The following is a 72,089-nucleotide window of genomic DNA, read 5'->3' as shown; positions in this document are numbered from 1 at the left end:
TATGTATCTCCAAAATAAAAGCTTTAGAGGTGAAGGGAAAAAAAAAACTTAATTTCAATGGACGTCAATGTAAAAATATTATTCCAAGTAATTTTAGAGCATTTCTATTGTTTCATTCATGTAAATCATGATTTATTTTGGACAGCTGCTTATTCAAATGATAGTAAACCAAAAATAGCCTAGAATGGAGATACATGATTTTTTTATTTTTTATCAACAGATCTTTTGTGATCTCACAATGAATGCTTGAACCTACACCACAGTGTTGCATACTACAGGTGGGATGTTGTTTTGAAACACAAGACTGTTGTCTTTAATCACTGCAGCAGAAGACTCTAAGCCCTCATGCCTGCTTCATGTGTAACAACTGAACAAGTTTTTATTCCAAGAAATAACTGGTTTATTTGTCTTGCAGTGTTCACACAATATAAACAGCAGCTGGCATTTTCAAAGACATCAACAACATGAAAAAACATCTTGAAATAACAGCAGTGATAAGTAAACCTTCAAATTTTCTTGGAAAAATAATTTGGGATATATCCAGTTGATAAAGAATCACTGAACTCTAGCTTGATGACCCCTGAGGTCTTTGCTCTCGTACAGTTGCTTTGAAGTTCACAGTGAAATAACGGAATCATTTGTATATATTTGGGACACACCTACATTAACCTTAGGCTGTTTATTTTCTTTGGCTGTTGAAAGTGTTTGAGTGAAATGTCAAACATTTCCAATGGAAAAGGCAAGGAAAAGAGAGAAAGTGCGGCCTCTGGGCTTCGGCTGCCTTTGTTTGAAGCACTTGAAGATAAACACAATTAAGATGGTAAGTGCCCTTTGCCTGTCATTTGTTCAAATAAAGGAGGTCCTAAGGGTTTGGCCTGTGTCACTGTGTACTTTATACATCTCTCTGATTTCTGGTTAAAGCAGAGACAATAGCACAGAACGCTGGGTGTCATGCAATGTCTTCATCAGTAATGTGATGGTTCTTTGTTAATGCTTGTGAGCGCTTAGTGAAAACACATAAATGGATATTTCAAAAACATGCGTGACCCTGCTCCTCAACACTCAGCCCTTCAGCACTTTCTTTCTTTTGCTAGAAGACACACGTCAGGCCTGGGGGCGAATGTGCATGATTAAAAAGGAAGAAACAGTTTATGGGCCATTTCCGTTTCATGACTCAATTGATGTCATTAGATAAAGAGCATAAAATGTCACAGCAATATATCTAGACCCTGATTTACGCACCACTGCAACAAAGCTTTCATGTACACGTGTTTAAATCCATATTTGTGTAAACGTATTTACTTTATGTTCAAAAGTTACCATTTACTTAAAGGTATGTTTACTGCTGGCATTGCCAGCTGAATGGATGCTCTGGAGCAGCCCGACATGAGCCTTAGATAACCATGCCCAATGCTGGTAGTCATCAAGGGTGGTATAACCCCCCCCCCCCACACACACACATACACATACACTGGGTTGTGTAGTAGTGTAAATGCATTTTCTTGAGTGAGGAACTACATCCAAAGCCTTTGGGATGTGTTGGAGTGGTGTTTGTGATCCAGGACGTATCATCCAACATCGGCACCTGAATTTAAGTGGCTGAGTGATAGCACCCTAAAGAAAAGTCTTGATGGCTTGTATGATACGTTGATATTGACAGGGTTACCATAGCAAGAATGCCAACACATTGAACCCAAAATCCACATCAACAGCCCCTAGGAGCAGACAAAACAAGTCACAAAAGCGCAAACACATAACAGCTGCACAGGAAACATGCGTGCAGGGTAGTGTTAAACAAAGCTCTACACTTCTGAGGTGGACTGGAAGAAGCATGATCCAGGGTTTTCCATGACTTATGTTAGCTGTGAGTGGGCGAGTATATGGTAAACTCTTATGCTGAACTCTCCAGCATATGGGGGTTCCTTCTTTCTTCCATCTTCACTTAGCCTCTTGAAGTGAGGGCCAAACAGCACAACTGTGAGGAAATGATTGTTAGGATGAAATACATAAAGCTGTTGACACAAATGGTTGCAAAAATCATGGAGGATCTCAATGTTTCTAGGTAGAAAGTTTTCCTTAATGTCATTTGACAAGTGTTCAGAATGATGAACAGAGCTGTAGATGATTTTTTTAGAATTAGATATTAACCAAGAATATGTTTAATTTAAAGCTCAAGGAATGTTTTATGTAGGTTTATCAATTAAAAAAAAATCCTATAAGGTTTAACATCAACAAAGACATTTTAACTGCAACATTCAGAGGAAGACTCCTTCTGAATCTATTTCTTGATGTTTCAAAAAATGGGCAATACTGGCAATAATAATAATAATAAATGTAATAATGACGAATAATAATATAAATATATATATATTTTAAATAGCATATATTATTAATGTAAAGTTTTTGAATGGTTACACAGTTATATAAATTTATGTCACTCACATTCTGTACCAAATGGTCTTCATTGGAATTTTAGGTTATTTCAATGTCAACAAATCCATTTCTTTAAAAACAAATTGCAAAGTTGACCCCTAATGTCTTTTATTTCACTTAGGATTAATAACGTACAATCAATGTTTGTTTATTTCAAATTAGTCTGTGTTTTTCATATCCCAAAATAACTGCAGGGCCTATGTTTGAACGCACCTGGAATGTTTGCTTTGCTGAGGGTTTGAAGCTTTCAAACCACTTTTACTAATTTTAAGTAAACTAATATACACAGGTAGATGTTAGCTTCTGCTTTGGCATTCCTGCTTGTCATACTTCAACCAGTTCCTTTGGAACAGCTGCAGAGTTGTCACCTGGAGACCAAGCTCCAAGCTCTATCCTTCCTTCATAGCCACAAACTCCTCATTTAGGGGTTTAATGACCCTTCAAAATTTTTATATTCATTTATTTACTAAGCTTTGCAAAGTAGTACAAAAACAAATACACTGATAATATAAACAGCACATCCAAGATTGTGCAAAAAACAAAACGGATGGAAATATTTTCCTAAATTGATTAGGTTATTAAAAATAAATCAGTCAAAAACAAAACAAAACAAAACAAAACCTATAATATAACAATATACTGATCGGGCACTGTTAAAAGAGCTTGTATGTTCAAAACACGAAGATAAGAGACGGTGAAAAACAGAGGCAGTTTAAGGGAGGGTGTGCCCTTTGAAGTTTTGACCCTGTTAAGCCTCCACTGCAGAGCAGGTGGATCGATGCTGTGCTCACAATACCCAGTCATCCAACTTCCAGAGTGTGGATGGTTGCATTCCAGCCAGCATCCCAGCTCTGTGTACTTTACTCTTTCCCACTCATGGCCTGCTGACATTCCTTCCTCCCATGGTACAGTGAGCAAGATCAATATAACTCATTTCACTGGCCTGAGGCTTGTAACTGTGATCTAACTTTGGAAGATGAGCTGTCTGCTGAGGTCTGGCCTCATTTGCCATGCCTTACCAGGGAGAAAGAGTGTGTCATTCCTCTTCAGTACTTTTCCTTGTGTGTTTTGACCTGTCCTGGTAAAGGAGGAGGTACGTGGGCTGCTGTTCACTGTGATGCCATGTGGGCTGTTGTTCACTGTGATGCCATGTGGGCTGCTGTTTACTTCCACCCTTCAACTTGTGAGTAGCTCTGCCAGGACCTAATTACGCTGCCATCCCAAGTGCCTTTGTGACAGAACCACCATGCATTTGACAGGATGTCCTATAGGCCTGTGGTGGCCATACCGAAGAGTGGGCAGTTGTATTCTTTTCCAAACCATTGGCTGAGGTTTCTGAGGATATGTTATCATAAGTTTATTAGGAAGCTTAACTTGGCTTGTGACATTTTCCAAACAGTAGCCATGCTAATTTCTCTGCTGTGCACTGCCCTACCAACCATGTGCCAGGTACCTTTTAATTTCTGCAGTGGTCACTTTATCCACAACCATAGTCTTCAACTGTTTCTTAGTTGGTTCGGACCAGAGCTGTACCTTCTCAGTCCAGACGAATCATGTTTGGCCTACCTGGACTCTTCTTAGGACCTCTTAGATAGTCAGTTCCAATCTGGCCTGTGCCCTCCACTTATTGCCAGTGCAAACAGGACAAATACTAGAATATCCCTCTCCTCAAGACAAGACAAAGTGATGGACTTCAGCAGGAGCTGCATGTTTTGCTGAAGAGACCAGCATCAGAAAAGCATTTTGGAAATGCTATCCATTCTACTGACTGCTGATAAAGGCATTTCATGAACTGTTGTGTCCACCTCCCCATCTGCCTGTCCAAAGAACGTAGCTGTATACTTCCTCCCAAGGCTCCGGATGGACTGTTCACCCAGTAATGGAATTGAATGAAACTGATATAAGAATGATTGGTACTCCATATATGATGGGAGTTCATATGCGTTCCTTAAACCTTTAGGGAACATCATTAACTGAGAGACATCCTAGACATCATGTCTGGAGATACAGAATTTAATTTAGAACTGAATTATATGGATTTAATGTCTTAAAGGCAGCTTTGTTCCAGGATTCTCAGACATATGGTGGTAACATCTCAAAAATGTCTTAGAACAGAAGATGCCATAGATTTACCCAGTGGAAATTTCTGAGTTTTATTGTGTATCTTATCTCTACAAACAATGACATAAGACTGTAAAACATGTACGTTCAAAGAAAAGATTTTTGTGTTGCAGCCAAATAGATTTGGTGAGATTTTACTTTGTTTGGAAATGACTCACTGTCAATGACAAAATAAATAAATGACATCAGGACATTAGGACATGATCAAGGTCACACATAACACAGCAGGGTTATATTACAGTAACAGAATTAGAGTACTTAGTCATTGTTTTTGTAACCACATGCATATATTTGACAAACCCTCAACACAGTAAGGAAAAGGTTACATGGACAAAACAGTTACATAGATGAAAGAAATTAAAATTCCACGAGTACAGAGGTCCCACAGCCTTTAACACAAATATCACAATATGAATTAAAGCACTTGTAAATGGCCTTTTATAAAATCACTCAGTTGTTTACCACTTGTTACATAGCCGTATGCTGGATAGAGATTATGCCAAATTATGCATTTGAAACGTCAGAGCAGCAAATGATTAAAAAAAACCTTACTGCATGTTTATTTGATTTAATGGTCATTTTATTATTACTACACTTGTGAATGTAGGACAAGAAAACAGGTTTTTAGTCAGTGTCTATCCGTGTGTGAGATGTATTGAGAAATATGCAGAGGTGTGCAGAACAACAGATGGCCTAGAGTCTGTAATTGAAGAACTAAAAAAGTGTGAGTGTAGAAACAACCAGGGGGCTTTGATGTTATTGTTGATCGCTATATGTCTGGGTGTGTGTGTGTGTATGTGTGTGTGTGTCTGTATGTAAGTGATTCAATTTGCTCAAACAAACAACTGCAAGCTCCATTGCACCCAGCATGCTATTTATGGTCCAGAGTTACTGGTCTACCAGAGGGAGTAGAAGGCCATGATAGTACAGAATGTCCTCAGCCCTCAGTCTAACCTGTCTCAGTGCTCATAATTTGGCCTTCTTTGCCTGCAAAATAGTTGTTTTTAAAAATGTGTCTTTCTGAGAACCTCTTCTATTAAAAGGATAGAATAGCAGTGATTGGATATGACTTCTGCTATCACTGCAGTTTAGGACATCACCTACCACAGAGTTTCATATGCGATGAAACTTTGAGTCAGGCTTGTTTTTTTTTCTGTTTAAGTGTAACCTTCCATACAGTTGAATCAACTAAAAAAGTAAAAAGTAAATAAAAATACCATCAGATCATCTTGTCCATGTTAGACTCGAGCAGCACTATGTGTGGTATTGTATATACTGCCCTTAGAAGGTTTTTCAAACAATTAAAAGCCAAGGAGCATATAGAAATCTGAACCGATGCATGTTTTGCCATTTTAAATTGCCAGGAAACCTTTCCTTGGTCATGAGTTTTTATTAAGGACATGCCAGTTACTGTAGCTGACCAGAAATTCACAAATCTATCTGGCAAAAGGAATAATTCCTGGCCTCCTAGACAATGGCATTCGTTTTTCCTTGGATATTTCGTTTGGATATTTTTTCAGCAACAAAATCTACAAGCAGACATACCATTAATAAATCCTAAGTCTATCTACACACCTTTTAAATATCCACATTATTCTCAAATACATCGCGTCAAAAATGGCTTAGAGCATTTCCAGTGAGCCAAAATTAGTCCACAAGTGTGAAGATTAAAGAACCTCTGCATAATGCAGAACTTCTCTACCAGTCCAGGCTTTTACTGTGCCAAATGTCCGAGCCAAGAACTATTTAGGAACATTTATTTTAAGCGTGTAGAGATTAGAGTCTGGGTGAAGACTCCGAATGGGTCCTCCCTAGGGCTACTACAGGGATAGTGTTTGAGGTTCATTAGATATGTGTGTGTGTGTGGTCTAAGACATTGCGCAGGGAGGGCAGGGTTCATCTCAGGCACTTTTTTTTCCAACTCTGTTAACATACCAGACAACTTATTAGAGCTGATTAAGTTCTCAGGCTAGATTCTACTGCCAGATGCTTTAATAAATAAGTTGCTGTACATCATCACTGAAATAAAAACTACAGTCAAGAATGAATTGGACATTGTGTTTTCTGCAATGAAATATGTTTGTTATATGTGCTTCCACATGTCCTAGAAATAGCAAAAGCTGGGAGACATTAATTGCTAAGACAAATTGTGTATCTTGCTATAAACTTTGTCAAGTATGACACTAGTTTTTAGAGTCATTTTTTTCTATATCATACATCCTAAGATTCCATCCTGAAGCAGGTTGCCCAAATACCCAGGCTTTTCATAGTTGGATGGTGAGGTTGAGGAGTAAACAGGAAAAGCGTGCTGTACATCACCACGCTGTGCTTGTAGAAGGGAAACTGAACACTCCCACAAACTGTGGCAGAAAGGAATGCTGTGTAATTAACAGCTCTCTGTGTGCATTGATGACTGTGAGATTCCTTGGAGCTCACTAGCTAAGGCTTAAATAATGATGCCAGACTACAGAAGTGGTCTCTTGCGAGCCATTCGGGATCAATTGCTGCCACAGTCCTCGGGCTTTTAATGAAAATGATCTACTGTATCTACAGCTGATGTAACCAAGCAGATGTGCACTGCTGAAGTGAGCCAAAGAAAACTCTTTCCTTGTGAAGCCAGAGAGATATCAGGGTAGATAGGGGAAATGGCAGTAACATGAATTTAATTCTAACAACATGTTCTGAAGACTTTGCACTAAATGGGTCTATTTATTGGTCCATACTTCAGCTGTCTGTCCAGGTTCTGGCAACATATGTGTTCATTCATAGCATCTGTTATGCTTTTAGACAATATTTAAAGGAATGTATTTTATCTTAAATTAGCTCACATATGAGGAATGGACCATGAGCTACCTCTTAAATAATTAACCTTTAAACTAAAGGTTATTTTAAAACTTTACTCAAAATGTCCTTTATCTAATGGTAACCAATTAACTGTGAGATAAACCTAGGCTTGTGTAGGCATTGTAATTTCAGCTACCAAATCCATAAACACATGTTTAAACATGATAAATATACATATTCAAACAGTTCCAGTAGAAGTTAATTACCTTCACTGCATTCCAACCAGAACATTTTCCGAATAACAAATTTTCCTTATCTTAGAGTTTTTGCATTAATGCACCCAATATGTTTGGCTCAGCTCACTGGAAAACCCAATGGCACATTAATGTACATCAAAACCCAAGACGCATGGCAGATATTTGTAGCCTCAAAATTAGTTTTCAGTTGCATTCAGCCTTTAAAAACATAAAATACACACTGGTTCCCCCTAGGTATATTATCTTCATTGGGGAAAGTCCATACTTCATTTTCCTTTCTCTGTGTTGCCCAGTCCAACAAAAGCATGGGGAGTATTTACAGTACAGAAGAAGTCCATTGATGCCTGACTTCCTCAGTCACACCCCAAATACTCCCCTTTTCGGGAGGAAACGTCCCGTGGTGACCCTCGCTCTCTAATATTAGCCTGATGGCGTTGGGAGATCTGTCTTCACACAGAGGAGCTGGACTTGTAGAATGGTTGAACTGATTCCTGGTGGAGGAAAAAATAGAGAGCACAAAACAGAAACTCAGATCAGATTAATACAGACACACGGAGTCTTATCCCTCTGGACATGGTCTTTGAGATAGCACTCACACTGAGAAGTGGTCATGTTTTGTGCATGAGAGTTTTGCACAAGTTTTAGAACGCATCCAAGGTAAATTATATTGTCTCAATATAAAATAAACTGTCCAAGGATTGTTGAAGTTGCAAAACAATAATCCATGTGAGGTCTGTGTTAACCTTGTGTCTTGATTGTCTTAGTGACTGTATATAAAAAGCATTCATTCATTCATTCATTCATTCATTCATTGTCGGAAACGGCTTTTCCAGTTCAGGGTCGTGGTGGGTTTGGAGCCTACCTCCAGGGTGTGTTCCTGCCTTGTGCCCAGTGATTCCAGGTAGCCTCTGGACCCAACACGACCCTGAACTGGATAAGCGGTTACAGACAATGAATGAATAATATTTTAATATGACTTCCCTAGAAATGGCAATAAAAAAGAGCAGAGTAGCTTGTTCAGTGTAGGCTTCTGTGCAACTATCGATAAGATGTATTGGTATTCAGTGTATGTATTCAGTGATGCAGACGGACGTAGACATGTATCTGAACATTCGTTCATTAGCTTTTGAGTAGAGCTTAGGGCAGGGGCTCTTTAAACTTTTTTCTTTTTCACTTAACATTGTGACACTTTTTGAGATGATTAACATTTTGTGATACATTTGAGATATTTAGGCAATGGGAAATGCTAAGCCAAGCTTTTTCTGTTCTGTCAAAACAGGCTTTCAAAATTCTAAGACCTTCAAAACATCAGAAAATCCTAATAACCAGTCAGTCAGTGGAAGATTACATGAGTGGAAGGTCTTCTGAAATAAAGTGCTTTAACTTTTTCCCATGCAGGATCACAGTCTATGGTTGTTCTTATGCCAACTACAGAAAGTAATCACATCAGTAATGGCAATCTGGATTTGCTTTTGAGGGGATCCTGGCAATTCATTGGCTAAACCATGTAAAGTTTTTTTTTTACTTAATTGGCTTCAGTTGAGTGTGCTTTTATCAGCCATATTGGGTTGCAACAAATGGCCCCTTTGAAGAAATTGTACAAGAATGCTTCTACAGTAAGTGTGCACTATGCATACAGTATTGTCCAAACAGTTTAAGCCATCTGATTAAGTGATTTGTAAAGCTATTTATCAAGATAGTAAACATGAATAAATCACATTAGAATATGTCAAAAATAAGAAGTAAACAATAATAAAGTAATTTTGCACACTATAGTACAAATAGATGCATTCATTGCTTATTATCAAACTAGTGGACTTGTGCACATTCAGTGATTTTGAGATCTAGGCTCTGTGGTGGCCAGTTATTCTGAGAATACCAGCATTTTCCCAAATTTTATTTATTACCTTTTCTCGGTTACAGCTTCTTGACAGTTCCACGTCCTTTCAGACTCATATCATTGAGTTTCCTTCTTACAGTGGAAATATGTACAGAAACACCTGTAGGTTTTAAGATCTGAAACAAGAGTAAACGTTGGCTTTCTCCTGGTGTCTCAAAGATCTAAAGTGTTTCCCTGATGGTGACATGTTTAGTCTTCTGCCAGAATGTACATAGATGTTATGGACCAAATTAAAACTCATTTTAGGCAGACCTTAAATTAATTATTTTACATATATTCTGTAAATACATCCTGCAAATGTGCTTTTTCATTTGCAGTCCCTTCTTTATTGGGCCTTGTTTTTTCAGGCTCCTTGAATCACTTCTGTCTGCTTCTCAGCAGTGTTTAACCTTTGTGCAATGAAAAATAATGAGAGGAATAAGGGGTTGCTTTATTGACGTGTAATGCCTCTTGCTGTCAAAGCTGTATGTTTCATTCCAGCTTTCAACAACCCTTAAATTAATCCTTCCATTAATGACACACTGTCTCTGAGTAAAGCTGAGAGCAGGGGCTTATACTTTTTCAAATAGTGACCCCCTTTTTTGGGATGACAAACATATTGTGACCCTCCGACTCATTGAATAACATTTGAAATCACAATGCAATGTTGTATTTGTTTTACTGGGGCTGTTATACAGAAACAAATATGGAAACTAGAGCAAAAATCATTCACATAAATAAAACAATTCAGTCAAAATTATTATGATAATGTTATAGCAGCACCTTCCAGAATGAGTCTGCAGAAGATAAATATTTACAGAAAATTAGCAGAGCGATACACACCTATCTGTGTTAAAGAAATACAGAGCACGTGTGACACTGGGAACCAAAAGTGTGTGAACAAAGTATAGTTTAATTTAGATTTCTGTCTTTTTCTGCTACATAACTTTATTTTGAGTTTTGAGTAATTCTGATTAGTTGTTGAGGCTGCACAGAATAATTAATCATCAGTGTCAAGGCTTCGAACAACACCTCTATACCCCACTGATCAGAGAGGGCTTGGCATCAGTTTGCATCAGTGTATTTTTGTAGACTCACACTTACGACTTCCCTGGGACCATTTCAAGACACCCACGGGGGTCGCAACCCCCAAGTTAATACCTCGGCTTAGTGTCTGAACCACTGACAAAAGGAAGGATACTTTCAGTGTTGTCACATGGATTACATTCAGGAAATTGGATTATGAGGCAGTGGACAAGGCTTTTGATTTGAAGAGAAAGACTTCAGTTGCATTATGACTATGCAAGGATTGCAATTAGAGGCTTTTTTGTGCAAGACCTGCTAAATACTGACTAGTCAAAGACACTTGCAAAAACATCAGTTATGACCTTAATGTTAAACATGAAGTAATGCCCTATATATGTGTAGTTGGTGATATGGGCATTTTTTGTGACATCACAAAAACACTCAAGGACAAGAGGGCCAAAAAAAAGAGAGATAAAATGTGGAAGGATCATGGGAGGTGAAGATGAGTAGAAGGTACATATGATGAGAGAAGCTGAGGGAGAAGCTGCATGTGACTCAGAGGTTTTATCTGCTGGAAATCTGCAGATCAGGAACGCTGGGAGAAATAAGTCTGAGGAAACCCAGAGCAGGTCATCTCCCTCTCCCATCAGCAGAGGAAACACAGACAGGAAAAATGACAAAAACACAAATAAAAAGTAGATAAAAGAGCTCCTGCTGCAGAAATGATATTATCTTCATTTAGTCAGAGCTGCTACTGCCACCAGTCTGGAGCACTACTGTCTTCCTCTTAAACATACACAACAAATTCTCCAGTGTTAAATCAACACTACTAGTGTTATATTAACACTATTAGTTAACACTAATAGTGTCGATTTAACACTGGAGAATTTACTGTGTATTTACTATTTGGAAAACACCAATAATGACTGAAGTATAAGTTTTAAACTAACACAATGGGATTACATATTTTTTCATCACAGTAGCAGAGAATGAAATGGTTTGGTGACAAAAATAAAAAAAAATGACTCCTTCTCTATATAAGCCATATGACTGTTCAGAGTAAATAAAATGATTGGATGTCTTAATTGTCTGTCCACTACATCAGTGTTTCTCAACCTGTGGGCTGCACCCACTAATGGCCAGCAGGCCCATCCTCAGGACACAAGGATGTAAAATATTTGAAAAGAAAATAAAATTGCAACCTTTAAATGTAAGAGCTTGGCACTAAAAGACAGAAGCAGGATAGAAGTCGGACCTCACAGCAATCAAATGACCAATATTCTGCACTTCTTGTGTCATCATTTCATCTCACCTTTCTAGTTGTTATTATATTTTTACAGATTTTACCTCCTTTGACTAAATTGAAACGGGCAATATATTTTTTTAAGTAATGCTTTTCAGGCGGAAAAAAGACACAAATGATTTTATTTAAAAAGTTGTATTTCCTTGTGGGCCATTATGCTTTATAAACAGGTGGAAAAGGTTGTGAAATCTTGCACTAAATCACCCTGTCTCCATGCACACATAGACAAGTCTTACACCTGAAAAGACACACAGAAGGAGAAAATGAAAAATGCTTTTAAGCAAAAAAAAAAAGAGGCTGGATGAAGCAAGAGGACAAACCACAGTGAATATTGGTGAAGCGTTGGTGTATTTTCTTTACGGCTATAACGGTAATACCATATTTTGCAGTATTTAAAAATGTGGACGGTATCTCAAAATGAGGTCAGTATTTCAAAATTATGACAAGCGTGTTGTGTCAAATCTCTGTTCTTTGTCTTTAAGTACAAGGCCAGCGTTTATTAATGAGCATATAAGAGAGCCACAGGGAGGGGGTGCTGTGGGAGCTCACTGACTGATGTCACAGCCTGAAAATGGGTGGGGAAAAAACACAAGCCCAGTAGCCCACTGCATTTGTGAGTTTAGTGCTGAGTTTTGGTTTTAAAGAGAGAGGAAAGAAGCTGAAAACAGGGAAAATAATCATAAGACTATTCACTCCACTTTGGTGTGCACTGTCAGGCTGTGCTAAAACCCTTCACTTGACCCTCACAGATATGAGGCTTATGCCACCTGACAGTGCACACCTCTTACTCGGTAATACTGTATACAGTAGTATTTTGAAACGATATGACAGTAAGAAAAATGTGGATAGCGCACATCCATAATTTTCTTACATGTGAATGAGACATTATGTAGGTGGATAGTGTCTGAAGATGAGGCATTGTGCTCCTCCCTCTGTGTGACACATTGTGGGCTTTTGTGGAAGAGTTTAAATAGTGACTTTGGAACAAAGGCTGAATGTAGGTGATTTTTTTTCTTTAAATGGCATACACACTGGTTTATACAAAGTCACCTTTAAACTGTGACATTAGTTTGATGACTGTTGTAGATATGTTAATGGTTGAGAATTACAACATACCAAATAAATGTTTCAGTAAATGTAAACATGAACATAAATGAAATGTATGACTTAATGAAACTCTTTATTTTGTCAGATCCTTTAGTGGAAAATTCAGAAACTCAAAATCTTTCCCAAAGTCCAGAAACTAAAAATCCTTCCAAGAATTTGGTTTAGATTCCCCTGATGTTTCTGGTTTGATTATTCGAAAAGCCAGACAGTTTCAGGAATTAGATCCTGGAGAGGATTTTACTCCTATTTCTTCCACCTGAGGTCTGATTTGCTTTAAATTCCTGCTCGTCTGAGACAGTGAGAAAGGGCCTGCTTTGATTGGGAAAACTTCTTTGTAGGAGTTTCTGATAAATTTAAAAAGCCTATGATTAACAATGGGACAAAAGGGATCATGGGCTCCACACACTGAGGTGGAAAAACACAGAAACATTTCCCATGAAAAATGCTCACACACCAAACAAAATATTTTCCACTGACAGCCATAAAGTTGAAGCTTTAAATAATTTGCTTGTTTTTTTTTTATTATTATTTATTTATTTGTTTTGCATGTGTGCTGTTTTTGTATATCTGAGTGCAGTGAGTGTGCATGTGATTGTTTGAGTTTGTGTGAAGAATATAACCCAGGTTTGTGGGATTTCTTTGTACAGTTCTCAAGAAAGTATTTAATTTTGTCTTTGGTTATGACTTCACTGGCAATTGATTAAGACCAATTGGCTCTGTCTTTGAAAAAGAATATGGAGAGTCTAATGCTGTCTTGCAGTTGTGCCCATACTCAGCAGCTGAAAACCAACGTCTGTGGTCTGGCTTAAAGTTGTTTCCGTGTTAGTGGTGGAAATACCAGACAGCTAAGGTCTTGGAAGACTCATTTAAATTTTGAGCCTTACTGTGATCTAAAATATTCACTTTATAATAACACAGAATTTGCTCATAATGCAGATCCCTTATGTAGCTAGATTACCTTTTATTTGCTTGGCCAAACCACACCCACAATTCCATACATTCATGCCTGTTGTGAGTTTGGATATGTTTTAAGGAAACTTGGGAGAAAAATGGCGAAATATGCCTATTACAGTGATATTATCCCCAAGCTTCTCCTATGGGATTCTATTGGACAATAATTCTAAGCTACCACCAACTGAAAGCAAACATTTTTTTTCCAGTTGTACATTCACTTTATCTTTATTCAGGCATTATGTTTATTTTTTTATGTTTACATTATGTAAAATACTGAAGTCCCATAGTGCATTGTGTTAACTACACTGAGGCCAGACTTGGTGCTCTACTCTGAAACTAAACAGATTCCAATTTGTTCCATTTGACAATGTAGTAGATAAAGCATTTGAAAGGAAGAAGCTGAAGTACGCGGACTTGGCAGCTGAAGTGAGGGAACCTGGGTGGCAGGCACATGTAAGACTGGTGGAGATAGGTGTTAGAAAATTTGTAGCCAAGCCTGCCACATCCCTGTTTGTGCAGTTCGGCATCAGGGGCCAGAAAATAAAGGCAGCTGTGAAGGAGTTATCAGAAACCGCTGAGAGATCTAGTCAGTGGTTGTGGATAAGGTGAGCACAGATTATTTGGGGAAATGCACTGTAGAGGTGCTACTGTGGTTGTTAGTGATGTAGCATGTAAAGTTCACATGGAACTTGTGGCACTGAGCATGCATTAACAGTGCCAATTGGGCTAGGCACAGCCTTAGTCACCAGGGAGGCCAGTGTGGATTTACGGTTGTTGATGCTAAACGGTAAAGTAGGACTGTAAAGCTAGCTTGGAGGGGGGTGGGTCTGGGACGCCAGACTTCATTGCTGAGACTTCTGGCGGTGTCGTGGGCTTAATTCAGAGAAATTCTGATAAGAGAAGGTGCCTACCTGATGAAGGGCTAGTGATGCAGTGGGTGGTTTGGATACCCATGGGCTGGGCTCAAAGAGTATAATGTAGTTAATAATAATAATTTGTTACATTTATATGGCGTCTTTCTAATACACACGGTCACTTTACACAAGTAGGCAAAAATAATAATAAATAGGGTTAAAGGTAGCTGGTTGCTGATCGGATCATAAATGGCCACAGCAACCCTAATGGGTAGGTGTAGGATACTATTAAATGTTGTTAAATGTTGCTAAATATTGGGTTCTTTTCATGCTGTAGTGCTTTATTTATTCACTACACAGTTAATGCGACAATGCTAAAAAAAAATTAATAAATATAACTGAGTAAAAATAGGCGAAATAGGTGATGTGTCAAATTTTTTCATTCAATTACAGCAGTAAAGCACAAAATGTCTATAAACTTAAATTTACTTCTAATAAAAAACAGCCATTCCACTGAATGGGTGCCTTTTGCTTGTTGTAACTCTTCAGAAATAAGCTTAATTTTTTATATTTTGTCAACAATGTTATAACAGGTATATTTAATTCAAAATGGTACTGTCCATGTATTGGATGTATTGGTTGTATTGGTCCATGTCAATCAACTTTATTCATTTTTCTCAGTCCTCTTACCAAAACATATTATTTAAAAGGCATGTTTAAAATATGTCAGCTAATTCTTTAGTTTTCCTAAAAGAAAGTGCTTATCTTGAAGAAATATGTTTGGTTACATGTTCAGATAATTGTTTTTTGTGACCAAAAATCACTATAAATGCATGCAAGTTTTGTCAGTTTAAAGCAAATTAAAGGAATTTTTTTATTTATTTATTTTCCCCCTAGAATTAATTTAAAAAATATAAAAATCTTATGTTTATGTTTTGTGACAGTTTATTTTAAACGTTTTGGCACATATTCCCACATACAGAAATGCTGTACAACCCGAGAGGATTTGGATATTTTGTAAGTTGCCTTAAACCCAAGTAAATCAGAAAATGTAAAGAATTCTCTAGTTTGTTATCCCCAACACCCAAATACACATCATCAACCCCTAAAAGAACAGAGGTCCTTTGCTTTGCTTTTAAGGTTCTCAAATGTATATTAAATGATGGAAAGTACATGAACACATTGGTCCATGCACCTACATCAGTTTAAGTCTTGAACGATAATTCTAATGTACATATAATTTCAGATATTTAGAGTTAAATTGCAGTAATACCAACTGCTCTAAAAATGAGCCAAAAATAGGATCTGCACCAAGGGGTAAAAGTTTATTGTATCTGAAGATATGACGTCTATTCTGGGCAGCGTTCAATGTATGAATGTGATTCCTGATGAGATTTCACACCATTACCAAAAGAAAGTATCCAGTTTTGGTATAATAGTCTGATATATTTTTTAAAAGTGTTTCGTATCTATTGGCAGCATTGCCCCAGAGGTTAGTGCAACAATGGCCCTGATGGCCATTCCACCCATTGAGAGTGTACAGATCATTTATGTAATATAAATAAAGGAGAATATACCAGTGAGAGCAGCCAGCACAGCAGTAGTAAAGCAAACACACTTGCTCATGGTCAGCATCCCTTCAGAATGTTGTTTACAGAAAGGGTTCAATAACAGAGACCACCAAAACACAATGAGGAAAGTGACAGAGGGCAGAACAGCTATGTCATTATGTCCTCAGCAAAATAAAAATAATAAAAAAGTACTTCTGTGGCCCTAATTTTGTATGTTTGTATCATTGTCTGTAACTGACCAGTAATTTAAAGCCCAATGTTTAGGCCAACAATATATTTTGATCTTTTAGGTCAATTTCCTGTACAAAAAACAGGTGAAACCTCTATACTCATAACTTTTGAATACATTTCTAAAGCTCACAAAAGAGAACAGCTTCATTAACATTAATTGACATTAACAATCAATATGTAACTGAGTAAGAATTAGCTAAATCACTCCTTCCATGAGCATTCCATGAGTAAACCATGACTTGGTTTAATATGGTGGGTAATACATTTGATATGCAAGTGGTATAGATGTGGGATGAGGTGGTAAGCATACTGTCCTCTACTAATAAGATTCCACAGGAAAGATCTCTGATACTCTGCCCACTTACATTTATCACGATAAAAATAAACACACCAAAAAAATCCCCAAGTTCTAAGTTGCTCTGGATAAGAGCATCCGTAAAACGCATTAACTTAGCTGTAGCATCATTCAGCTCAGTCTCAACATGAGGAAACGTGCTTATACATCAGCTGAGAATAATACCCCCAGCAAACTATTCTCGAAAGACAGACAAAACATTCGCCTCTTTTTTGGCATTGTATGGAAAGTTTTTTTATTGTGGTCGTGTGCATATTTTGACTTCATCATGAATAACTATCACTCACGATCAACACAATGCTTGTCCTTGTCCTCATTCTGTAAACATTGCTCAGAGGAGTCTACATTCATGCAGTCAAGCCGCCCCAGTTACACAGAACGTATATTATTTTATTAATATTTTTCATATAGCTTTAAATTTACCTACATCAAACACATGATATAACAGTAGACAGCCTACATTTAAAATATTTTACATTCACGTTTCATTATAAAGGATTTGATAAATAGAAGATTAGATATATAACAAAAGAATATATTTATATATACTTCTATTTATATATATTTTGCAACCTACAGTTGTGGCTTGTTTGTGACCAGTTACGAAGTTTACAATGTAATGTATACTTTATATCTTAATGGATACCCACTCAAATAAATAAAGGTAGAAAATACATCAAAAAAGGGGAATTTTGGCACTTAAACCTGTTCTTCAATTAAAAAAAAAATAAAAATAAATCACACAAAATAAGTGTAATCTCCATGCAGAGACATTAACACAAGGACAGAGATTCGGAACACACTGACGGAAGCTCACTCACATCCACGCGTAGTTGTGTGCATGAGTTTGAACACCCCTCGTCAAGTCATGGTTTGTTGATTTTTAAATTAAAGTTACATTTACACATCCTCTCTAATGAGCACACTTAAAGCAACAGTATGTTGTATTTTTTTACCTTAAAATGATGCTCCACTGACCTGTAATAGGGAGAATAAAGCCTCTGATGTTGCTTTGTACTGTAGCATTATAGAAACAGCATTATGTAACTTCTAGAGGCAGTTAGGAAACCACTTCCTTTTGATTCCCCCTTGATTTCAGGACAGTGCTGTAAAAGTGATTTACACTCTGCAACTGTAGGGGGAGCTTAGGAGCAAAAATACAAAATCTTAGCTTTGAATAAAACATTTTCTTGATAATTTTAATGCAGTGTCAATTCAACACATAGGGAAAAAAATCTAAAATTGGACATAAAATCTAAAATGTGCCATACCTTCCAGGCCTTATTTTGATTCTCCCCCAATATATATTTTTAAATAGTTGCTGTCCATTAAAAAGAGCAGATGTGTGTTCTGTAAAGAGGATGTTATCTTTCATTTTGAAAATCTCCACATTGTCATTTACCATACACATCCAAACTTTTGCATACTATTGTATCATCAGAGTGAGATGATGTTCAAAATAAAAATAAAAAAGTTGCAGTATAAGAATTAACATTTTTCAAATCTACAGTCCACAAGTTCAGAAGGAAACAGGTCAAACACCAGGCTGTTAATTGCTATTTTCCTACAATCCTCTGCAAGGTAAATGTTGCCACTCACACACACACACACACAAAGGATCCAACAAGAGCTTTCAGCTCTTTTTTCCACATATTCACTCCACTCATTTTTCTCACAGTATAAATCTCAGATGATTTCCTGTATTAGAAATGGTGGCTTATAAATCATTAGTTATCTGCAGCCTCTATTTTGATTGATGTTTTATGTGTATTTGTATATATTTATGGGTATTTGTGCGTTCAGTATACATTTCTAGTCAAAACAACCATATATTTTCCAGACAGTTACACTGTAGACTCTGCAACAAAAGGTTTTCAAAATGTTAATTATTTTTCTGTAAACTCTTTTATCAGTATTTCGATTGTCTATTCATTTCTATTCAACAGAAATCTGTTGGGATTCTTTTGGATCTCGCAAAAATGACACTAATCCGTTCACCTCATGAGGAAAGTTTTGTTGGTGTTTTAATTAGAAATCCCCTGAAATACATTTTTTCTGATTTATGCAATTCGATTGCCCTATATATAATTTCTCAGACACATATTTTCAAAACTAATAATAATACTGAACAGCAGTTTTGACTAGAAATTATATAAATGAGAAATGGTCTCCACTACTCTACTACGGGTTCTACTGTACACAATATCAAACATATTGAAAATGGACTGTGGGGTGCTTTGGGGGGCTTCGTATCCAAACTGAAAGAGCAAGGCCTGGACAGCTTTACATTAATTCACATTTTTTTTCTGTAGAAAATATGCTTTTAAAGTTGTCTTGAGAGCCACTAAAAAATCAACTGCACAGTAGTCTTCTTTCCAAACAATATTCATAAATATGACATGGATTTTAAAGCACTAGTAAAATCCTTAAATCATAACATCACACATTCATTTGTACATTGCACATACTTTCTAATTTAGATATGAGTTATAAGTCACCAATTCATTGATTCACACATGGAAATGCATTAGCTAATGTTAATGAAATATCCAATACCTCACTAATGATGTATAAACAAACCTTATTAAAATTCATTACTCAGCAAGAAGAGGAACATTCTTTGTTCAGTGCAAAATTCAATGAAGATTAATTAACAATCAGTGAAGAATGCCTCACAGGGCTAAGAGGTCCTGCTATAGTATAGTAATATATCGCACTTTGTTCCAGACTCTTGCTTTGGAATGGTATTTAGGCATAAAATATATGCTTCCCTTCCTTTCCTTGATAATTTGGATCTTATTTGGGTTCAGACTTTTGGGGACAAATAAGAATATAACATGTAGTTGGATTTGGAAAGCTGACAATATGCCCTGCCCTGGGTTCTGTTTATTTGAAAGTTGCCAGCAATTTAATACACTGGTTGCACTGAGCACCCAGTTATGGGGTCATAAGAATGAGTAGCATATTTACTATATTTACTAGAATGTTGACAGTAAGGCACTGACACTGCGGTACATGTTTAGAATGTGAGTAGTGTATTTACTGGTAAAAATTAGGTTCTATGGTATGGGGAAATAATGGAACAGATATTAGGCAGAGATTAAAAAGGCCTGGGCAGCCCATCCACCACCAAACACTGGGCAAATTGAAAGAAATTCTATTGTAATAATAAAATATAGCTTGAAGTTTTTAAGTAAGAAACTATAATGTGTTGGTTTACTGGTCAAACTTGCACACACACATGTACAGACTAACTCACTCTTGCAGACATACAAATTACTGAAGTATGTTTCAGGATGTTTTCACCTTCACAGAGACTGAAAATCCACACTGGAGAAGAAGGGGAGCAACAAATGTCAGTAAAAAAAATTGGAGAATACTTGTGATGTCCTGGTATGGCACGTTTTCTGAGGTTTTAGAGGTCTAATGTCAACATAAAGATAAAATCATACAATGAATACAGGCAAACAAAATAAAACTGACATGAAGAACAATGATCTCATCCCACCAAAGGGAAAAAAGTAAAGTCAGCCACAGGACAGAAGCGGAGTGGCGTGGACGGTAGGGAACATGGTTGAGAAATACACAGAAGTCATCGCTTCGCTTCAGTCCTCCTCGCTGGAGGCACCTTTCTCTCGCACAGCACATCTTCCCTATCAGCCACCAGGCATTTTACAGGGCACTGGAGCTCCTCTGACCATATCAGATGGCCAGCCAGTGTTTTAGCTGCAGGTACAGAAGGACAAATAAGTCAGGACAAGATTGCCAGATATACAGGCCTATATACTCTCTTAAAAGGGTCCATATAGGGCACATCTCTAGGATTGAGATTTATAAATATCTAATTTTTTATTAGATTTCGCAAAAACAAATACATATCATCATTTTCAAAAACAAACAAATTGATTTTTGTAAATTATTATTTAAAATTTTGTGAAAAATTACATGGAACAAAGCTTTTTACATTGACTTCATTGAGAGAAGACTTTTTCTTCTACCATTAATTTTGCTTTAAGCCAATTTTGGTGATGTGTTTTTTGGACTAATTTTAATTGTTGGAAGTTACTGTAGCATTAGGAGTCTTAGCTGAGGAATTTTGTTGGTATATTGCTGCATGTTTGAAACTAAAACCCCAATCTGCCATGTGGAAAACAGTGCTGTTATGCACTGTTCAGTCTGTGTGCTAAATATGTATGGGAAAAAAATTAAATATGATTTGTAAGTATTACCTTAAATTGCCTCACATTGCCCTCTGCGACTAGATGATGTTCATGCTCTGGTGTGATGCAGTATGCTATTCGCTGCAATGGAGAGCAAATAAATCACATTTAAAAAGCTAGAAAATAAAATTAGGTTAGAATAGTTTGAATAATTATCTGAAATATAAGATATAAGATGTAGAGCATTAGGTTAATAAGCTTGAGAACTGTTTATAATAATCCTAAGATTATGCAGTAACTAGTAACTAAAATCCTACTGAATTATTACATATAATATGAAGGAATTGTGTAAGAAATTATATATACAATAGTATATTCACCTGCTTAAAGGTGCCTGGCAAACTGAGGAACTTGTAGATGGCGTACAAAGGCACACATATCATAGAAGACAAGGCAATACCCCAGCCCACCAAATTAGACCAGTATGGGAAGACATAGTCCTCATATTTAAGCTCATGAGTGGTGAAGATACTAGCAATGACCACAACCTGCAAAAAACAGAGAGGCCTCATTAAACTGTTGTACTCTAAAATAACAGTGTCAGATAGTGCAGTTGTAAAGGCCATAATTTGTGGGTATTTTTTGTGAAATTTATGACCTCAGCCTGTAAAAGTGGGCCACTGCCCAACGCTTATTTGAAAATATGGCATGACACCATGTTCCAAAGTAATGCCATTCGACTGCATGCAGAGGTTCATTACTGTACATTTCACTTCATCTTTGGACACGAGCACTGCTGGGTCCTGTGAAACACTATCCTACCCGCTTCTTAATGGCTTGTAAGGGGCTTTGAAGCAAGATGCAATACAGATTCTTTTTAGATGAAGAGGTGACATACATCAATACGCCTTTGTATTTTTCTTGCTTAACCTTAGGCATGAAAAACTGACAGGCTGCTTAGTAATAAGCGCAGAGGAAAGAGTGAAAATCCAAATCTAAAACTTGGCATACGTTGGAAAAATATTTTATCCAAAAAGGATCATGTGGTTCTCATAAGCCCCTTCATGGAAACCTTTCGACACAAACATCTGTACCTCACTGTCTTGAAATATTTAATATGTCCACAAAGTGACCTATGAGATCTGCTTCGGACTAAAGCTCTGTTTTCTAATGCATCTCTGAAATGAATCAAATGGAAACTATAGAGCATTGTAAATCAATATTATAAGGACTGCTTCAATGTGACAAAATCATTATGGTTAATAATGTGACTGGGTAGTTGTAATTACACCAATCAATTCAATCCAGCTTTTCTCATAATAGGCCACAGAGCCAATAGTCTGTAGTAGTATCATAAGTCAATGATCAAAAAGCAGGGTGTGCAAGAAAGCTTAAAACAAAAAAAAAATGTTCATGCTGGTACCTGCACCCTCCTGGGCCAGGCAATGGTATGGAAGGCGTATGCAGGTGTTCAGCTGAGCACACTGTTGTATAATATTAGTCTAAATCTGAGTATAATCTCTGTAGAAAACCCCCGATCAATTCAATGGGATGGGATTAGCTGTGATCTAGAGGGTTAATATGTACCCCAAACACGGCGCTGTGGAGAAGGGTAGCCTCAGAAACAATTCAATAACTTTGAGTGGAGGAACTAATCATCCAGCATCATTACCTGAACTTACTAATGCTCCAGTGGCTAAATACTCAAAGCAATGAAGGAAAATCTAGAAAAATCCTCCCTCTAGTGTAATGAGGTATGAATATTTAATGCAGCACAGAGTAAATCTGCAAGACGTCGGTCCTTTAATTAATTCAACCCTACATTAACTCTTTGGTAAATACTTAAAACAATATGACAGAATAAGAATTTATGTCCTCTTCCCTATAAACCTACAGTCAGAATTTCAATCATTCCAAACTTATGTTGAAAGATGTGTAACCTTCTATTCCGTTTGATCCTTATTATCATGTGAACTTGACCCTGGTCAAATTAGCCCTTACACAGGAGAAGCTGATCCTGGATTAGCATTCTTCCCCAGAAGTGATTAATATGCATGGATCCAATCCAGATAAGGCTGCACTTTTTTCCCATGCTTTCATGATCACTCACCAGTAGAAAAACAGGGCTGACGAACTTCCAGCAGAGCCTCCAGTAGAGTCCTGGCTTAAAGCCCATCATCCGCTCAATGTCCTCACTGAATCTGTCCACGCCTGAGGGGTGCGCACACACCCACACCCACAAACACACACATACACACATCCATCCAGGCATCATTTCCAGCAAGGGAATACACTGATACAACTTATCAGCAAAAATCTGCACTCTCAGCTTGACCTCAGTCTTGTGATGATAAATTATGCAATGAAATTACAGAGAAAGGGAAGGAGGGGAGACTGGAAAGTCTGTGTCTGTCAAATTCTGAGCACTCTTGGGCAATAATGTAAATTCAAACAATTACCTCCTGCACACATATTGCAAAAGACTGTTATATTGAGATTAATATTAAATATTATGAAATATGTACCACCTCTGAACATTATAGCTCATCATGCAGTAGGGTTATGATTCATTTTTTTTCTGGACAAACCGAATCCAAAAACCAAATTTTTGCCAATGAAAACACCCTTTTGCAACATGGCAGCTAAATAATTTGTGTCTTAAAGACTGAACATTTAAAGTCGAATATATTTTAATTTTCTTATCAATATGAGTAATATTTCAACTCCTGCTGCATGATTAAAACGTAGAACATTAATCTGAATAAATATGTTTAGCACAGTGGATTACATGCAAATGTATTCACTCTGAACCAGATCACTGTTACACACATCACCACATGATCAATGAATAAATAAGGTTTATGTAGACATCATTTGAGCATAGATAATAAGCTTCCTATTGAAAGTGTGTGAGTGGTTTTGGGAGGGGGGGCATTATGACGTGGCATTATATCCTATGGCATTATGTATCAAAATTACATTTTTCTGATATGTGTCATAAAAATGTAGATTTCGCAGTAAATAAGAAGAAGCTGTTACATTACAAACAGCTTTATTTGTAATAATAGAAGAGGGTATGGGTTACACATGAGCAGGGTTTTCTATGAAACAGTTGGGTCAAATTCAAGATATCATTTTTTCCTACACAGTAAAATAGATCAGACTGCATGCGAACAAGCATGAAGCAGTGCACCTTTTGTGGATGTGGAGCTAAGAACAGAACCAATGAAAATGTATAAAATATTTCCAGTCTTTGATTTGAATCTGTATATTAAATAATAATGTATACTGTCTCAAAGCTACTTCACATCAGGCCATTTTCACTGGTTTGTGTAGTCTTCCTGATAAAAAAGTTCAAATAAATGGATTCTTAAACTCATAAACTCTGGACATATTATTATGTGTTAAATCATGAGACTAATGTTTTATTAATGCCTCTGTATTATATAAACAAAATGTTTTAACTTAGTATATGTGTAAGGTGGGATTATAACTATCAGAACTGTGATCAGCACATGACGAGTAGACTATTTATAGGCTGCCAAGTACCCCTTACCGTAGAACCAGGACACCCCAATGGCCTCCACGAGAACTCCAAACAAAATGGATGTTCCGGCAGCATAGGTGTCCAACAGCGTGAAGACATAGATCCCTCCCTGTGGACAAAGTGATACAGCAGAGAAAACAAAGCCAGATTAGATACTGAGACCTGTTAGTGAAAACAGAACATGTTGTGTAGTGCTGATTTAATGAGGATTCCATACTTCAATTTTAAAGTTTAAATGTTTTAACCATTTTAGTTTTGTAGTCAAGCACTCATCCAGCCCTCCTTTAATCTGCTAAACAAGGTTTTGCTTTTGCAGGCCACAACATTCTTAAATATACTTTTATGGTGATTGACCGCACTTAGAAAATCATATACATCATGGCATGTGATTCAAAAGACAATGATCCTTTTTATGCTTCTTCAGGTCACCTGGAGTAAAATTAAATGTTTTCTATGAGAATGGACATAAGTTAAAAACATAGGTACCAACTATAGGGGCATGGATCTATGCTCTCAATATTAAAGCTAGTAAGGAACAATGAGTTTCCAATCTATTTATTTAGCTATACATCAGAGAAAACAGCCCCTAGGTTTATGTAAGTTTATGAAAGGTTTGCTTCAATGTCTTCTGTCTGTTTACACAGGCCATTAGACTCTTGAAAAGTCACACAAAGGAAACTGTTAATGGATTTTTAAATGGATTTTTAATGGATTTTCATAGAAAGGTGTGACTGTAAAGAGTACGTTTTAATATTCACATAAAGGGTCTTTACAAATCAAGTTTTTTTCGCTAGAAGAACATATTCAAGTCAAGAACTTTTAGTTTTAAGTGTGTAGACGTTCGTTCCTTCATCTTCTGAAAACACTTCATATTGTACACTGCAGGAGGAAACCAGAGCACCTAGAGGACCCCACACAGGCACAGGGGAGTACACCAAACTTTTCACAGACAGTGACCTATGGCACCCACAAACCCAGGACCTTTTAGATATCTGTAGCCTCCATCATGCCCCCCTGTGTAGAGGTTAACAACATTTTGGTCCTGATTTATTTTAAGAGTCTCTAATAATTGTGTATTTAGACATTTAAAACACATGTAATAACTTTGTATCAACAGGAGATATATGCATAGTTACATATGAATTACAGTAGTACAACCTTGGTAAATGCACCTGGTGTACATTCATCCTAGTGTAAATATACGTAATTACACTGAAACTCTCAGGACATATTAATTTAACCACAGGAGTAAAAATTACAGTTGGTAGGTATGCTCGGTTAGAGAAGTCGTATTGTAATTAATCAGTAACCTTGAACACATCACCAATAGTTGTTATGAATTTTCTTAATGTGTAACTACACAGTTATTAGAAACACTATATATTATTTATTAATAGAGACCCTAATTTTTAAACGTATGATCATTAAGCTGTATATTATATAATGTGTCATGGCCTCCAAACCCACCCCTTGCCTACCATTCAGGGCAATGCAATGTAAAAGAATGAAACGTACTTTGGTGATGCAGAATAAGGCAACCAGAAATGTTCCAAATGCAGTGATGAAAGTGAACAACTTCCTGTTTCTCCTGAGGATTTTGAAGTCGTCTGTGAGTCCAGTGATGACGGCTTCCATTCCTCCCATCTAAACAGAAAATAAAAGTTTGGCAGGGGTGGCAAAATCAGGTACAAAAAGTAAAAATCCCAACTTTTTTGTCCATTGCCCACACAGCTCTGAGGCTGGTTTGGGAGGATTAGAGAAGTCTGGAATTTGGAAAGAAATCTGGAGAGGAGTTTCACTTTTATGTTTGCCACATTTGGTCAGATTTATTTTATTTTTCTACTCATCTGATATGGCTAAAAAGGGATTTTTGTGATGTACTTTGCTAATGGAAATTTCTGTGTTTCTGAATTCTGAGAGTATGTTTTTTTTTGCCAAAAAAAAATAGTAAATCTTTATTTTTCAAAATTCAAAAATACATTATATCTCCAAAGGTTTATAGAACCAACTTTATAAATAGTGATATTACCTAATAAAATGGTCACTTATTGTGGAAATATTTTTTCAGCTGTGAATTCAAGCTTAACAAATATAAACATAAAAATGCAATGGACCTTTAAAAGAATTTCAGTTGGTCCATTCATAATAAAATGTTCACACTGTGTAAAGAAAGGTCTGTACTCTCAGAAAATACTGTATATATCTTTGAAGATAATAAAAAATATTCTGGAATTTTGGACAATCCTAAACATGTCTCTTCAACAATTTCATTCATGAATTTCATAAACATCATTATTATTAATTGTTTATATGAACAAACTCCATATCCATTAGTATCTAGTTGAGTTCCTCTATACTTATGCGTATGCTTATACTGGCATCTGTGATGGAACATTATCAGACAGGCCAATACAACTGTTACAAATTAAGACTTAAAATAATAGACACAAAACAAAAAAAAAAAAAATGAAAAAAGAGAGACACAAACAGACATAAAAAAATATGACAGGACATTCAAAAACATGATCATTCATGTATCCATCACACACACATTGATATAACCCAAAAACAACGCACAGTAAATAGTACAGATTATTTTGTAATGATTCACTCACAGAACTGTCGATGCCGAGGGTCAGGAGCATAATAAAGAAGAATATGGCAAAGAAAGTGGAGCCAGGAAGAGTGGAAATGGCCTCCGGGTAAATAATGAACACTAGACCAGCCCCTGTAAGTGCACACACACAAACATTGTATTGTATATGTATTTACTAAGCAAGTGCAAGTCAGGAATATAATCTGTCCCATGGGCCACTATAATATCAGTTTGTCAGTTGCTATCAGCTTCAGAGATAAGATAAGATAAGATAAGATAAGATAAGATAACACTTTATTGATCCCAAAGGAAATTGTAGATAAGAGGTATGTTTTCATATTTAGTTTCTCACAAGTCTGAACATCTTCAATGATGCAGTGGTGTCATATCTAGAACAGTCAATCAATTATTAATTTGTGTGCTAGACAAACCTTCAGTGGCCACTTGATCAATTCGGACTCCATGTTCATGGGCCATGTAGCCCAGCACTGAGAAGGTGGCAAACCCTGAGAAGAAACTGGTAACACAGTTGATCGTGCTGGTCAGCATGGCATCCCTGTAACAACACAAAGAAACAACAGGTCTGATTCATATTCTATATGTTATTATGTACATATTAACAGTTAGCAATTTCCTCCAAGCGAGTTCCGACACTGTACAACAAAGTTGTGTTAGGAGCCTGGACAAGACGTGGTGGCTGGCTTTATATGATGTGGAGGAAGCATGCAGCTTTTGTCCTCATATCATGTGGGGTTGTGTAATCTCGGGAGGCCTAACTATCTATATTAGAAATGACGAAATAATGGAGAGGAAACTTTTTTTTAAAACTCTTTTAAAGCTCAGACTGGTAAATAACTATAAAAACTGATTTTAGCCAGATGAGTAATTTTTATCATGCTGGTTTATGGGTCAAAATTTAGAGAATGTATGTGGATGTGATTGGTTGTAAGATGAACTGGTTAACCTAGCTCCAACTATGATGCAACATCCAGTGTTACTATTATGGTTTATATTTTGACTATCCCAACCTTTGATTAATTACAGACTGAAACTCAATCCCAGTCTTTTTTTTTTTCTTTTTGAAATGTGTCTGGACAATATATTTTTCATAGTATAACATTAGTACACTATGAGCCTTGTGTGACTCATGAGTGTTAGGGGTCTTGCCTAAGGATTTCATATTGGTAGAAAATGATGTTCCTGCCCCTAACGGGAATTGGACCCCAGTTTGATATATAGTTGCCCAGAAGATTTAACACTTCCAATGTGAAAAGATGCTTCTAGTAGAAACGTGCTTCCAGTGTGAAAAAAAAAATACACTGCAAAAAATTCCACAACACAATGTAGCTAGTTTCTGAAACAGTGTGTGCGGTGTGGTTTTTACATATTACTAAAACAGCTGACAGAGCTCTAATGGACCAAAGGAGTAAACCAGAATTGAAATATGTATTCATACTTTTGTGCAGTATACAAAGGCATAAAATATTTTGGAATTGCATTCAAAATAACACAGTCTAACTGTTTTCACGGAAATGCACTATACTAACAAAGAACACTGGTATTCATAGCATGATATAATTCTTGCCTTTTTTGGAAATGTGGAGAAATTATATTTTAATTTTAATTCAGCAAAGGAGTAAATTCTCTGTACAGAACTGTAAAACCTTACATTCTACCTGACAGGCGAACCTTATAAATATAATCAGTGGATATGTCAAGGTAAAAATTAAACATTACACGCTCATACTGTAAGCCAATGGTGCAACACCACTATATCCATGATCCTCCCAAATAAGCACTTTGACATTTGTTGCAACAAAAACAGACACAAACCATACCTAGTTAGATTCTTTCAAATGTTTATGACGCATGAACTCTTTTGCTGACGCTCTGATGTCTCTGAAACAACACAGTAAATCTAAACGGACATTTTTATTGGAACCAGATCTTGGCTGTGAGCAGCGTTTCATCATGTTATCCAAAGACAATCTGCTAGCGTGGATCCAAGGCCAGTGCTAGGCCATTGTTTGTGAAATTAAGGGAGAATAAGGTTAATGAGGATTGGGCCCCTTCCTCCCACTGTGAGACCTCATGTTAAATTGCCCCACCCGAACATACACCAGCCCAGAGAGCTTGATCCCACACTGTTTATGTGCTGTAGAAAAATGACCTCAGACAACCCGTGTGGAAATACTGTGATTCCCTATCTGTAATGTGGCCAAAGTGAACAATGTGGAGCTCATAAAATCCCATCTGTAGCCTGAGGAATTATAGATTAAAAACTTACTTCATGATAGGGGTATAAACTCTCCTGATGATAGAGATTAGCAGTTATGAATGAACAGTAGCCGAGAAGTCAGTAACAAAGGTTTATATCACACAAAAATCAGTGCTATATATTAATTACTCAGGTTCTAAACGTATGTATTCAATAAATGTTTTTTAAATACATTTACAACAGGTACAGTCTTAATCTAGTCCTCCAAAAGTGAGCCAAGGGCTTTTAATGACTGATTTAACTTAAACAACATTCTGAACAGGGGATCATGTAAAAATAACAAACATGTTTTCATTCATGATTATGTGTATTATTTTGTGCACACAAAAATGGCTACACTAATGTTGTACTATTGCTACAGATGAAGAGACTTAGTCTAAGACATGAGGCCACTCATTTACTGCCAAAGATTAGCAAATTAAATTTATTTAAGTAACTTTTATTTATTTATTTTTTTCCATAAAGTATAAGTCATATGCGAAAAGTCTCACTGAATGAACAGTTTAGAGCAGGTTCCCCTCATGTTTATTTAAATGTCAAAATACATAGCATTTTTATATTAGTTAGTTTCGAACATATTTAACCCTCACATTTACAATGCAAAGAGCAGTCACCCTTGGTATTTGCGACAGAATACTGGCTTTACTAAGATGTGTGTATCTAACCACAAACACAAATGCCCTTATCAGTGAGGTAGGGCCAGGAGCAGGGGCTCGCAGCTCTTTCTGCCTGACATGCTCTTTAGAGAATGACACAAAGCAGAGATGCCATTGGCTGGATGTAAGTAGAAAGCTGGCAGTGACAGCAGCTACGAATTCAATTAGATAACAGCTCCAAGCAGAAACCTGCCGATAACTATCATTTACCTGCACTGTAGTGGATTTAATGAAGCAGACAGACAGGTGGGCATGAGACCGCCTGAGCTGCTCTTTACTCTAAAGCACTGTTGATGAAGGCCATGATATCCAAACCCTACACTTTGCATCAAAGCCCTGTCTTACCTGTAGCAGTTATTGTCAAATTTATTGTAGCTGGCAAAGGCGATAAGGACTCCGAATCCTGCCCCCAGAGAGTAGAAAATCTGAGTGGCAGCATCAATCCACACCTGCAATATATACAACATATATTATGTACAAAGACAGGAAACACTGGGTTTTGCTGGGGCAAAATATAATACACTCTTTGGCCACATAACAGAAACAGCTGAAATTTTAACTTGCTTGTGCCTCACATTAAGCCTCACATTAAGACTAATTTTTAGCATTTCCCTAGCAGTGACAGTGGTGTAACACTTGTGCTAGTTCCTAAAATCAGCTTATTACATTTTATGTATTAAAATGAACCAAAGCAAAACAAATTTGTAAGGATTAGATGTTTTAAAAATAATTTTCGAGAGTACATTGGCGAATAACTTACTTGAGGCTCATTGAGCTTTTTTAGATCAATGTGAAGGTATGCATTGATTCCATTCATAGCACCAGGCAGAGTGATGCCTCGAATCAGCAGCACCAGCAGAACAATGTAGGGCATGGTGGCAGTGATGTATACCACCTGTATACACGCACACACACACACAGTAGCACATGCTTAAAGGAAACTTCTGTATTTTTTGCCATTCCAGAGTTATGTGATATATGTGTTTACATGATCTTTGTAGATACTGATTTCACTATTTGTCCCATATCTTTCTGAAAGTACTTAAAGTAAACAAATTTTTAGTATCACTAATTTCACATAATTTATTCATTAAACAGCATACTGTTGCATCAAAATAGATGCATTACCAAAATAGATCCTTTAGAGTACAAGGCAAAACGTTTTTTAAATAAAATTTATTTAATGATTTTAAGCAAGTAATTTTGGACCATTATTATTCATCCATTCATCATGAGTCTTCAGCTAAATACAAAAGCCAGTCACTGCATTCAAACCATACAGAATTCAATGAGCATGCTTTTTTTTTTAGAAAAATATTACTATACAGTAGGATGTTGAACAAAAAGATAATAAACTACCAATTATTACTAAGTAATTAAGGGTTTCTTACCTTTCCAGAGGATTTTACACCTTTCCACAGACTGAAGTAGAGAATGAAAACCACCACAATCAGGCAAAGGATGAGCTGCCAACGTGGTTCTTTCAGGTCATGGATCCCTTCACTCTCGTGGATGTGCAATACTTCACGACTGGCGAGAGAGAAAAAATACATATTATACATATTTTAATAGCTTAAAACAATAGTTTAATGCAGGGTGCTTTATTGACAGAATCACTGAAAAAACGTGTACAATTTTATATACATTAATATGACTTTTAGAAGCTTCAAATTATTTAATGTAGATTGAGAATGTAAGTTCAACTGAATTTACATTTTCTTAGCACTAGCATACTAGTAGAATTCCTTGAAGGCACTGCCATGAAGGCACTGATCGATGAGAACTGATTAATAAGATCTTAAAAGGAGGTTTAGCAATAATAGCTTTATAATAGCATTTAGCATAATAAGCTAACAGAATTTTTTGTACAATATAATTTCATAATATATTACTGGTCCTATGCCCAAAACCTATTGTATTGTCCCTAAAACCAATATTCAGAGGCAGTCTATTATCCCATACAGACTTTGACAACATTATGAAGTGTACACCACAAGATGACAATATGCTAAAATACACTGCAATGAGTCAGCAGGGGTAAGGAAGGAAGTTTTATACACAGATGAGATAATGATAATCTTCTACCAAAGAGATGTGTATGGGAGTGTGGGAAAACCTGGAACCATAGTGTCATGATATTTGGAGCTGTATTGGATGCTTTTAAACATATTCCTTCATCTGTACTCATGCTATGCCTCAGTTTTATTGATAATGACAGCAGCACAAAGCATCCTGTAACATTCCATCTGTATCTGTAAAAGAGAATCCTGGTTCATAGGCAATTGAGAAAGACATCAATCCAGAGAATGCTGCCAATGTAAATGCCTGGGTAAAATTCTCTGTATTTACATCCAATCAAGGATGCATTTCACTTGCAAATGATGAAGACGGTCAGATATTTCAATATAACGATTTGGCAAGACAATTAATAGAATATATTCATAGAATATATTTTTGTAATATATTTTTGTAATTCCTGTGGGAAGCCTTTAGTCTAGATGTAGACAACTCTTTCATTCCTGTGAAGAATTGGATAGCATTTAGCCAGAAGAGCATTAGTAAAGTCAGGTGCTGATCTTGAACAGATGTGTTGATTAGTTCTAGACCACAAACACCACACAAAGGTACTGGATGTAGCTCCATTACTTCAGAGTAACAAAATAATGCACTACAAGGTTTTAAGAAACCAAAAGTGATAGTTCCATGAGATAGTTCAAAACAAATTTTAATGAGTTTATATGATGCACAGAATGAATTGGTATACACACTCATCAAAATGTTTATCAAGATAGGAATCTGTTTCATTTTGTTATGTTTGCAACTGATAATTTCCTTGCATTCTTCTCTCAAAAGCAAGGTGTGCCTTTTTTTTATATCACCAACATCTTTGGAAATATACTGTGTGCCAGCCTGCAAGTCTTGACTCAGACATGAAACCAGTCTTTGCTTTTATCTGTGTGAGACGTCTGTTGAAGAGAAACGGCTCCTGTAGTTTATGGCTTCAATTTTCATTCTCTGTCAATACAAACACTTTCTCAAACACTACCAACCCCTGTGTCAGGGGTCCTCGAGCATTCTGCCGGGTCGTGGCTTACCAATAAAGCCTTGTGGAACCATTCTCCTCCCAGAGGTCCTTTTCCTGTTCTAGGTGGAAGGGCTTACAAAGGTTCAAGAATTTTTATGGTTTCATAAATACAAAGGTATGAAATGTAGGAGAGATATATAGGACCTCACCTTTCCTGTAATAAATGTTTTTTTCTTACAGCACTGTCAAAAACAAAGAAATACATCAGCCCTATGCCCTGTAAGAAACAGACAGCTGAATGTTGAGTCTTGAGAATTTTTATTTTACTGGTTACTAATGAATCTGATAACCTAAGAATTGTAAAATGACAAGAATTTAAAGCCATTTACATGCTGTTTTCAGCTTTTCCGTCCCACAGGATCAGCCCCATGGGATATTGTTTCCTTACATTTTCCAGTTTACAGGTTTAAGGTGGGGTCAGTGATCTTTAAATTAGACATTTTTTAAAGAAATATTTAGCAAAATTCTCCTCACAGTGCTGTAGAAATGTCACAGACCGACCGTCATACAAATTGCAGTCACACTGGGCATTAATGCAAGCAGTTTTTACAGGCTACAAGGACCTTGCTTCCCTAAAAAACCAACAAGGGCTTCTGTCTAGCCTTTGCTAATCAAAAAAAGAAGCCACTCGTGTACTCAGAACAATAGACCAGCCACTCCAGAGCCAAAATCTCAGCATCACTGAATGTCACTGATTACTCAGATTTTGAGAAGCGGAAAATGCATTCAACTTCTGAGACTAAGCTTTGCAGGGTTGGAAAAAACGTCCCTTGAAATCACTTTGAAATACTGTAAGCAAGTCTTTCATGGAGCAAACATTTACGACATAACCAGGAGGACCTGTATATTTGTCCTTGCTTGAGATTTACTACCATGACCACAACCATTTGCGGAGTATACTGACTGCGGTGTAAATGACCGCTAAATAAGTTTCTCCATGGAATATGAGCAAATCGTTTGTTCATAATCTGAAACAGACTTCATCTGTCTACAGGCAAGGTTGGAAAATGTCCATCACGTTAGCGTGAGCACACTCACTTTTCCATCTCTTTTCATCCTTGCACCGGCTGATTCATGCTCCTACTGTGTGGAGTGGGTTACTCGCTTTGCTTCACTTTGATGATGTCGAGTGATAATAAGAAAACATTTAATCTGGATCTGTGAGTTTAGTTACAGTGCTCTTATCTGAGGTTTTCCCCACTTTTACAAAAGCAGAGGAACTTCGGAGGGGCTGCCCAGTGGCACACGATAAAACTTGCAAACCGTGCTTGGTCTGTCCTGGACTTGATGGCGATCAAAGCACAGCTGCGAGGTCCACAGGAAGTGGGCAATGAAATCGATAAAGACAAAGAGATGGGCCCAAAGAATCCTTCTGCGTTTTGGAGATAAGCGATAGTCCCTCATGATGCACTTGTGTAATGTCTCACATTACAGTAATTAGACAGATGATGTCACACAGTGAACTGCAACATGGGCCCATTGGATTGTCTGTGACCTTGTCATAGCATCTAACCTCAGAACATTCACTCTCATTCGCCACACACATCTCCACTTTCAATATAACTACACTTACGCAACAGTCTTCTCATATGTCCCCTTTCAGGCCACGTAAAAACAGCACTGCATACTTTTTAAAGAAAAAGCCTGTGATAAGAAACAAATGTAATTTCAAAGCTTTTCCATAAACACGGTCACACTGATCATTCAAAAATTATGTTGGGAAGTTAGCAACATGAGTGTCTCAGCAATGGATAGGTATTGAATTGAGCTTATATGCTTTTTATAATGAACACGTATAGTATTGTGTACAGTAGTGGTCCAAGCACAGAGCTTCTAAAACAATTTCCATGAGAAAAATGACATTCAGCAGGCAGTTAGTGTCCTCAAATGTTGATAAGCAACTTAAATAAATGGTAATTCTAATATGGTAAAACTGCTCTGTGGAATAAAAAAGGCCTGCTCATGTAAGTACAGATAGACTGTAAAATATGTGTTTGATTTTTTCACTCATTTGACACCTTCATACATTCAGCTCTTTGGAAACTTGGTAAGTGGACAGTGTAAGACTACGGAACACATGTTTATTTAGACGTAACTGGATACAAAACCTAACTGTGCTACTGACATCACAGTGATATTAAAACTGGAGAAAACAGAACAAAAGCTTCTTCCCTGGATCTTTGTTTACACTAAATAAGCGGATGGAAAATTGTTTGGTCACAGTACTCATCTCTCATATGTAAGCAATTAACAAGGCAATGAGTTGACTGTACACTGTACACTCTCAGGTACATTATTGTCACTAAAGGTACAGACACTGAAAATGATGTACCCTTGAGGGTACCACCACAGTGACACCGAAAGGTAACACCACAGTGACAGGTTTTCTGACAGTGTACAATTACATTCACAAAATGATTGGCTTATTAAGTGACACAATTGCTGGCCTTAATTTATACAACACGTTGATGAAAAACCTATGCCATAGGCTACAGCATAGTCTGACACGCTCCTCTCCAGACATTTAACTATACGCAGACTATCTGTGATTGTTCAGCAGGCGGACGGACATTGTTTATGTTGAACCAAAGAAGTACAGGACCAGGAACTCCTTTCTTCAAACTATAGAGACAGGGGGAAAAAATAATGAGAAGTGGGAAAAAATGTGCCAGCTTTGTATTTGTTACTTTCCTGGCACCTGTGCTCTGTTCCGAACATCACCCTACTCCCTAAATTGTTTACTTTAAAGATTCATTCATTCACTGTCTCATTCATTCATTCGCTGGTGCCCCATCCAGGGTGTGTTTCTGCCTTGCACCCAGTGATTTCAGGTAGGCTCCAGACCCGCCACAACCCTGAACTGTATAATCCATTACAGGCAATGAGTGCAGGCACTGCACTGGGTACTACATAGTGTAAAGGAAGATATTTGATTCAGCCCTAGAGGTGTGGTGGTGTAGTGACGCAGACACCAACATAGAGGAAAAACATAGGACTCTTGCATAGCCTTGGGCATAGGTTCTGCGTTGAGTCAATGCAGAAGTGTATATCAGCCTTTATGCTTCAAGATTAATATTGTCATAAGATTGGTAGAGGTCTAGCTAGTGGATGGAACTGGCAATACAGTTGGTGGGAGAATGTAAAAAGGGTTATTCACAGGACATTGTTTGTAAGAATCTCTATGGTTTTTCCATACTTTAACTTTAACCTAATTAGAGCAACAATATTTTCCAACATGTCTACCTGCTATATTTCATCTGGGAACATGAAATCTGTATCCATTGTAAGGAAAGCCATAAAGGTTGGTTGTAGAGCTTAATGACACACATTCTCTCACAATGCATAGATCCTTAGCCTATTAAAACCAAAACCGGTGTCTTGTACTGATGCATCAAGACCTGTACAAGTATCCCCACATTATATATCTATTCCCAAAGTCTTCATAGAAACAGTAAAGGAAAAAGGATCCTCCACAAATCAAAAGGTTCACTTAATAACAGTAAACACAGTACACACATACACTAAAAGAGAGTGTACCCTAGGGCATCTTCCTGTGCTGAATGGATGTGATAACAGCACAGCCAGTTCTATTTTCCAATCTGTCTCTTATAGCCATCTGAAAAATGCCTAGCCAGAAAATCAAACTTGTGTAAGCAAGATTCCCTGTAATTGAATGACTGCACATCACTGGCAGGCATTCTGGCTGACTTTTCCACCGTAGTTTGTTGTCTGTCCAGTCTGAAGTCTCTTCAATTCACTGTCAAATGCCAAGCGTATCTGATTCTTTAATTTCACAAAAATGCATATGCTCTTTGCCAGTCAAGCAATTACAGGGTCACAAGGATACCTTACATGTTATGATGCTAAGCATATCTGATTACACAGTCTAAAGCATCTACAGTGGTCAATGAATATACAGCATCAGATCATAGGATTTTTGTATTCTGTTCTTGTATCCTAGTTCACACATAATAATGGCTATTTTTACACAGGAGGATCTAACAAGAATGAATGGTCCAAAATTATTGACTAAATGATGCTTTATTCACTATTTGAATAGGTGTATACTTCCAACATCAGCCACCTTACAATCCAATTCTAATTAATAGTAAGCACTTAATCATCTAAATTATATTCTCAAAGTATGCATGTTCACTCTGAAATTACCCAACCATAAAGGAAGCACCATGTTTCTCTTATAGTATGACAGCACACAACACAAAACCTGGCAGTGCGCAACATACTCCAAAAACCACATGTTGATCCATTTTATCACCAAGAAGAACATGCACATGTTAGCTTAAAGGAAAGATCACACCATTTGATCATTAATCAACATTTAGTCTGAAGATAAGGAATTCAAATATAAGTTTAGAGTTCAAAGTGTAGTTCACCATCAGAATATTATGATGGTGTGAGGGTAATGCATTTTTTCTTCGTCATTGTCTTTATAGCCCCTTTCAGACATGCAAAGCCACTCAGAAGTTTTCCAGACATTGCTTAAGCTGTATGTGTGAACGCAAATATCCGAACATTACCCAGACTTTATCCAGTCAGCCCCCTGCAAACTCCAAGTAATGTCTGAGTGAGCTCTTGTGTAAATAGAGCAAGTCGTTTTCCAGAGAATTAACACTGAATTCATGCTGAGGAGATTCCTACCCTCCCCTCTCAAAAAGTTACATAGTGCATTTTCTGCAGTGCTGAGCATAGCATAGTAAAAGCAAAGGCTCAGTTCCCTTTAGTGTGAAGCATCACAATGATTTTGAAGCAAATTCTGCATTTAACCAAAGGCTAAAAATCCATCAAATAATGGATTATAAATAACACAAAGAAAAAAATTAAGAAAAACAAGTAAATGGTTGCCAATCTGTATATACTTTATATTCTGTTTTTTTTTACAGAAACACATTACCAGACAAGCTTGTACACACACACACAGCTAGTATAATCTCCATAGAAAAACAGCAATGAACAGAATGGGACACTTTGAAACAGCTGCACATGAGCCATTACCTTGTCTAATGCCAAATATCAGCAACGTCAGAGTACAATGAACACAGATTTTGGGCTGTGCAGTAAAGGAATAGTGTGGGATCTTTTGTTGATTTTGTTTTTGGGAGTGATGAAGCTCTATCCAATACTTCTGAGATGAGCTGGAGAACAATTCGTCATCCAACATTAGCACCTAACATCTCAAAACTCACCTAGTTCTGATGACTGAATGCCATTTAATTCAGGAGAATTAATAGATGAGTAGTGTATGTCCTTTAACTTTAAAAAGATTCTTTAGACTTCACACACATTTCATGAACCACACTTGTATAGTATTGCTCTGTTTAGCCTCATTATTTTCAAAAATGCAACTTCAGCAGAAGCAGACAATATATTGCATCACTGCTGTTTGCATGGAGCTGTTTTTCTATCCCTCAAATTACTGTCACTTCATTAATGGCTGTTATTTAACCTACATCTAACTGGCATTCTTGCATCATAAGAAATCTTGAGTGGATTTTAGTGAAGAACCCTTATACACAGTGTGAATTAGTTAAAAACTAGGATTAATCTGTGTCTGGAAGGCTTCCCCATTGAGAATTCCCCCTGTTTTTGACAACAACTATTACTCTCTGCCCACCAAGCACATAGATTGACTGGCAAAACAATGCAGTGAAAAGAAATGTGGGTGGTTAAATAGTAGATGAAAATTTTCATTCTTGAGGTTGTCACACAACATCACACTTGCCTTTGTGTGGCTGCCAAGATTGATTACTGACTTAAGGACAAATTGTGATGACATGGACTTTTGTGTGGGATCAGCGACCATCTTCCTTAATTTTTGGTTGCCTATCTATTGCTGCATGTTCCTTCAGAGTGACTAAATTTTATAGTCCTCTATGCAGATCCTTTTTTTTTAAACTTCTTCAAACCCATCAAAACAGTCACTGTTTGAGACAATCACAATCAAATCTCAATCACTTACAAATACAGAGCAGAAGAAAATTATCCAGCAGCACTGCTGTGTCTGATCCACTTGTACCAGTGCAGTACATGCTAACACCTGTCAGAGTGTCACTGCAGTGTTAAGAATGATTGACCGCCCAAAGTAATATCTGCTCTGTGGTGCTTCTGTGGGGATCCTGCTTATTGTACTACTACTATTGTATTGTAAAACAGGGTGAAAGGCTACTAACAAAGCATACAGTATACAACACATGGACTATACTCTGTAATTGTAGAACTAGAAAATGCACGTATATGTTCGATGGACCTGATAAAATGGACAATGACTTTAGAAATAATTGGTTCATTTTAATGCTTGTGCTGACTGATGTAAGATACATTTTTATTCATTTTTTTGTAAACATTTTCCCTCTAATCCATATAGGAATCTTTCTTTTTACAGGTGATGGTGGCAATTAGGTTTGTGAGTTGGTGTTTCCATCTGATAGTGTATGGGACACCTGCTGTGGATGGAATACACTAATGAGAGAGCCCTGGGGAGCTGTGTGTTCAGACTTGATGTCAGGGTTAGTGTTGGTCACTGACTGCTTACAGAGACAGAGGCAAGAGGGAGGAGACAGTGGGAAATGACAGCCTTCCACATCCTCTCAGGCAACTAGGACAGCTTAGGAAACCACCCTTCAAAGCCTTATTGTGTATGAGTCCAGAAGCCAGAGAGAGCAAGGCAAGTGACATGCAATACGTCCTCCTTACCCTTAAAGTAAAGCCATTATTTATTTATAATATGTTTCCATTTAAATCATTAGGTGCAACCCAAATTAGAGAAATGTAAATGGTTTGTACTCCTTGAATGAACCAGTTTATGCTCTGGGACACCCTCAAGGAGCAGGCAGAAACTGCTCTATGTAACTTATGGAGGAGGGTAGGAAACCCTCTGTAGTGTTCCTTTAAAGCAAAGATAAGATAAAAAATGACTGTATATTTAAGAAATGAAAAGATAACCTCTTAAAATTAAACGTGTTTTATGATGAATGGGTTTTATGAATGAATGCCATTTTAGGTTCACTAAAGAGTTCAGCCTGGTATAATTTAAAGTTTACATTATTTGAAGTAATCTTATAGGGCAAAAACACCACATGTATTGTATTAAGATTTGTTCTAATGTGGAGTGATATATTTAAGACACAACCCCATGCTGCTGTGATGTGTAGATTCTTTAAACTTTAAAAGGTTTCAAAAATGCGTCTTTAAAGAGCATTCCACTGAAATGGGATCCAATAGTGGTTGTTCTATGGCACCTCTCCAAAAACCTTTTTAAGGACTCATATTTACGAGTGTATAAACCTCTTATTTAAAAAGTTCAGTATGGAGGCAAAGAGTATAAAGAAAGCTGGAAACTTTTTTTATGTTCTGTAACTGTACATGTGGTATAAGGTGAGTTTTTCTGTTTAAAAGCTCAGAGTTTATCTTTCACACACATTACCCAGCATTACAGTGATGTGTTCTGACATTCAGTTTAACAAAGACATCAAGCAACACCTTCTCCTGTTTAGAACATGATGAAGTGTTCAGATAAAAGCAGTGTTTATGAAGGAAATCCTCCAAAACAAACCTTTTTCTTAGAATTTTTACACTCCAGATTATGTTCTACGGTGGCCTGCTGAGTCATATTACAGAAATATTTATGAAGCCAACAAAAGCTGACAACACAACAGTATTAAGGGAGAACGCAATCACAAATACAGATGAGAGAACAGAACCACAAACGTGAGAACACAACAGCATTAACTGAAAAGCTGCATTTAAGAAATGGTGCATTGGAGCAGCATTCTATTGTTCTATCTGTAGTATTTTCTCCCATTTGTATGTGCATTGTGATTTCCCTTAATGCTGTTGTGTTCTCAGCCTTTTGTTTGCTTCATAAATGTTGTGATATGACTCAGTGGACCACTGTATTTTCTGAACAAAAATTCTTCACACATTCTATGTAAAATTAAGTTAACATATGTGTTTAACCAGTTGATGAAATGTAATGTATTAAAGCAAAATATAGAAAAGAATCATTTAACATCACACAATCATTCAGGAAACTTAACAGACATTCAGTTTTAGAGCAAATTAATGCATTTGTTTGTCATAAACATATGAGTGTGATAAGAGATTCTGAAAGGCAGTATATAAGTGCGAGTTTTTTCAATAGGCTGTACACCACATGGCTCTCAGCTACAGCTCACGACTGGCACATCAGCTCAAAGATAAGCCCTGTGCATTGTCCCAGTCACTGCTCCAGCTTCCTCTGGGCTCCAGAACCCAATCTCCACACAGACTCACAACTGCCTTTCTTTGAAGTGCAAACAGAATGCCTTTCTTCCTCTCTACTTCAAACGTTAGAGGCTCAGTGTTTTTTGTAGAGCCCAGAATCCACCGATAGGTGGAAGGCAACAGATTGCAGGGTTTTAGGGTGCAACAGAAAAGTTTTATGGGTAGTTTTGCTAGTGACCCACTTTTACTGTTCACATGCACCAAAATACTGTGCTCATATCATGCGCGAAAAAGAAGACACTTCAAAAGAAACAACAAATCATAAAGTGACTAATCAGGGATGTCTGCATAACTCTACAGGATGTGCTCTCATTCACATAAATTGTGGGGGACTCCAGTGGTTATCAAAAAAATGTCAGGACAAAAGATTTTAGGGATTATCTTCATTCTAGTATGACAAATCATAAACGTACTGTTTAAAAAATGAAAACAGTGCTATATATGTGTATCAACAGTACTTTTACTACTTAAGAACTTAAGATTGTGGCTTGAGAGACACAACTTTACCTAACACCAATATTTGCTCGTATGGGCTGCACAAATTAAGGCTGGACGGGCAGGAGAATTCAGGAGTCTTTTGGGAAGGAGAGTGGCTTTAAAATAAATGGGTTATAAATCACATTAAAAAGATAGAAAGAGTAAACCGCAAAACACAACAATCAGAATTGATCAGAAAGATCTGAGCTACTTTTATATTTCTAATAAACATATTTGGTGGGGTTCACAGTTACACTACCAACCATGTTTAAAAATGTTGGCCAACACAATATGTGTGCCATTTTCAACTATTAAACCTGATTTATTCCTATAAAGAAAACACATGTTAATTCTAGTCTGTATGTGCTATTACCATGATTAAAGATGATTACAGAAGATAATTAAATGAATGTCCATAAATCCCTTAACGTGACCCTGAAGGGAACATATTTTTATCATGTTCTTCTTTTAGTTTAGGGTAATTCTTAAGTCTGTTTGCATTATGCTCCATGTAGTAACTAAATAAAAATGCCTAAGGCGTAATTAGCCTGGTATTTAAGGATGTATCATTGATGAAACATATATTAACCAGTAATTATACTGAATGCAAACTGGCCAGGTTACTCTGAAGTTACAGGAGTTAATAGGAATCCTGGAAAGCAGCCCATTGAAGGGGTTATGTATCATGCACAGTATGAACAATGTTACCTTGTACGTTCCAATAAAAGCTTGAATTACTAGAAATATATCCTGCAGGGTACTGAAGAATGCAGCTGAAGTGTGATCATGCATTAAAATCTTAAAGTCAACACTTCATGAGAAAGTCAAGTGCAATTGTATTCTTATAATAATAAAAGATTTTATCATACTCCCCCCCCCCAAAAAAAAAGAAAAAGGTTGGATATTTGATCTACAGTTTGACCCACAATAATTCATATTTGATGAATTTTAATATATAGCAAATGCCTATTAGACCAGTCAAAATAAGATATTGTGTTACAGATGTTAATGAAAAACTTTTTTATTCCCTTCCTCAGTAATCAATTGCAAAGTCTTTATTTGCCATCACAGGACCAGAGAGTTGGCGTCCATAGAGACCAGCCTTATGCAATGTCTGCTGGAATGTCTTCCTTGATACACTGGCACCAGATTTTCTCAGATTCATCAGAATTAACTTGTTGTGGATATTTAGATTCTTCCTGGCCTCTAGCACAACCATACTTTGGTTTCTGAATCACTTGCAAATGAGTAGTAACTGAATACAAAACTGCTACATTATGTGTTCTCAGTTTATACTTGATTAGAATACTCTGGAATGTGGCTGAAATTACAAGGACCATCTGAAGTTTACATTATCTCTAAAGTTTGTGACACTTTCAAGTGGTATGGATATCTTTCAAAATGGCATTTACCAAATTTACCACTTGTTAATAGCATTTCAGGTCAGGAAAAACCTATGGGTTAAATGAAAATGTATTGTAAATCAAACCTTGGCAGGGGTGTGTATAATTCTGCTTAAAGGTAAATGGCTTAAATTGATTTATTTCAAATAATTACCACCAAGTTTTAAAGTAACCTTACGTTTCATTACACTGATTAAGTGCAAACTATGTAAAATGAAAGCTGTCTTACGTAAGCCTTCCTTATTTGTCTTTATAAAGTATATATCAAAACAATACTTTGCAAAATTAAAGTTCTGCCGTAAACATGCAATGCCCAGTTAAGGCAACTGAGAATCAATCACTAAAGTCCTGTAGCAAATCAACACTGGCCATTAATTAAAAGGTCTGTGTGAAAAACATCAGCAAAGAGACATTGTACAAGCCTTGTTCGCTAATTTGATATTTCCTGGTGAAGAGAGACCTTTTTAAGCTTCAATTAAACTTTCACCACATACATACACACACACACACACACACACACACACACACACACACACACACACACACACACAACACAGAAAAAGACAGACTGTTGGAATGCAACCTGCTCCACTTTCACATAGCAATCTGATGCTTATACGCCCCACTGCTTTTGGCTAGACCAAATCAATTATGGCACCCTCTGCGGTCTACTACTGTCAATGATTAATGGCCAGACCCTGTCAACACGTTCTGTCACAAAGATCCCATTTTAAAAGTGTTTTCCATCCTTCAACTTACAAGACACACACACACATATACAGCAAAGCTGCCAACATTGTACAGATGCCTTACTCCACCCCTGCCCGCATGGAAAAAGAAAACAATATAAACAACAATGGGGCCAAAGAGATAAAAGACATAAAACAATTGCTAAATGAGAATGGAGCAAATGGTCCATTAAGAGCTCTATCAGTCAGCTATAATAGGATGTAGGGAATAACTGGGAAAACATGACAAAGTACAAGGAAATGATAGGAAGATATTAAAGGGAATATATTAAGAGTTACTTGGCTTGCTTGGTACAACAACACTGAAATCCCCTTCATATTTCAAATGGATGTTTGTTTACTTGCATGGAGTTTAAAAATGATGTTTATTTTATAGAGGAAAACCATGCTATACGAATACTGCCCACATAACTGACTCTGCATATAGAATACTGACAGGTTCTATTAACATACTGGCCATATAAGGCAACCTGTTTTGAGTCAAATGACAGATTTTAGCTCCAAATGTTGATGAAAATGCATAGATTTAATTAATTCTGGATCACAAACATGCCATTACATCCCCAAGGTTTTAATTTGCCAGTAAACACCATTTCACTGCACCACAACTCACTGAGGGGTTTACAAACCTGCCAAGCTATTTGCCATTGGGCATAGTGACTTTTGGCTCAGATATAATTCCCATACTATTGGGCAATGCTCACCCATAGTGATGATACATACTCTGTGTGCACATCTGAACACCTGCTTCAGAAATGGATGTTCATTAAATAGTGGAAACTAATTATTAGAAGGCATGGCAACAAACACTTGCATATGTTGTGTAATGAGATTTCTAGGGACATCCTGGACACCACCTTAAGCAGAAGATCTTTGTTTCTGGGGCTGCATTTGGCCTGGGATTAAGTGATGTAGTGCAACAAGGAAACAGCTAATCACAAACATGGAAAGATAAGTATATTCACTGGAACCAAGACTTTGGACTTCAAACAAAAAAAACCTACACAATTCAAGGAACTCACTTGTAGAACTCTGCAGCAGGCGTTCTGTTGTACTTGGCATAGGATGTGCCATTGCCCAGTAAGGAAGAGCCATTGATGTACTTGGGTTCTTTGCACAGGGGGCTGTTCCACGTGTTGTTACAGTGCTGCCACGGCAGTTCACTCGTGAAGGAGGAAAACAGGTAGTACAGGGACCATGCTATAATCACGTTGTAGTAGAAACCCACGTATAAAGCTATGATGATTACAGTGTAGCCCACACCTGCAGAAAGAGGATATATGCTTAGGTAAATGCTCAGTACTACCTCACAGTACTGAAAGTTCCAAACAGATAATAAAATACAAATTTGAGATTAATACATGAGTCTAGTGTATAAACAAAATTTAAAAACCAACCTTTGAACACAGGGCAGATCTTCCACACTGTTGCTGCACCTTCTCTGTTGTACTGACCCAAAGCCAGCTCCATGTAAAAGAGTGGCATCCCCGCAATGAATAGGAACAGAGTGTATGGAATCAGGAAGGCCCCTGGAGAATAACATTTGTTTAGATAGAGGCAATGTGGCAAATATACACTGAACAATCACTAGATTATTAACTCCTACCTCATATCTACGCTTATTGTCCATTAAATCAGCTCCACTGTGAATACAGGAGAACTTTGTAGTTCATACATTACACATCTAGTTCACCTGTTTCTCTGTATACTTCCTTATGCCCAGCACAGAAAAGGTATGATTTGTGTAGTGGATCACTCTAAGCCTGCAATGACCCTGAGGTGGTGGTTTTGGGTTAGTTTGTTTTGTGTTGGTACGAGTGGATCAGAAATAGCAGTGATGCTCAAGCTATTACTCACTGCCCACTTTGTTAGACACACCTACTTTGTTGGTCCACCGTGTAGACACCTCAGAGACAGTAAGTCAGAGACAGTATCTCATCTGTTGCCACACAGTTTGTGTTGGTCATCCTCTAGTCCTCTTCAGTTGAGATAGGATATCGCTCACAGGATGCTGTCGGCTGAATAATTTTGGTTGGTGGACTATTCTCAGACCAGCAGTGACACAGCCCTGATTGTATCAGCAGGACCAACAAGCTAATAATGTCTGAGAGAGTGGACAGTGAGGGGACGCTAAGTTTAAAAACTCTAGGCACACTGCTGTGTCTGATCCACTCATACCAGCAGCACACACACTTACCCAAACACAACATCAGTGTCACTGCAGCAGAGAATGACCCACCATCCAAATCATACCTACTCTGTGGAGGTCCCGTGGGAGTCCTGACCATTGAAGAGCAGGGTGAAATGAGGTAAGAAAGTATGCAGAGAAACAGTTGGACTACTTGTATGTTTATAATTGTAGAATGACAAAGTGCTCCTGTATTGTCTGTGGAGCTGATAAAATAGATGAGTGTAAACACAGGTTTTCCTAATCTAGTGACTGTTTAGTGTGTAACATCATGATGTTTCAAATCATTTCTACAGTACAATATTTTATTAATTCTCCAGAGTCTAAGGGCATTTTTGCAACTTTTGCTCATCGTTGTCATAATGTTTTAAACGCATTTGATACCTTTATGCTTTATATCAATATTTTCAGAACAATCTTACTCTAAAATAACCCCACCTGAATATACTTTTTAGATATTCTTCATATCTTCTGTGAAAACATGCCTTAATCCATGAATGTCTGTTAGTTTAGTCCACAATTTGGACAGACATACAAATCCAACAGTTACACTCTGAGGATGGAGTGTATCTCATATTTCCCAAACCCCTCCATAGCCCTCAATGAATAGATGTGAGTCACATACAGCCTCATGATAAGATGGAATACAAAGGGGGACTCAATGTGTTTAGGAGGTGCTTTTGTGAAAATCATATGCTGTATATTTTTAAAAAAATATTAAAAACATTAATAAATACTGAATTTGAAGCACAGGCACATCTGTAACCTCCAGAGGGTAAACCCTGAGGTAATATTTTCAGTTCTTTCTTCTATGCATGGCACTGAAGCTATTCATTTTTCAAAAGAGACTTATGCCCCTCATGATATTATCATGAGAAAACGATGGCAGAACAATGTGACAGAAAACTTAAAAGCCTAATAAGAAGTGAATAAAACAATTAATAATATATGGCCATTCTCTTTTAACCAACATACATTAGTCTCTCCCCATACTGTGTGTTATTTTAAAACATAATAGTGTCCTATTCATGAGAAGAAACATGCAAATTTGCTGAGGACTAGGACATTTAGAACTGTATTTTCATTTAAAAACAGATCGGACGTACTCCAAATACTTAAACAGAAATTCCAATCTACTGAATGGTATGTGCTTGTGGAACTGATGAGGCCACAACATAAGATACATATAAAATGTATTAAATAATCAAAAGCTGTAAATAATCATTGTGATCTTTTATGCAATGTTGTGTTTCTCCTTTTCAACTGGGACATTCTACTTAAAATTCTGGCATAATACAACGGTGTTTGTAATTTAAATAAATTAACAAATATGTAAAAATGCATCAGGACACCCACAAACACTGCTGTTACAAACACAATCGCTTATTACAGGTGAAGAGCAGTGTTTGTTTAGAAAGAAAAACACTGAAGCTGTTTTCTGGACTTCTGGAACGTTGCTCTTTCAGAACTGTTCACTTACATCAGCCAGAAAATAACTGTGGCTTACTCCAAAAAAAGAAAAAGAGCAGTCATGTTAATGCTGCACTGATTTGCTATTCCTGTATATTCACAGTCTGAATAAAACCACCAATGTCCATTTTTGCCTCCAGTTTACATCTTTAAAAATCATTTTAACACCAGCTAACTTGAAAAATTTGAAAAAAAAAGCCTCATAAACTTCTATTAACTATTAAACACATTTCTCTATTTGGAAGAGTTACTCTTTGGAGCAGTGATATACAGCTGTACACGTCCTGTACATAGAACACAGAGAAGTTACCTGTTTAAAACACTCCACTGAAGGTTTATTTAAAGGGTGTTATTTTGTTCTGAAAAAAATAATGCAATAATGCCATTGCCCCCAAGTCATAATTTTGTGGAAAGCCCTGAGATGTTCCATCAGTTCCCATATAATTCACTGAACAATGGCAGCAGTGGCCTGCTGGTCAGCACCAACCTACAAAACAGGGAAGGAACACCTGACCAAAACTCTTTAAACCTTTTAATTTCTTAAAAATATTTTGGCTTAAGCCGTAAATTAATAACAATTTGTGTCTACACTAAATTCTAATATATTTGCAGCATTAAAGAGGTTTCGAACGGTGAGCAATATTGCATCTAATTATGTTTGTTTACATTTATCTTCCAACTGATGTTCATATTTCAATTTTGAGTGGTAGAAAAACAAAAGCAGTAGTGTTATATTTAAATGTAAATTTTACAACCTCTGTACACCTCTGACAATTAAACAAGTCTGAGAGGACCTTCTAATCTCAAGGGGTCATGTGTAAATGACCTGTGTTCTGATTGGTTAGCCTGTTCTGGACTGTTACTTACAATTTCAGTATGAACTGACTGAGATCAGTTTGTTGTAGGCTGAATATATCCAGTATATAGATATATAATACAGAACATATCAGGCGTTTACTTCCAAATCTCTATGTATTTTAGCAACCACCTGCAATAGGAACAGCTTGTGATAAACCGTACATAAACTGTTTAGGTTTGAAATGAAATCTTTCAAATTTCATTGGACTGGATTTATGACATCACAAAATCCAAAAAATCACAATGGGCTTTCCAGTTTACCGTATGAACCTATGTAAGAAGTTTACCAATGTTTACATACTACTACATTAGAAACTTAGTATGTGAAACGTTAAGGGTAGCATTATAACTAAGTATAAGTAAATAAAAATATCAAAGTACCCCAGCAACATACTTTTCATAAGTTCAGAATAAGTTCAGTGGGCTTTCCATCTTTGAATGGATTAAATCCAGCTAAAGTGCCCGTACCTCGTGTTTTGGTCTTTCCGTTTCTAGAGCTAAAGTGTCTGAAGCTAAACACACTGCTGAGGTGTGAGGTTACTTACAGAGTAAAGATTAAAGACAGAGTAGAAAAAGCTGTTCTACCTCCTCCGTTCTTGTAGCACAGATAGGGGAACCTCCACACATTGGCCAGGTCCACTGCGAAGCCGATGACGGACAGCAGAAAGTCCAGTTTCTTGCCCCATGTCTCCCGGTCGTCCTGCTCGGCAGAAGTGCGGTTGCGCACGCGGGGGCCCGACACGCTCGAGCTCGTGTACTGCACGCCGTTGTGCTCCTTGACGAGGATGAGCTCCACGTCCTTCTTCTCGGCATTGTAAGGCTTCAGCGGCGCCACCGACGACAGCTTGTGCTCTGGCATCATGTGCGCGTTCATCACGAGTCGCCGGCTGCGCGCACACGACGATGTGGCGAGGGGGAGACGCGCCGCTGCTATTGATGATGATGGTGGTGGTAGTGGCAGCGGTGGTGGTCGTTACGATGATGATGATGATGATGATGGTGATGATGGTGATGAGGTGGAGAAGGAGGAGGAAGAAGAGGAGGAGAGTGGAGAAAGCGCGTCGTGGGGAAGTGGAGACGGCTCCTCTGCTTCATCAGCTGCACGCGACAGAGGAAAGAAAGGGGAGGAAGGCAAAAGTTTAGCACGTGCGCGAAGACAAACTGGAGCCTATGAGGCGCGAGCGACTTTGCGTTGCACTCTTGCAACTAGTCAACAACAGAGAAGGAGCCTGCGCAAAAAAACAAAAACAAGCAGAGTCGTGTAGTTCCAGAAAGCGCTTCCCAAACACCACGGACGAGCAGAACAGTTAAAAACACGTGGAAAAGGGGAGAAAAATAAACACCACTTTACCTCGACGAATCCTCTGCTCCATCAGTTGCAGGCAAAACAAGCACGTGATAGAAATAAGCGCGCACAGACAGCCGGGATCCTCTCAGGCGCGACAACGTTTGCTTTACGGTTTTACAAGCGGCAAAATCACAAAACCAAGCGCGCGTGCTCAAAAAAGGCAATAGGAAACAACTCTCCTAATGGACACCTAGCACACCTAACCACACAGCAGCGAGAAAAGACTAAATACACACTTTAGCACGTTACAGAAAGTGCGCAAACACAAGCACGAGCAAGTTTACATTTCACAGCATTCAAGAGAGAAGCGGCGCATGCGCAAACGAGCCAAAAAAAAACTGAAGTTGTTAAGACCCCACCAGTCAAAATCTCTTATTTCCTTTCCATTCTAACATCTCTTTATGGTGTTGTTTATATGCTAGAGCTAGGCTGAGCATTATAGTTTTGAGACTGCAGTGTTCCAAATACAGTTTGAAGCAGGCCAGATTCAGTCAGCCAGGTTTTCCTACTTTATCACTGTAAGTAATTAACCTCAACAGCTTTTAGGGCAGAGCTTAAAGCTGCTGAGACTGGCTTCAGAGTATGAAGTATGCGCAGGTTTATATTTAAACAGAGAAGCATGTGCGTAAAAGGCACACGGTGTAAAAGTTCAAAGCACAAGTATGGAAAGATTAACCACTCTAAAGGCCACATTATGAACCCGCACAAAAGCAAGTGTTTAACAGGTAAAAGCACAGGATCTGATTAATCTTTCCCATGAAGTTTTATTAAAAGAGGTCATTTATCTGTTTATGGTCAGCTCAAGCGCTCCATACTTCTTTAGTTCACTCCCTTACAATAGGCTGCTACTGCTCTGCTTCTTTCAAGCTTTTCCATATTCTCTTGCTGCTGTTGTATGCTGCTGGTCTGCCACTGCTATACTGCTCTGCTCTTTAGCTGCTCTACCCTTCTGTTCCGCTGTTCTGATTTACTCTGCTTTACTCAAAGAAAAGCAGGGGCCCACGAACAATGCTGTTGAACAAGACTTGCCTGTGCACAATTCAGTTTCAGAGCTAAAACAGTAGAGAAAACCTAGGCACAAATTGTACAGGCTCAGCTCTACTCTGTTGCTGCTCTACTCTGCTCTGTTGTTTTTGTATTATTGTTACCTTGTGCTATTGCTAATCTACTACTGTATGGTTTTCTGCTCTACGCTACTGCAGTACTGTTTTATCTGTTTTGCTACTCTGCTCTACTCTATGGTTCTGCTGCTCTAGACCTGTACTCCACTGGTCCGCTACTCTGTGGCTGCACTACCGCTTTGCTGTTCTGTAGAAGTTTGAGTATAGAATATAGTCGTACTTGTGAGGCAGAGAGGTGTCAGACATGGCCGTCTGCTGCTGCTGCTGCTGCTGCTGCTGAGCTCCAGATCCAGCTGTGAATGAATGACTGCTCATCCTCCTCCAAGTTTAAGAGGCTCCTCCCTTCAGCCAGAGGCAGCTCCAGCACAGAGAACTCAAGCCCACATCCTCCTCCATCTCCATGTGATGCTTGATATCTGAGCACCAGGGATAACATTTCTTTTTCATCTTGATCATCAGGATTAGTAATAATATTGTTGTTGTAAATGTTTTGTCATTGTTTTTATTTTTCTTATTCTTCTTGTATTTTTATATCATCATTTTCATGTAAAGTTTTATATATTGTCTACTTCTCATTCGTTCATTCATTGTCTGTAACCGCTTACACTGTGAGCTTGCTTTTGTTTCCAATCCATGTTTTAGGCAATAATTTACTGATTATTTTCTGAATATTATAAACAGACTTTAAAGAGCAGCTGCTTTGTGTCATACCCTCCTTAGGTACACAGGTGTTGAGATATGAATCAGTCTAGAGGGAAACAGTGTTTCCCTGCTCCAGTTTCATAAACTTCCTCCATTACCCCTGAGTCTCATCATTAGCTAGTGATCAAGGCCTTCCTCAGCTCAATCAGCAGAAAAAGCATGCAAGTGGAGTTACGTACTTGGGTTGGGAAACGCTGTCCTAAGATGGGACGTCGGGACTTGGCCTTTGCACCGCGGTCCGTATTCTCACCGAAAAGTTCTGGAAAGTCAAATAAATAAGTAAATAAGGCCTTCTCAAAAATGTTTTATTCTTCCCTTTAATTGTCTGTTTCTCCTCTCTTCTTCTGCATAGATTCAATTACCTGTTTTCTAAGAAGCGGTAAAAGCATTGTGTTCCATGTGTAATCGAATCCCACCCAGCTTTAGCCAAAGGCTACGATTTCTATTAGATATGGGTGATCAGTTCATCCCATTAAAGTCAATGAATGTCTCTTTAAAGCTTTCCAGTGCTTCTTTTATGAAACCTTTACAGGCCTGTTTTGGGGAGCTTTTGTTGATACTCCGGCAAAGATTAGATCATAAAAGTTAGGAACCTGGTTACCCAGGCTGATATATGCACTCATTAAAGGCACTTTCCCTCTCTCTCTCTGGAAGTTGGAATCTGTATGTGCTATTTCAGGACATTGCCATACGGGTGGGAGAAGGTGACCCCAGCAAGGGTCTCAGAAAAACAAACAAACAAGATGTCCTTGCACTTCGGCGTAAAGTACCCCATGCTTGGATGGCCCACCATCATCAGTCTGCTGAGCAGTGTCCATTTTAACAAATGCTGCGCAGAAAGAGTCAAACAAACTCAAGACCCGTTATCTAAGGCAGGAAAGGTTTCATAGCCACAGTCTTATCCGTGTACAAAAGTCATAAAGTGTGTGCTATAGTAGGCAGAGTGAAGGAACTAACCTCTTAAAAGCGTCTTTTAACCTAAAGCTAGTATGCATCATCACACAGTTATTGGAAATCCTCTATGCCACAGTAACCACCACATTTTTCTCTCTATGCACATGGTAAAAAATATATTCCTGAAATAAACAGATTTAATTGACAGTGATTGTGGAAATATGGGGGTTATTTCAATCATTTGAATAAAGGGTATATATACTTCAAATTAAACAAATCCTTTGGTCCATAGTCATTTATTTCTTTGCCTCTCACTCTATGTGCTTGAGGAAAAACTTATTCCTTCTTTAACCTGCTTCATGTCAATCAGGCTATAATTCCCACCATGGGCTGGCCTGTGTACTTTGCTGTTCCTTCTAAGTATACAAAGACAGGGAGATGAACAGAGTGAGATAAAGGAGAAAGAAAATGAAAGAAACTGCACGTTTGAAAGCAGGTGTCAGACCTGAGGACTCAAAAAGCCAGGTGATGGACAGCCTTGGGGTACTGGGTCAGAGGTCACTAATTGGACTAAAAATAATGCATGAAGCCAGGCCTGTATTTTTTATTTCATTATTTGATATAATTGATTCATTTAAGCATTTTGGCTCGCTTAATTACAATGTTGCCTATGGCCTTTTAGGTTACTATCATGGCTTTCAGAAACAGCACAGGTGTTATGTTGCAGTTTTAATACACACCATGACACAAATCATAACAGAGAGATATAGTAACTTATTGCAGTACTACTTAACAACAGGAAGTGAAGGAGTGATGTTAATATAATAGCAGACATCATATCAACCTGCAGCTTTTAGGCTAGAAAAACCACCACTAACTTCTTTATAATGTTAAATGTATTCCCTTGGACAAGTGCGGCTTCATCTACTAACGCACTAACCAGCCATTTGCAGCGTAACCTACTTTGCATCATGTATGTATTTGATTGTTCTAATATTAATTGTGCATCTTTGTTTAGTTTATGTTTCCTTGTGTCTAAATTCCTTTTTTTAATTTTCGTTTTTCATATTTAAAGTTCCGCTTCCACTGTGTTGTGTTTGAATTGGAAGAAACCGAATGTGTTTTTAATAAATAACTTTAAAGTAGAAGTACACTTTAACAACTTTCAATTCTAAAACAAGATTATATTAAATTAAAGGTAATTCACTGTCTATGAGGAGTACGGTGTGTTCACCCTGTGTCTGTGAGGGTTTTCTCTATGTGCTCTGGTTTCTTTATAAAATCCAAAAACACATGTTGGATTGTCTTCATGAAACTTTTCACAAGTGTGAGCGCAAGTGACTGTGAGGGAGTGATGCCCTGCGATGGACTTGCAGCTGTGGTTGTGAACTGGCTCAGGATACACAGTGACAGTTATCAAGATGCAGTTAATGAATTACTGAATGAATGAAAGAATGGAGGAAGGAAGGAAGAAATGCTCATCGTGCCTTTTACAGGATTTGTTTGTTTGTTCAAATTATATGCAGTGGAAATGCAACATTTTGAGTGATGGCATGCAGTTACAAATGACACAGAACAAAAGGCTGATATTAATTTATTGTTCTCTTTTTATCCAAGACAAATCAGTAGAATTACTACTTGCTTGTAACTACAGTTGAATTATGCACAGAGTCTTACAGTAGCTTTTTCGGTTGGACATGTGTAGTTCTACCACCATTGAGAAGGTTCAATTAAGTGTTATGTGTGTGCCTGTTGGGTAGAGTGTTAAAATCATCTCTCAGTGCCCTACAGCTGGGTCCTGAATCAATTGACTGAATCAACCCTGATCTATACAACCCATGTGGTTCATTATATAGTATAACTGCAAATGGTCTAATGATTGAGCAGCAGAGGTCGGCTCACTTTAAAACAGCAAACAACACGTTTCTGCCATTGAAATAACAACATAAACCAGAGCTTCTTAAAACGTTTTGACAATTTAAACTTGTACACATCTATTACAATTAATGATTTCAGTTATTGATAGTAGTCCAGTTAGTAATTCTGCATGACCAGTTTGTATTTGCATTGAAAAGCAGTAAATACAATGGGACACTTTGGAGCATCTGCACATAAGCCAGAGAATCAGTCCAAAGACTTAAACCAAGCATCAGTCAAAGTGGTCTGTGGAGGGGTGGAGCTGTGTTCTCTGCAGTGTTCTCTAGATAGAAGCCCATCTAGTACCTCTGAGGTTTTATGGAGTGGCTTTGGTGATCCAGAACTAATCATCTAACATCACTGGAATCACACACTAGAGACTAATGCAATACTGCTGCATGAGGCATCTCTAGGTAACCTCATTGTTAGTGGATCTTATCTCAGTGAGGTATATTACAGATAATCCTTACTGGAGTATTTTTGATTATTTGTTCATAGTGTAAAAGAATGTGTTTTCTTGAATACAATATTAAAGCACAATAAAAAAAAATAAAATAAAATTCTGCGGATGTTCTCTCACCATTTGTTATCTCTCTATTCTGTTTGTGTGCTTGAAATGGTTCTAATGTGTTCCCCGGTGTCAGTACCTGAGTAAAATTATCATAGTGTCTTGATCACTCATGGTAACAAAAAGGCATCTGGAGTTTTGTAAACAATGGAGAAAACTTCAAACCACAATGAGGATATTGCTCTATTCTTGCTCCATAGGTGGATAAAAAATGACTTATTTTGCAATTTTTAATTATTTAATGTGGAATTGACTCCAAATTTGAGAGATGGCTAACTGCTTTACTGCAAACTGCTACAAAACTAAATGACGTATGAGTAACTAAATGAGTTTCTGTGGTCATTTAATCAGTGAATACAGTAAATAAAAAGTTATAATTCATCCACATTCAAACAAAAATATTTTTTCCCTCTAACATATTGTTCCTCCATAAAAGACACAGAGCTTCTGAATGTAAACAAACCAGAGAGGGCAGTGTTTTCCCACAATCGGATACGTCCCCTTAAAGTCACATGTTGCCTTTATGTTGTGCAATATTGCATCCTCATTGACTTGTGCTAGCACTTTGATCCAGGAACCCTAGAGACACCCCTTAGGAAAGCAATCAACCATTCACAGCATCCGGAGAGATACAAAACACAAATTCAGCAAACACATGGAGTGTGAGATTTGACTTTTCTCAGCTCTTTTTGGCTCTCCTGACTCTTCTGCTTTCACATCGGATGGAACTGAACAAATCAACACAGTGTTGTCCAGGGGTTTGGAGGAAGGGCGGTTTGTTTGTGTCTCGCCGTCTTGGAGGTGCCGCTATGGCTTTTGTCCCAGCTCACCAAGGCAGAGGCCTTTTCCTTAGATCAAAGGTGAATAAGAGTGTACGCTGTGCGAGTGTTTATAAAGGATGGGCTTGGAGAAGCTGTGTTAGGGAGAATGGAAAATATTTTTGGTATGGCATCCATAGTACAAAAAGCAGCCACAGAAAAACACTTTGTATGTAAGTTTATAACCACTTGGTCAGTTCAACCCATTGTTCACATAAGGCTCACCCATTGTTGACACAAATGGTCAATTGTGTGTGCACAGTTTGTATAATCATCATACAACAAATAAAATATGAAATGAAATAAAGTGCTCTGGAGAAGCTGCACATGTGCTTAAGGACAAGCAACAGCTAGAGGGATATAAAGCCCCAGACATCAGGATGTGGAGCAGTGGAATCGCATTGAGTGATAGAAGTCTGCACAATTCATGTGGGATGAGATGAAGTGGGGTTTGTGATCAACAACTAATCAGCATGAGTAAATTTGTATTGCCTCATGCTGTATTATTTGTATTAGTAACTCATTAGTGTTCTTGTGGCTGAATGCCATCATATATTTAGAGAAATGTTCCAACATCTAGTCCCAGAAGAGAAGAGGCAGTAAAAGGTGCAGCAAACTACCCAGATGAGCAGAATATCTAAAAAACGTTTAATAACAAACAATAATCTTAATCTGCAGCAGTATACTAGGTAGGTGATATGAAAAGCTGATAGCCCTTTTCTGAGAATGGTAGCCAGACAATATCTGTTTGTTCTACACTGGTCTCAGTATGTGTCTCTGTCTGTTGATGGTTTATAATAAAAGTCGATGTACCTGTAAAGAACTGGTACTCAGCAAACATTGTGTATAATACAGTGAGACGCAGCAGCACAAAAGACTAAAATCTCCACTTCCAAATCAAAGTATCATCAAGAGGTGTATAAAGTCCCCCAGCAGTGATGAAGGTCCATCCAATAGCTTTGCCATTATATTGAGTGGTGTTTGTGATCCAGAACTAGTCCTCAAACAACCTCCAACTCGTGGAAATTGGAAACTCACACTCTTAGAGATTACTTTGATATTGCTGAACGTAGCATCCCCAGGTAGTTCCATTGTTTGTGGTTGAGATCTCAGTGATATATCTTACAGATGATATTAGATGAATAGAGATTTATCTCTTTTAGTGGAAACTGAAGAGGTTTTTATGAACATAGTTTCCCGTGTTCAATCAAGTGTTGCCTTTATGTTGTGCATTAGAGCCTCGTCATTGACTTCTCAGTGACTTTGACCCAGGAACCCTGGAGCATCTTCTTTGCGAAGCAATCAATCATTCACAGCATCTGGAGAGATACAAAACACAAGACAATTCAACCAACAGCTGTCCTGTGGTCAGACACTGAGACCTTAGCTGTAGCAACAAGGTAGATACAGCGTTTTAAACCAAACACTAGCATGCCACTACTGAGATGATGATAATTCTTTGCTGAGAATGGTACAACAGCATGATTATATTTGGTCAGTGGTGGTCTCTGAACAGCTCTGATGGTTGCACTTAGGGTGTATTAGTAGTAGTAGTAGTAGTTATTTTGATTTTTAATAGACATGTCAATCAAAACAAAAACAAATACTGACTGAAAAGGTGTAGGCTGAAGCATTAGCTTTTTTACTTAGCTAATTAACAATCCATTGTGCTCTTATAGTGTATGTTCTCCAAAGGATGTAGTAAACTAAAAATAATCAAGAATGGCGATGTTTTTCTTTGGACAACAACAATATACGAGTGCTCAAGTGAGTCCCACTTGATGCCATACATTCCAGTATAGATAATAAAAGCAATATGGACACTTTAAAGCACTTGAGTTTACTAATTGTACGGAGTGCAGCAGGAATAACTAAATGCAGATTGTCACGGAGGTATCTCTACAAAGAAAAAGGCCATGGCTCCTTTGACTTGCCCATATACTTGAACAAGCCGTTTTTGCAGCTGTTTGGCAACCTGTTAATTAGCTGTCCGGCTCATCAGCTCTGACCTTTCCCAGATGAACATCTGATCAGTTCCTCCTTCATCTGTGTCGGCAGACGGCCACTTTCTGAGGACCTGATAGCCAACACTCGTTCAGCTTGTGCAAATAAAACCAGATTAGTGACACTGATTGCATAGGATTTGACTGGACAGACTCGACCTGAGGCTGCAGCGAAATGGATACAGCAATATCACAGAGAGGTAGAGAGAGAGAGGCAACAATGTTACTTAATTGATCGCATGCCATCTCATCAATTGTGATTAAAATGAAATGGGCTTCTCTGCTCTGAAAAGGTTAAAACAAATAGAGGGTGCAAATCGCAGCTGTAATCGCAGCATGTCGAACAGCAGGCCTTTAATAAAGTGACCGCTGCTCCATCCTTCTTCCGGCTGAGCCTGACCACAGAGGAGTATCAGTCTCCTGTAGGACACAGTCATCATCATCATCGACCCTGTCCTTTAAAAATGAACAGACATTCATGTTTGATGTACACGTTACACAATACTTTCTCATTCAGTGTCTTTGTTCTAGTGTCTGGTGTATGTAATTGAGTATAAGTAAAAAGAGTAATCATATACATAGTATATCGTTTATCCACTCTACAGCTTCCATTAATTTCAGCACATCTTGAAGGATTTTCAGGATTTTCTTTCCACACCTCTAGCTCAGTTGGTTGCATTTTTCTCAAAATCTAATGAATGCCAAACACATTTATTGATAATGAGGCCTCAGCTCTGGAGTAGCACACACTATACACTGCTTTTTACATGTAGTTACATATGTAGTTTATAACTGATTAGTAGGCCTAATGTTTAAAGGGTTAATTACATTTTATAGTCCATGGGTGCAAGCATGCTGCTTTCCTCCCTGTTACTGTGTTATATTTATGGCGGTTTTGAGCTGGCTTTTGGCTTTTGCTTTGTGACAAAGCAAATTAACAATGCTTTATGTGTAGCTTTGCTCAATAGGAACAGACAACACTGGGTGCATCGGTCTGTTTTTATTTGAAGATCAACCTCTTTGACCTCTGTGCACTCTGCACTGACCTCTAAGGCTGTTTGAATTGTGATAAAACACATGAACACACACAAAAACTCACACACAAAACACCAAGCGTGAAAACGTTAAAGATCACCCTTCGTTTATTTAACTTCTAGACAAACAACCACTAAATACAAGTTATTTACTGTTTTTGCTGAGAAGAGTAGGTTAAAGATAATCTGAATGCATTTAGAAGGAGAAGGTTAAAGGAGAAAAAGCAAGGAAAAAGCCTCCAGTGTGCAGTTTGTAAACAATACTTTCAAGTTTGAGAAATCTAGCTGTAGTTTAACATACTGACCATTTTGACTGGAAAATAATTAAATGAAAGGGGGTTTCTAAGCTTTACCATTTGCAGATTAGTGCAACAAACCCAACAATAAGACACTGAAGCATCCTTTGAACTATGTTCCTGTCACACAAGACTAATCAACACTCTCAGTCTTCAAGGATAGCACACTGCTGTCACCTGCTGGAAGACCTCAGTATGGGAGCTGTGGTGTTTTCTTGTCTGCTCAGCTGTTCCCATTGCATCTCTCTCCTGTAAGTTCTCTACAGTGGAAAAATATTTCCCTGAACAAGTGTTCAAACAGTGTAACATAAAAGATGCTATAAAAAAGCTTGTTAAAATTCAGTGTATTGTTTATTGCAAAATAAGCACAGTGCTGTGTTAACAAAAAACAGCCCTAATTGCAACCTGCACTTGAGTGGGAGAAGCCCACCCCTGGAACAAGCTGCTTGTGTGTGTTGTGTTGCCTGTTTGCTCACAAATTGGCCTATTTTCAGCCGCTAGCTGAGCATTACACTAAACAAGCAACAGGGACAGAGCGCTAACTCAGCAACATCTCTTCTCAATAGAAATGCAAATACACACAGATGCCGAGCATAAAACAGAACAAAACAAAACAAAAAAAAACCCTTTGATTATTGGAAACTTTCTGTAGCGGAGTCCCTGAGCACAGAGAGAAAAAGAGAAAGAGAAAAAGAAAGTAACAGAAGAGAGTGTTATATATTATATATATTAACGAAAGCATCCTCAGAGCCTCAGGCCCTCAGAGTTCATCTTACTGCCATCTTCTTTTAAAAATATAATCAGTGACCCAATATACAAAGCAATAAAAGAGTTTGGCAAGTGCACACATACTCCATTTGCAACAGCAACTGCTTCTAATTTTCTTGGAAGGCTTTAGACAATATATTAAATCATATATTTCAGGATCAGACACAAGAGCATTAGAAAGGTCAAATACTTATTTTGGAGGATTATTCGGGATCACAAACTTCACTCCAACTCACCCCAAAAATATTCAGAGCTCCATCACTCCAGACAATGTAATTTCACTGCTCCGAACCCAATCTAGCTGGCATTAGCCACTGGGCATTTTGATGTTACGCTCGTGTGAAGCTGCTCCAGAGGATCCTATTTTATTTCAAGCTTTTCTATGAAGATTTTACATTCTTTGCAATCACAATCATGGAATTACAAGAGGTGCAAGCTAATCCTGTTCTGTTTTGCCTGGCATTACCCTCCTAAAAAAGGTACACAGTGTAGTTTCTACAGTGCTAGTTGTGGAATATACAACCACAGAGGCTCTATTTTCAAAAGGTTTTTTGTTTCTTTTGCTTTAAACCTGGCAGCATTTATAGCAGTGGGAGGAGCTATTGAGGGGTCAGGTGCAGGGGTGCTGGTGTAGCAAGGCTACAGGATATGTATAAAGTACATGTGATTTGTCATTTTATTTAGTTTTGTTCAATAAGACTTTGTAGTTTTTAATTAATTAAAATATTTAAAATAAATTTCAGTGACGCTTGGAAGCAAAAGACAGGTATGTGTCTGTGGGGCATGAAAATATTATCTATAAAAGCGGGGCACTGCAGAAAAGAGTTTGGGAGACATTGATTTATATGTTTAATTCCTAACTAATTCCTAACATCTTGTATTTAAACAGTTATGAATCATATTTCATATCTACTTCTCTTATCTTCTAAATATCTTCCAAAAATCATTCCACCAATAAGCAGAATGGTGATATAGAATGCTATAAATAAAACAGCTGAGACAAGCAGCAAATATCTGATGAAATTATATAAACACCAGGTGGATCCAGCTCAACCCAGATTTGCTGAACTGTATATAATAGAGATTTGCAGCCTTTGGAAAAATATTGTGGACATCCAGGTAAGACGTAGTTACACTGTACACGGCTAAGGCACATGTTAAGCTGAAATAGGCAGAATTTCTTTTGCTGGGGAAGGTTGTGTTTAAAATAAAATTTAAAAAATCTTTCCAGTGATGTTCTACACATTTCACAGGTTCAAGAGTGCAGTAGGATGGACACTGCCTATTGCTATTAGTCTTCTTTCTTGTCTGAGTCTTCCTGGTGGTCGTTAGGTGAAACCATACAGCAGTGGGAGAAGGAGTCCGAGTCTGGACCTTCTGCCTGGAGCCCTTGGTATCGCTGGAGCTCAATGTATGTGGTGAAGAGTTTAGCATACTCAGGGTGGGTGAGAGCAAAGGAGCGGAACTCATCTAAAGTAAAGACAGAAGAGTTTAATTAATATTGTTATGATTCATTACAGCAAATGCATTTTGTAATAGTCAAGATACGGTGTGCGTCATTATTTTGTATATTGTTGTACATGTGCATTTTTTTTAAATATCAAAATGGTGGCAGTAACACAGAAACAAAGTGACAAACAAATATGTTGCACACTTTTTTTCACTTTAAATATATTTCCAGTGACACTGTTTTCTCTAAATTGCGAATTCCTTTAGCTGTCCAAATACTGCATATACGCTACAAACAAGCTGACACACTAAAATAATATTGTATATTGCCTCCTCCAGGGTGTGTTCCCACCTTGCGCCCAGTGATTCTGGGTGGGTCCTGGGCCCACCGTGACCATGAACTGGATAAGCGCTTACAGACAATGAAGAAATTAATTAATAATATATATTATAACCTTAACCCTAATCTTAACCTTAATATATAACAACACTAACTAATCACACTATAATCCACATTTGGCAAAAGCTTTCTTGTTTGTATAAATCTTAGCTGCATGTTGAAATATTCACATGTTGACCCCCTGTATGGATTTGTAATAAAGAAAATTGAGATAGTCTGAAGAAATATACTAAAATTCTAAAATGTATCTCAAAATGCTATATTTGGCCCATAGGGGATAACTGCTTGGAAGCAGAGTTCTTATTATGGCCATGATGCTGAACTACACTGCAGAATAACTTCAGAGATCTATTAGCACAGCTTGGTTCCTGAGATCAATTTACTACTTACCATATGTGATATGTCCTGATCCATCGGCATCAATCTCATTAAAGAGTGTAGAAACATTGAGGTCACATACACCCAGAGCAGAGCGCAGTAAGCAAGCAAATTCCTCTCTTGTGATGTTGTTATCCTCATCTATATCAAACAACTATAGTGAGAGATGACAGCATTAGTGTTGAGTATAATTCATATTTACCTTCAGTTTTATATAAATAATTAACAGTAAAAAAAAAGAAGCTATAACCTGAAAAGGCAAACCAAAACTAAGCAATATAAATATAATTTTTAATCTCTTATATTTATATTGTTATATTTTTAACCTGATATATCTAACTTATTTTTTTAAATAAACAACAAAAAACTGCATTTGTATTAGCCCTATACTTTGTGACCCTTAAAACACTTTAACTCATGCCTGGCATTGGTCAAGATCAGCTGATTTAGAGCTTCCCATTCTGTTTACAATGTCAGTGAGTGTACACTAAAATTGCCAAATTCAATCATTAGAAAGTGTTTTAATACAAACTAATATGCCATTAGTAGGTGGGTACCTTAAATGCCGTCTGTATGACCTCTTCAGTGTTAGCTGGTCGACATAACACTGTAACACCAATGACGTACTCTCTGAAATCAATGGTGCCATCTCCGTCCTACAATAATACACACAAAACCAAATTTTAGTATTGCGTCTTTTAGTAAGATGGATAGAAGGAGACCTGAAATCCAATAATCATTTTGTCTTATTAATCTATTAATATAAAGGAACACTTGGTAAGATTTGGGTTTTGTGTTTCTGGGGCTCTCCCTAGGAAAATTAATTTTTACAGAACTGTACTGAATCCAGGGGGAATGGGAAGGAGGGGGATAATATCCTACCCTCTTCCAAAAGTTATATAGTGCAGGTTCTGCAGTGCCGAGCCCAGAGTAGCAAAGACAGAGGCTGTGGTCTCCTTATTACAAATCAGTGGATTATAACAATGACTTTGAATATTGCAATGTGCAATTATCTGTCATTGTACAACGTACAACAAAATGTGTCTTCCGCCTTTTACTCATCTATGGCTGAGCGCAGTTGGGTTCAGTGCAGTAGATGTAATTTAAGGTAAAAATATTATGTAGTGTTCCTTTAATGAATACATTTCTGACTTTCAGTTGTGACTGTCAGTTACATAAACATAAAACACTGTTTTATAAAAGGTTACACAAAAACAACATACATACCCTGTCAAACAGAGCAAAGAGCTCCTGAAGAACTGGACTGATGGGCAGTTTGAGGAACTCAGCAAACTCCTCAATTCTGATTCGGCCTCCTTTGCACGAGCTTGCTATGGCCGAAAAATTCTCCAGTTCTTTCTTGACATTGTCCCATTTCAGACTAGAGGAGGCACAGAGACAAGCATTTAAGATTACTATGAAGATATTTAATAAAAAATAATGAATACAAAATTCAATATTAACTCATTTGAAATTAGTTGAATAACTTTCTGTTTATTTGCCTTGACACAGATTTTACGCTGGATGCCTTTCTTAATGCAATTTTATCCAGGCTTCTGAGCAACACTTTAAAAGCATCTGTGTGTACCCCATATAGCTGGGACAATCAATTCACCAACACTTATTGGACTTTTGTAGAATCCAATAAGTGCAAGAGTTTTTTGAAAAAAAAAAGTTCTCTAGAACACAAAAAATAAAGTGTCCAGAACAGTGGTAAGCACTGGACCATTTTCCATACTCAAGCTTTCTGCTAATCTTTGTGAACTCCACTAGTCCTGCCTCCATGGGAAGGGTCAGCTCCCCCGCAGAGATCATCAGACGACAGTCCTCAAAAGTGTGATCAGTTACTGGAAGGCGCAATGACCTGGCAACACACATAGGATAAAATCATCAGTACAGTCAGACTTCAGCACGTATGACGTGGTTCAGTATAAACTGGTTGTCTGTGTTAAATAGGGAAATCTCCTGTTCTTACTCAGACATTAGACTCCTCACTGAATGAGCAAACTTATGGGCATTCTTCTTCTCCTCTTCTGTTGGAACGTATGGTGGGAGAAACTAAAACACACAGAGAGAAGCCTGTGTTTAAAAAGCTGTTGCACAAACCGTGTATTAATTACACTGTACATTCAAATGTATGTTTAATTTTAATTTTAATCCCTCTGATGCCACTAGCATGTAATGCTACTGAAAAGTTTAGACAGCCCTTCAAAAGCAGAAGCTAGAACAGAGAAGTAGATACCTGAGGTGGCTAACCTCAATCTCCACCAATGTATAAAGTTGACAAAGTGTAAGAAGAAGCAGGGTCCCCCTGCAACAGGAAGTAACAGAGATGTTAGCTCACCTTCAAAGACTCTCTTAAGATTTCTATTCACATTAATTTTACAGCATTCAATTAAGGCCCAGGAAATGGTAAAGTATTTGAAGAAAATTCTAATAATTCTAATCATGTACTAGCAGCAGGTACCATGTGCATTCAAATATATGTAAACACCCCTTACAATTACTGAATACACTTGACATCAGTAATAACTGAATACAACATCATCCTACAACAATGTCCAAGCATTTATTCTTCGACTTCCAAAGAGGCACTTGGTAAGCAGGTGCCTAGAATCCTTTAGACACATAATGTTGCCCAGATACAGCTGAAATTCTGGCTAACAAACCAGATTTGATTGAACTGTTTCACCCCCTTTAGGCCTCTGTCAACAGACAAGAGCTAAAATCAAGTGTTGCACACTGAATAAATATATATACACTGTTTATTATATAAGTAAATCACAGTAGATTCATTCCCTGAAATGGATTAAACGGATAAGATAATGATGAAAGTAGATTTCTAATATCTTGAGAAATATTATCAGGTCTTTAGTTACTAAGCAAACTGAGAGGGTGGCTTCAGTTTTGACTTTTTATACAGAAGCGTCGTCTTGATATTGTGATGATAAACTTAAGTGTGAGTCATGAAATGGGTTTCATTCTTGGGATTATTTTTATGAGTGAAATTCACTTCATGATTTAACAATGTTCAGCACTTACAATTTGGGGCCTTGCCACGTCCATGTTACTGTGTCCTGAAGAAGAGAGAATGAAGATAAATTGCCATTATGAAAATGAACTGTTCTCTGTTTCAGTTCAGTACCACAGAGTAAAAACACACATGTATAACCTTAAACAGAATCTGCCTTTGAAACTTTTTCATTTTTTCCCTTAAAATCACAGAAATTGATGGATACCCAGATTCAAGTCCCAGCCCCCCTCAAAATATACAAAACAAAAAGTCCCACTGGATGACAAACAGCAAAATTCCTGACATTCTGTGAGCTTGTCAGTGCTAAACTCCCTGCAGTTTAACCAGATAAGACTCAGTTTAATCAGTAAACCTGATCCACTTTTGAAAGCATGTGGAGGGTTTTTCATGGACAAGTCTAACTCAGACAATTCCCACTATTTAAATTTTTTTATACAAGGAAATAAGTGAAGTTACTGATAAGTATCCAGGATTTGTTTTTCTGATTGCAAAGAAGGCACGTCTTTCTGAATCTGAATGAAATACATCTACGTAATATTGTTTTTACGACTCCTCTGCTTTTGCTTTTTTTTATGACTCCTTTTATACTGTTTACATTGCATGATCGGTTTACATGCAGTTTCCTATATGAAAAGCACTTCCTATACAATTAGATTTACTTTGACATGAAATTTGTAGATGAGAATAAAACATACACTAACGTGATTTTTAATTTAACAATTGACTTTTTCATACAACTGTATGTTTTAATGTGTCCATGTGTCCTGCTAAGGAGCCAATATTTGAGCACTGAGAAACATTTTCACTTAGCATTTTAGGAAAATAAAATTGATTCAAATAGTCAACACTGCATCTATTTGGGAGCACTCTTTCTGTGTGGTTTATATTATTGAGTATAGCATTAATTAGAAAATGTGGTGTGCTCAACATATGAAGACCTAGTTACCGTTTGTCATGTGGAAATGTGGATGAGGTTATTCACAATAACAAACCTCTTATAAGTATATGACTCATTAGCCTCTTACTGAAACAAAAATGGTCCTTCTAAGGCTTCACAGCAAAAAAACCCTTTAAAGAAAACTAGGCAGTCTTTTGGTTTTTTGTTTATACTCTACACTGAACTAAAAAGTGTTAAGAATGGGGAGGGCATGGGAATTGTTTCCTACCAGGCCCCAAATTTACAGAGCCCTCCAGTAATAAGAGCCAATCAGATTGCTGGTTATGTAAATACAGTAAAGTAAACTGCAACTGCAAATGTCATTTGGGAGTTTATTTAAAATATGCATTTAGTTTTTTTCTAAATCTTTGTTTTATTTGTACATTTTATTTGAAATGAAGAAAGGACAGTTTATTTAGAGTATTTGTTATTTATAATTATTCATAAATCTTGTTAAAATATATTGAAATGTAATTGAAATTTAGTTTAAATAATTTGATTTGACATTCAGTTGTTAACTACATTAAATGATGCTATAATTATACTATAAATATATATATATATATATATATATACACACACACACACACACACACACACACACACACACCATTTTAATGTAAATGATATGGCACTGATTATAATGCAATTTATACATTAGCTTCTGAACCTTGTCTTTAGAAAGTTTTCTCTAACTGGACCTTAATGAATTTGAATTAATTACCCTTGCTTTAGAGTGTAGCTTTTAAGCTAGTTCATAAAACCGGTAACTACATTGTATACATAGTTTTTATATGTAATATCTAACAATGTTATACATCATTTTATATCTGTACACATAAAAGAACCCAAAAACATAAATAGAAAATATAGTGAATAAATTGTTATTGCACCCCCCTATAAAAAATCAGCTATTTAAGATATTAATTTTTCATTTGAACACATCAACTTCATTTTACAATGTGAAAGAACAACGTTGTCATCTCTTGTAAAGTTACACATTTTTGGACAGTGTAGAATGAAGTATAGATATTAGGAAATTCCGTATTTGAAAGGGTCAGTGTTGGCAATGCATTTAAAATCACAGTTTAAATTGTTGCAAGTCACTCACCAGCTTATTCTTGTACCTTATAATCACAGGCTGAACAGCAACTCCTGGTGTAAAGGCACCTGCAAAGGCAAACAGAGAGAAACACACAGTCATTTGCAAAATATATTTTTTGCTTATTTTGGCATACAGTTTCTATTTATTTGTTCAGCCTATAGATAAAATATAAAACGTGATTTTTTTATAACGTGCCTTAATTTTAGCAAAGACCACATTTTATAGTTAATTCTCCAGTAAATAAACAGTAATGGTGCAATGAACAGGTTATCTGTAAAGGACAGGTTAACGTATTGTAACCTAGAAAAATCAACAAAGCATGCAGTTTAACACAGGCTTTCTTTCATTCTCTTTCACACTCTCCTTCTCATGGTTTAAACACATTCACACCCAGTGAGCTCATAGTTCAAATTCAATGAGACAAAGCCCACAGAGGTTAACACATTCTCCATCCGAGGACAGAGGCTGGGTATCAGTGAACATACATTGTTGCTGTGAATCAGTCAAAGAGCCCATCGATCATACTGTGTCCTAGATTACAGAATCCTATTTATCATACTATAGAGTATGGTCAGTCAATAATTGCTGATTACTTAGCTTTTTCTATGTAGTTAATATGGTTTGTGACTGAAGCCTTAGGTTAAATTAATTCAATAAATATCAGCACCAACGAATCATCCTGAATGCCTGCAATGCTAAAATGTTCTAAATATGATTTTCACTGTTTTAAGTTACAGGAAGGAAGTGGTTGGTCTGTTGGTCATATCTCTAGATATGAAATCACTTTTCGTTTGTGTGTTCCTGTTTTTGATACCCTTCGTAAACAGCATAATGTCTGATTCTGTAAGCAAAACAAAGTGCTTCATTCAGATTCCCAGCCTTCTTCCTTTTTATACATTTGCATATTTGCACGGAAGGCAAATTGCTCCACTAGTTTGTATGAATTATTCTTGTTTAAAATTATGTCATTATTATAATCATTTCCTTTAAGCTTTGCATAACACACCCATAAAATATATACACCTTTCTACTGGAAATCTAGTGCATTATTTGTGTGACTATACTGCACTACATAGGTAGTATGGAGCCATTTGTGATGCAACCTTTGTCTTCTTACCTTGTTTGAATGTAATGAGACAGGATCTGTTTGTGCATGTTCCTTCAGGAAAAATCAATATCTAAAACAAACAACCAAACAGTCAAGAAAACCAATAAATGAAGCTGCTTTTTTGTATAATTTAAAAAACATTGTATGTAGAAAGAAATCAATCCATAATGGTTGGAAATTGTTGCTGTCCAAAGAAAAAGATATATCTACATTTTTGTAGATTATTATTTTACTACATTATTTGAACACAGCAGCTGTCCTTATCACTGTGTGAAATTTTAATGATGAATGGACCAATAGAAATGCTCTAAAATGGAACTCGGAATAAAATCTTTTACATTGACTTCCACTGAAAATTAAACTTCCTATGGTAAAATGTGGGCAAAGTAAGAACTGTCAGGTCTTCATTCACACTATTCAGAAACACAGCTCTCCAAAGTAATTTCCTGCTTTCGAAACATGTAGACTGAACTCTGAAATTCCCTTTTCTAAACAGGTTGTGAAACTCTGGCCTCTTTAAATTACACCATATAGTGTTATGTTGCCAAAAATTATGCATTACAACACAAAACAGTCACTTGAACTGACTTGTGGCCAGCGGCCTCCAGATTTGGCACGTTTGCTGATCTCTAGGATGGTGTTTTTGCGTGAGTCTGGATCTTGGCGTGACACAAGCATAGGCTGAAGGCATCGCAGGAACCCTGAAACATATGACACAAGCTTCAAACACAGTCTGTAAAACCTGTATTGTTAAATTTGATACATTACTCCATGAGATTTTTAGATTATGTGTTTTTATGGTATAAAATAAATTGATGCTGCTAAGTTGCAAAGCCTACAGCTCTGTTCATTATGTAAATTGCTTCAGGTTATCTGAAATACAGCTGCTAATTAATAATTCTGGACTAGGGTGTTATATGTTCAATATATTTATTCAATATTTTATAATAATGAATGCCATATTAATGACAGCATATTGACTTTTTTTATTAAAAGTGTCTACATTTTAAAAATAAAACGTTAGGTTTTGAGAGGCAGGGTAATGATGCTCTTAACTCTTGGACAGAGGCTTCTTTAAATGGCAATGCTGTAAATACACTGCATATTTTTTCCCAAGTGGTGTTAACTTAAAACTTATTTTTTCAAAGCAGGTAAAAACATATGATGAACTGGACAATTTTGACTAAACAAACCTGTGTGAAGGTTTTTCCAGGGTTAAAGAGGATTTCGTCAGTTTATGGGTGAATCATTTCATGAAAAAAGAGACTTCTTTCCTTTAAATTAGGCCATTCAAGCATCTGACAGCATATATAGACATGGACAAATTAGTTGGTACCCCTACAGCTAACTGAAACATTTTATCCACATATAACTGCATGCATTTGATATGTCATAGTCCAAAGTAAACAAGTGTGAAAAGAGATATATCGTTGATTGTTCAATGGCCTGGACATATTTGTTGTTATTATTAGAAATAAATGATAAACCAGCAGATTACAGTAATATTTCAAACTAACTAACTAGCTTTAATTAGTATCAGCCATGAAAACTATTTAAATGGAGAAGAGTTGCCACTCTGCTGGTTTGTATCATCATATGCATAACATGGATCAGAGAAAGCAACAAAGAAAGCTGTCTGAGGAAATTATAAAGATGGTGCGCAACAGCAGCGTCACAGGCAAAACAAGGCCATTGGCTTCGATGGGAGAATCTAGAGAAGAGGAAGATTTCCTGGCAAGAATTGTGGGCAATGGAGGCAAGCCGTATTAAGTTTTTGCTGGGAGCAACTTATGACGGATAGTTTATTTACATTTATATTTCTTTATAAACTTAACAGTCCCATTTGAGGATGCAGTAAATGAAGTATTTGAAAGGAAGAAGCTGAAGTACGCGGAGGCTGAGGTGAGGGAACGTGGGTTGCAGGCACATGTAAGACCGGTGGAGATGTGTTTTAAGGGATTTTTTAGCCAAGTCTGCCACATCCCTGCTTGTGCTGTTCGGCTGTTGGATGCTGTTGGATAAGCGGTTACAGATAATGAATGAATGAATGAATATTCTTGGCAATATGACAAAACACTGAAAAATACTTTAAATTCAAGGCCAGACTACTGCAACACAATCCAAGAAGACACGTTGGTAGGTTGATTGGCGCCTCAAAAATGACTATAGGTGTGAGCGTGAGTGAATGTGTGAGTGTGTGTCAACCCTTCAGGGTGTGTTCCCATCTTGCGCCCAGTGATTCCGGGTAGGCTCCAGGCCCACCGCAACCCTGAATTGGATAAACGGTTACAGACAATGAATGAATGAATGAATGAATGAGTTCATGTATGTAATGATTCTTGCCTTGCGCCCAGTGTTTCCAGGTATGGACCCACCGAGACCCTGAAATCTATAAGAGATTGCAGACTATGTATGAATGAATAAATTAATGTAACGATGTAAGCATTGGCATTGCTAATATATTTGATATTCATTCTTGAATTTCCCAGTTGTGTTCAGTAAAAGGAATCCCACAGGTCAAGCCTGTACAGCACCAGCAATGATATACTAGAATTCCACAATTGATGATAATAGAAGTCTATAAAGAAAGTCAGACCACCAAAAGCAATTGTACACTCACGGCCAAAAATGGGGGTGGCCAGAGTCTCGATGCGGGACACGATGGAGGGCAGTCCAGCCACAACACAGACTATGGCATCAAAGAATGAGGAATGAGGAGCCACGGCCAGAATTGGAGCCTCAGCACTACTGGCCTGCCTTCCCTTCACCACCACATGAAATCCCATTGCAAAGAAATACAGCCGGCCTAGAAACACCAGCACTGTACGACACAAAAACCTACAAAGAAACACACATTCAAACAATTCATGCTGTATTATGTGAAAGTTGATCATTAGACATAGTCCTTAAACATTATATTGCATTCCATGTTGGTTATGACGTATGTGCATATAACACAACTAATTGATTGAGAAATTAAAAACAGAACTAAGAACAACCAAACACAGCCATATGCAATTTGGCCCAGTCTAGATACCATACATGTGCACTGATAAATTTAATTTAATAAAATGCACACAGTTTGTTTAAATATATAGCAAACTATTATACCATGGTATAATTTTAAATATTTGTTAGCAGATGTAAAATGTTTCACTTCTTATCTGAGAAGCTAATCAAGACACAAACAGCACAACAAACAAGCTATACAATTCTTGCAAGTGCCAACATTTTGTGTACCATTTACTTTTCCATGTGTATTATTCCAATTTTAAATATTTTCATGCTGCTTTTTATTTTAGTTAAATGTTCTGCTGATCTTTATTTCTCTGTACTTTTGTATCTTGGTTTCTTTTGTGTGGCAAGTGCTTTCTCTTGTTAATTTGCCAGCACATGCATCTACACTGTTTCTGAATGAGTTTTTTAGGCCAAGCCAGTATTTGATTAAACATTAGACAGTAAAAACATATATAATCATGTCAGAGCCGAATAATCTTCCACAATTTTTGATGCAAACCATGTGGAATACTCTAGAAGTTATATTAACTTCTTAGAAATAAATATTTTTTTAACACAAAAAGTTATTA

General features: G+C 37.2%; 2 protein-coding genes across 2 annotated transcripts in view; both read right to left on the bottom strand.

Annotated features, from left to right (window-relative positions):
* Positions 1-21,080: 21,080 nt before the first annotated feature.
* LOC136677407 (sodium-dependent noradrenaline transporter-like) lies at positions 21,081-49,496 on the bottom strand. Its single transcript, XM_066654927.1, has 13 exons — positions 49,208-49,496; positions 45,504-45,635; positions 45,129-45,369; positions 31,504-31,642; positions 30,873-31,007; positions 30,458-30,561; positions 27,610-27,734; positions 27,198-27,310; positions 26,098-26,226; positions 24,592-24,691; positions 23,146-23,246; positions 21,416-21,583; positions 21,081-21,176 (listed from the first exon to the last, which is right to left on the bottom strand). The coding sequence occupies exons 1-13, from the start codon at positions 49,494-49,496 to the stop codon at positions 21,081-21,083; spliced, it is 1,872 nt and encodes a 623-aa protein (XP_066511024.1).
* Positions 49,497-59,134: 9,638 nt separating this feature from the next.
* LOC136676831 (lysophosphatidylcholine acyltransferase 2-like) overlaps positions 59,135-72,089 on the bottom strand; it is a 15,194-nt gene continuing 2,239 nt past the window's right edge. Inside the window, exons 3-14 of the mRNA XM_066654077.1 lie at positions 71,123-71,340; positions 69,091-69,203; positions 68,512-68,572; positions 67,401-67,459; positions 65,361-65,395; positions 64,575-64,629; positions 64,294-64,376; positions 64,057-64,182; positions 63,546-63,699; positions 62,876-62,974; positions 62,331-62,472; positions 59,135-61,561 (exon numbers count right to left, since the gene is read on the bottom strand). Coding sequence (XP_066510174.1) covers positions 61,383-61,561; positions 62,331-62,472; positions 62,876-62,974; positions 63,546-63,699; positions 64,057-64,182; positions 64,294-64,376; positions 64,575-64,629; positions 65,361-65,395; positions 67,401-67,459; positions 68,512-68,572; positions 69,091-69,203; positions 71,123-71,340 — 1,324 coding nt within the window. The 3' untranslated portion in view covers positions 59,135-61,382. The remainder of the gene's footprint in view (positions 61,562-62,330; positions 62,473-62,875; positions 62,975-63,545; positions 63,700-64,056; positions 64,183-64,293; positions 64,377-64,574; positions 64,630-65,360; positions 65,396-67,400; positions 67,460-68,511; positions 68,573-69,090; positions 69,204-71,122; positions 71,341-72,089) is intronic.

The sequence above is a fragment of the Hoplias malabaricus genome, chromosome X2 (genome assembly GCF_029633855.1).
Source record: "Hoplias malabaricus isolate fHopMal1 chromosome X2, fHopMal1.hap1, whole genome shotgun sequence".
Taxonomy (NCBI): domain Eukaryota; kingdom Metazoa; phylum Chordata; class Actinopteri; order Characiformes; family Erythrinidae; genus Hoplias; species Hoplias malabaricus.
The sequence above is the reverse complement of the archived record's forward strand: the minus strand, read 5'-3'. Positions and strand labels throughout refer to the sequence as shown.

Bases quoted from the DNA above. Each gene is read 5' to 3' on its own strand.
- LOC136677407 (XM_066654927.1), bottom strand. From the start codon at position 49,496: ATGAACGCGCACATGATGCCAGAGCACAAGCTGTCGTCGGTGGCGCCG. The intron at 45,370-45,503 runs GTTGGTTTTTAA...CTCTTTCTGCAG, and splicing joins GATCTGCCCTGTGTTCAAAG to GTGTGGGCTACACTGTAATC. The intron at 31,008-31,503 runs GTAAGAAACCCT...GCGTGTATACAG, and splicing joins GTGTAAAATCCTCTGGAAAG to GTGGTATACATCACTGCCAC.